This window comes from Sciurus carolinensis, chromosome 17 (genome assembly GCF_902686445.1).
Source record: "Sciurus carolinensis chromosome 17, mSciCar1.2, whole genome shotgun sequence".
In the NCBI taxonomy this organism is placed as follows: Eukaryota; Metazoa; Chordata; class Mammalia; order Rodentia; family Sciuridae; genus Sciurus; species Sciurus carolinensis.
Window position 1 is genome coordinate 12,728,850 of NC_062229.1, and position 63,502 is coordinate 12,792,351.

The 63,502-nt window shown below is 39.9% G+C and overlaps 2 protein-coding genes, 1 long non-coding RNA gene and 2 other non-coding genes across 6 annotated transcripts; 2 read left to right on the forward strand and 3 right to left on the reverse strand.

Moving 5' to 3' along the window:
• Positions 1-4,902: 4,902 nt before the first annotated feature.
• Positions 4,903-19,096, reverse strand: Znf699 (zinc finger protein 699). The gene is made up of 7 exons (XM_047530445.1): positions 19,000-19,096; positions 18,609-18,925; positions 15,747-15,818; positions 14,023-14,149; positions 9,407-9,517; positions 8,642-8,825; positions 4,903-7,398 (listed from the first exon to the last, which is right to left on the reverse strand). Exons 1-7 carry the CDS (start codon positions 19,094-19,096, stop codon positions 5,958-5,960), a joined length of 2,349 nt encoding a protein of 782 aa, XP_047386401.1. The 3' UTR covers positions 4,903-5,957.
• Positions 18,812-37,464, forward strand: Znf177 (zinc finger protein 177). 2 transcript variants are annotated; one of them, XM_047531071.1, is made up of 10 exons: positions 18,812-18,987; positions 22,057-22,179; positions 27,816-27,971; positions 28,226-29,767; positions 30,542-30,649; positions 31,514-31,599; positions 32,181-32,307; positions 32,857-32,953; positions 33,429-33,504; positions 34,707-37,464. In XM_047531071.1, the coding sequence occupies exons 6-10, from the start codon at positions 31,567-31,569 to the stop codon at positions 35,331-35,333; spliced, it is 960 nt and encodes a 319-aa protein (XP_047387027.1). In that variant the 5' UTR covers positions 18,812-18,987; positions 22,057-22,179; positions 27,816-27,971; positions 28,226-29,767; positions 30,542-30,649; positions 31,514-31,566; the 3' UTR covers positions 35,334-37,464. The 2 variants fall into 2 exon arrangements, with proteins under 2 accessions (XP_047387027.1, XP_047387026.1); XM_047531070.1 differs by lacking the exons at positions 18,812-18,987; positions 22,057-22,179; positions 27,816-27,971; ... (2 more) ...; positions 31,514-31,599; positions 32,181-32,307 and having other exon boundaries at positions 32,884-32,949; positions 34,224-37,464.
• Positions 26,386-57,516, reverse strand: LOC124968527 (uncharacterized). Its single transcript, XR_007105749.1, has 4 exons — positions 57,466-57,516; positions 43,233-43,355; positions 33,994-34,079; positions 26,386-29,914 (listed from the first exon to the last, which is right to left on the reverse strand). It is a non-coding gene; the product is annotated as an uncharacterized LOC124968527 (long non-coding RNA).
• On the forward strand, positions 41,159-41,265 carry LOC124969630 (U6 spliceosomal RNA). The gene has a single exon (XR_007106004.1). It is a non-coding gene; the product is annotated as a U6 spliceosomal RNA (small nuclear RNA).
• LOC124969667 (U6atac minor spliceosomal RNA) lies at positions 46,448-46,567 on the reverse strand. Its single transcript, XR_007106031.1, has one exon. It is a non-coding gene; the product is annotated as a U6atac minor spliceosomal RNA (small nuclear RNA).
• Positions 57,517-63,502: the final 5,986 nt, after the last annotated feature.

Below are 63,502 nucleotides of genomic sequence, written 5' to 3' on the forward strand. Positions count from 1 at the left end.
GATTTGAAACCCAGTACCAAGCCCATGTGAAACCTGATGCCATGCTGGCGAGTGGCACATGCCTGTAAGCCCTGTAATTCCAGCAACCTGGAAGGCTGAGGCATTAGGCTTGAGAGTTCAAAACCAGCCTCAGCAACTCAGTGAGACCCTGTCTCTAAATAAATACCAAAAAAGGCTGGGGATGTGGCTCAGTGGTTAAGCATCCCTGGATTTAATACCTGGTACCAAAAAAAAAAAAAAAAAAAAAAAAAAAAACCTGCTGCCATGCACAGTCCAGCAACCTCTATGGTCCAGCCAGTACCGGTTGAGTGAGTTTGCCAGGGCACAGAAATTCTCCATAACTCCTCCTACCACAGTGGGCAGATGAGTGAGAAGCAAAGCTACATCCACAGGAGAGCAGGTCACCAAAGCTACTACAGGTCTTTGTCTCAGAGCCCAGTGCCGGCCTGCAACTGTGAGACCAAGCACAGTAGAGAACAAGGCCCCTGTGTAGGCCAGAGCTCACAGAGGGAGCCTCTAGACCTGCACCAGGCAGACACTTGCACGGCACCTAGGACAGACTACATCATTTAGCCTACATTGCCAGCCTTGGAGTGGGCCTGGCACACACACCATACCCTCCCCAAACTGTACCTGTCCTCTGGATGTGAGACTCAGATGCAACCCAGCTGTCAGTCTTGGGATCTCTCTCTACCACCAGTGCCCCAGTCTTAGGCAGCACAGCTATTGTGAGGCCAGAGCTTACAGATGAGACTCTAGAACCTCCTCAGCATCAGAGACCTGTGCCCCACTGGGATAAACTAATTTCTCTACCTATATCACCACCAGCCTCAACCTTGAAACTCTGAGAATTGGATATGACCCAGTTTAACACCAGCCTGGGTGGACAAGGGGCTGCCATTGTTACTGGAGACAGGATCTTCTGGCTTGGAAACAGGAATGAGATCCAAATATTGTGGGCACATACAGGCAAGTCTTTAATTGGGGCTTCACCAAAAGGAGACAGCACTGATTGAGGGACTAGGCTGTTTCCCCAAAGTAAGATGTGTAAACTTTTATTGATTTTCTGGGGTGAGCCAAAGTCCAATAATTTTCCACTGATCAGGGGCATGATTCCAAAAGATGTTTCTTCTTGCAAGAAACTAGAATACTGGGCCAACAAGAGTTTAAGAAGAAAACAAAGTGGAAAAGGCAAGAGAAAAAAAAAAGTGGGAAGCCAGGCATGTTGCCACACACCTGTAATTCCAGCAACTTGGGAGGGGAAGGAGAATTATAAGTTCAAGACCAGCCTGAGCAACTTAGCAAGACCCTGTCTCAAAAGAAGAAGGGCTAGGGATGTACTTCGGTGGTAGAGTTCCCCTGGGTTTAATCCCCAGTACCAAACACAAGAACAAAAACAAGCAGAAAAAAAAAAAAATCATAGACATATATTATGATAATGTAAAACAAACATCAATATAAATACATTTTTAAAGGCAGCATGTTGAATCTAGCAAATTAAAAGGTTAATAGATCAATATGTACAAATTTAATATATTCCATTAATACATGTTGTTTTACCATCTGAAAATCAAGGAATGTATAGTTCATCATGTTAACAGAATTAAGAATTTTTTAAAGACCCTGATACATGCAGAAAAGGCACTGGATAAAATCCAATATCCATTAGTGATTTTAAAAACATTTGACAATCCAGGAACAAAACAGAATTCCCTTAAAATTTGATAAAGGTTATTTATGAAAATTTACAAGTAGCATTATATTTAATGGTGAGATATTAAATATTCTTTTATAATTTCAGGAACAAGAAAAAGATGTTCATTTTCATGACCTCTATTCATTAAATAAAGCAAGCAAAATAAATAAAAGGCTTAGAAAACAGGTAAGATTGCAAACTACTTGAGTAAGTTATGTCACTAGCTATAAAGTTGATGTAAGAAAAAGATATTGCAAATCTCTGTACTAATCAAAAAATTGAAAATATTTACAAAGCAAAATATGGCACATACCTAGAAATAAATTAAACAAAGGCATTCAAAACTTCTACAATTAAACTATAAAACATCTCTCAGAAAAGTTAAAGACAACCTAGGTAAATGGACAGTGGAATCATGTTCATCAATTGCAAGATGCAGTACTGTAAAGATGTCAGTTTTCCTTAGGTTATTCTATAAAATAGTCCCTGAATATTTATTTATAAAAATTAATGGGCTGGGGAGATAGCTCAGTCGGTAGAGTGCTTGCCTTGCAAGCACAAGGCCCTGGGTTCGATCCCCAGCACCGCAAAAAATAATAATAATAATAATAATAAATTCTTTATTACTAGATTTCCAAAAAATACCATGAAGTAACACAAATTAAGATAGTATGGTACTGCTGCAAGAAAAGCAGATAAACCCAGGGGCACATCGCCTACCTAAGCAGAGGGAAAACATGATCTAGTTGATAAATCTGTACACATACACCTTCATCCTACCTCACACCCTATCAAACAAAAAAAAATTTGAGATAAACCACAGACCTGAATATAAGAAGTCAAACAATGAAGGATCTAGAAGAAAACAGAATAAATTCATTATCTTGGTCTGGGCAAACAATTCATAAGAACTCAGATCTCTACTTATTTTTATCCTCAGTAAAGACTGAGAAGCAATTTTTAGCAATCTAAAAGACATTAACATATGGCATCTGACATTTCTAAAAGAGTTTCTAGGAACAAACAAACCCTGGTTAAGCTCCCAGACTTCATAGTTCCTGGAGATAGCACAAGGTACAAGCTCACAATATTGCCCAGATTTGAGCTCCCACCTGCCCCCAGCTGCCTCTCAACACTCTCCATATGCATCATAACTGCCAGGGCTCTATGATTTAGGGGTGCCAATTCTAACCTCAGTTTCTCAATGAGCCTGAGAGCTGGTCCTAAATAAATCAGAGTATTACATTCCCCTGACCACAGTGGGCAAAGTAAGTCAATCAGATTCCATTCAGATACTTATACTGGAACTGTTCAAAAAAGACAATCACTCTTCTCCCTGAAGCATTACCTTGGGAAGAAGGGAGCCTAGAATCTCTCAAGCCTACTGTGAAGAGACACCCCCAACTGGAAGAAGAGATAATGCAGGAGGATGCTCAGTAAGACATGGAGACAGACAGATTCACATCTTTTAGCTCCAGGATCCAGACTGAAACTTAGTTATATCCAAAGACTTTTTAACAGCAAAGAGACACTTCAAAAGAAAAGAGGAAATAAAAATGAGTGAAATGTTTCAAAAGGTAGCCTCATAAAGATATTCAAATAACCAATAAATACACAAAAAAATTACACAAAATCATTACATATCAGGAAAATCCATATTAAAATAAAACAAAACAAAACAAAAACAATATCGCCACATGCTTTGCTAAAGGGTTAAAGTTACAAAGTGTGGGCCCAGTAATGTGGAACTGCCAAGATTAACATGCACTGTTGGGGATTACTGGTGGAACCAACATTTTTGAAAAACTAAAGTACTTAGCAAAACTACACATGAAGTCTACCCTGTCATTCAGTAATTGCATTCCCCCACAGAGCATATACCAAGAGAAATAAGTGTGTAAGTCTACCAAAAGACCAACTAAATGACAAAACAGACATTATGTTGAGTGAAAGAAGCCAAACACATAACTGTACATACTATAGTTCAACATTTATTTGAAAAGGAAGAACAAGCAAACCAAATCAAGTGTAATAAGAGCCAAAATTGGGTTTCCTCTGTGGATTCATTATTGAGAAAGGGGATGAATGAACCTCCTGGAATCCTGGAAATGTGCTCACCAGGATGAAATTTCATCAAACTGTACACAGATTGGCACCTCATGCATGTTAGCGTATATATACCTTGATAAAACAGTAAAAAGTGATTAAGGGAAATGGTGTAGCTATGCTTTAGGAGATAAAATATGATTTTTTAAAAAGGGGGAGGAGAGTAGCAAAATGTGCCTGAAACAGCTCACAGCATTCCTCTTCTCACATAAAGGCAGTAAAATCTTCCCTGCCTGAAGGTATCAAATATAAATCTTCCTCTACCAAAACGGGATGACACCTCAATGACAGCCAGCATAACTTCATCATCCACAGCTCTTCTCACCTTTTCTGAGACCACAGTAGGCTTGCACAGACACCGATCCCCCTGAGCAAAGTCCAGCATGGGACTGGACTGTGTGCATGAAGACAGTCCTTCTGCGAACTGGGTCAACTCTAAAAAGGCAGCGAAGGTGGCAGAGGGAGTGCAATGAGAATCAAAAGTGCGAGAACGGCAGTGCCAGAGCTTCCCAGAGAAAGCCAGCAGCTGTGCTTGGCCACGATGCGGGAGTTTACAGATGTGTTTGTGGAGCTACAGCTCCTGAGGAGACTGAGGTCAAGCGCTTCATGTTCAGTCTTGAGCAAGTGTGGATCAGTGTGTTCAATGCTCAGAAAAATGAGCTGAAAACCGGGTCCCTACTCATCGGTCTACCTGTCTGGTGGTCCTAATAAGTGGACAATAGTGGCTTCTTCCCTAAAGCCTTCCAAACCTCATGAAGACTCTTATCATAGACAACTCTAACCTAGAATTGGAAAAAATAAATGATCTGGGAAATGTAGTCCCCAGCCATATCCAAATTAATATAACGCACTTTTGTAACCTAAAACATTAGATCAAAATTCCAGCCATGAGCAAACATGAAGAATAAAGCATGAAAATACTGCATATCAGATGATGTTGGGAGAAATCCTAGTTCTTGGCTCACAGCAGTTAATGTCTCAAGTGTGTAAACTTGCAGAGAGGAGCATTCCGTTCTGACCACCTAGGAATGTGAACAACTGCCCCCAAATTGACCTAGTGTTACCAAGGGAACCTGTATAGGGGCCTGGTGGTCTGATCCCCCGTGGCACATTGTGATTGGGCAAAAAGTTTATAAAATGTATGGGTATTCCTGCAATAAACGAGTTTGCAGGCTGCTCGCCACAAGCCTGCTTCTACCCAACTCCTGGAGTCTGGGTCTTGCCTCTGCGGCCCTTACTTGTGCTTGAGCTAGCCTGGCACCCCTACAAGATGAGACCATCCTCTTTCAAGGCCTTTGTACTAATTAATTTCTACTAAAATTTTGTATTACACATGAAAAGTTTTGATAGTAAACACTGATATTCTCAAAAGCAGTAGGTGCTCTTAGTTTAAGGATGAGGGGGACATTATTGGGTAGACAAGTTTCAGTATCCAGACCCAAAAAAAGGAAAGAAAGAAAGAAAGAAAAGAAAGTGCCCATACTATGCGTACAAATTTAGAGAGCAATGGAAATTAAGTAGGTGGGGAAAAAAAGACCAATCTCCTGCCTGCAAACCAACAACAAAATGTACTTCAGTCAGACTCAATGGTACATGCCTGCACTCCCAGATACTTAAGAGTCTAAGGCAGGAGTCCAGGAGTTCCAGGCCTGGACAACATAGCCAGACCCTGTCTCAGAGGGGAAGTACACATGTACAAACACACACACACTCACACACACACACACACGTGCATGCACAATCTTCCAAGAGTCCAAAAGACTGTAATGGAAATAACATTTACATCTCAGCCAAAGAAAGTCACCTCATACTCAAAAGTATGTGATATGAGCTAAAACAGGAAATGTATCACCTTAAATCTTCCTATTAGAAAACGCTGGAAATCAATGATCCTGTAGTAAAAGTCCCCTTTAATGAGACACTGATCTTCTTTTCTAGTTTGAATTTTAACTTTTCTTATACACAATACGTGATGTTCAAAATCTAAAGGCTTTATCATATAGTTTACAAACACAGTTTCTCTCTCCTCAAGTCTTCAAAATGATGCATGATAATCTCCTAATTTCTCACATTCATAGAGTGTCTCCTAGTATGAGACTTCACAACTTGATTGGGTTCAGAAAAAGCCTTGCAGAGATTCCCATACTCCTTATTTTTATATGTTGTCCCTAGTGTGAATTTTCATGTGTCTTCGAAAGTAGGCTGGACAAATAAAGGCTTTCCCACAGTCCTTACATTCATATGGTTTCTCTCCAGTGTGGCTTCTCACATGTCTTCGAAAGGATGAGGGACAGCTGAAGGCTTTTCCACACTCCAGACATTCAAAGGGTTTTTCTCCAGTGTGCATTCTTGCATGTACAGTAAGGTATGAAGAATGTCGAAATGACTTCCCACATTCCTTACATTCATAGGGTTTTTCCCCCGTGTGGGTTCTCATGTGAATACTAAGGGCTGAGAAATAAATAAAAGCTTTTCCACATTTCTTACATTCATAAGGTTTCTCTCCAGTGTGAGTTCTTCTATGTACTATAAGATGGGAGGAACTTATGAAGGCTTTCCCACATTCCTTACACTCATAAGGCTTCTCTCCACTGTGAGTTCTTAGGTGTTCAGTGAGGGATGAGGAACGACTAAAGGCCTTCCCACACTCCTTACATTCATATTGCACTTTACCAGCATGATCCCTCACGTGTGCTTTAAAGGATGAGGGACAACTGAAGGCCTTCCCACATTCCTTACATTCATAGGGTTTCTCTCTACTTTGATTTTTCACATGTGTGTTCAGGGACGTAGGAAGGTAGAAGGCTTTTCCACATTCCAGACATTCATAGGGTTTCTCTCCAGTGTGTTTTCTCATGTGGATGCTTAGGGAGGAGGGACAATTATAGGCTTTCCCACATTCCTTACATTTATAGGGTTTCTCTCCAGTGTGTGTCCTCACATGTACAGTGAGTTTTGAGGATTCACTGAAGGCTTTCCCACACTCTTTACATTCATAAGGCTTCTCTCCAGTGTGAATTCTTAGATGTATTATAAGATGAGAGGAGGAGCTAAAGGCCTTCCCACATTCCTTACATTCATAGGGCTTATCTCCACTGTGAATTCTTTTGTGTTTAGAGAGTGATGAGGAACAACTAAAGGCCTTCCCACATTCCTTACATTCATAGGGCTTATCTCCACTGTGAATTCTTCTGTGTTCTGTGAGGTATGAAGAACTACTGAAGTTCTTCCCACATTCCTTACATTCATAGTTTGCCTTTTCGCTGTGAATCTTCATGTGTGCCCTGAACAAGGAGGAGCAACTGAAGGCTTTCATACATTCCTTACATTCATACGGTTTCTCTTCAGTGGGAGTTTTCATATGCTTCTTAAAACAAGCAAGAAAATGGAAGGCTTTCCCACATTCCTTACACTGATAGGGTTTGTTTCCAGCATGAGATCTGGTGTGATTCTCAAGGGATGAATGGGACAGGAAGGCCTTGCCACACTCATGGCATTCAAAGGATCTGACTTCAGTACTTCTCTTGAGCATAAGATTTGGAATTTGTCCACGTTGATTTTCTTCATTGTATTCACAGATGTTCTCCACCATATGACTTTTAAAAGTAAAAGACAGGTTATTAGTAATAAAATTTAACATTTTCAGTAAATGTGTATGATTTCTGCCCCATCAACTTGTAAGCTAAAATTTCTCAAGAAGGGTCTCCCACAGCCAATATTGTCACTGCATTTTTTATTCATATGATTTTTATTTTTTTAATACTTTATTTATTTTTATATAGGGCTGAGGATCAAATCCAGGGCCTCACACATGCTAGGCAAGCACTCCACCAGTGAGCTACAGCCCCAAATTACATGATTTTTCTGATAAATCTCTGTCAATCCAATCTTTGTGTCAAACATTCAACATCTCAGTCTCACTTGTAGGAAAAACTATCTAGATAAAATTCTTTGTAAAAGCACTGTTGGCATCAGATCTGCTATTTTGCTGCCGCCATTTTTCTGTCTCCCCCACATCACTTTACAACCCAGATTGTTAGCCCACGAACTTCCTCATCAGTCATTGGTCCATTGTTATTAGCCAGTGAAATTCCACTACTTAAGAACAGCTCCCCCACCATTTTCTCTCTCCCTCCTCCTCACTTTCATGCTCTCTCCTCCTCACTCTTGTGCACGCTCACACACTCTCTCTCTCTCTCTCACACCCTGCAGGGAGACACTCTGCCTGTCCACTTAATAAAATCTCTTGCATGAGTTCCCACATCTGGAGTGGTTTCTGGGTGTTTTCAAGTACTTTTGTTGTTGTTGTTTTGAATTTGCATCCTTTTATTTCTTTTTTTTTTAATTTAATTTTATTTTTTCATTTGTACTTGTTCTAATTAGTTATACATGACAGTAGAATGCATTTTGACACACCACATACAAATGGAGTATAAATTCTCATTCTTATGGTTGTACATGATGTAGAGTTACACCAGTCATGTAATCATATATGCACACGGGGTAATAATGTCCAATTCATTCTACTGTAATTCTGACCCCCATACTCCCTTCCCCTCCCTCCACTCCCCTCTGTTTAATCCAAATACCTGTAGCCCCAACTCCCTTATTATGAATTAGCATTCATATATCAGAGAAAACATTTGGCCTTTGGTTCTTAGGGATTGGCTTATTTCACTTAGCATGATACTCACCAGTTCTATCCATTTTCCGGCAAATGCCATAATTTCATTCTTCTAAAAGCACAATTTTTTACCTAGGTTTATGGTCAAGATATGTTTTTTAAATCTCAAGATTCTTTCCTGAGGCACTACCTGCTCTCACATGAAGGGCACTCACCTTAAACATCTCTCATGGCTTTTGTTCCAATCATCCACACCAGGGGAGTCCTGGTCTTCGTGTAAAAGAGAGGAGCAAGATTCATTTCTTTTGAATCTCACCATATTCTGTTCATTGGATATTTTTTCTCCATTGCTATCTTGAGGAGCAACTAATTCATTAGTATTAAGTAGAGACTCAAAACCTGAAACAAAAAAGTAAAACAAAATAAAGGTACCTATAAGCAAAAGACTTTTAGAAGAATGGCTGTTTCAGGACTTCACTATTAATAGGCACAAGGGTCAAAATGATAAATAGTTCACTAAAAAAATTTCCATGAAGCCTGGCATGTTGATGCATGCTTGTAATCCCAGCAACTTGGGAGGCTGAGGTGGGAGGTTCCCAAGTTTAAGGACAGCCTCAGCAACTTAGACCCTGTCTCAAAATAAAAATAAAAAGGATAAAAGATACAGTTCAGTGGGAAAGCACTCCTGGGTTCCCCGGTGCTGAAAAAAAAAAAAAAAAAAGTTCTAAGAAGAATGACAGTGATGGTAACATGAGTAGAAAATTATTAGGAGAGGAAAACAGAAAGGATAAAATGCACATACCAAATACAAACTTAAAAAGAGCAAATATGAAGGCCTTTGCCAAGAACAAGGAAAGTATGAGAGGACAGATAAAAAGTCAAAATAGTCATCTAAGTCATCTGTGGATAATGAGTCTCCTCAGACAAACAAATTTTTGCTTGTTTCTATCTGATTTTTTTCACCTCCCAGGGATTCTTGCCTTTCTGGTGCCGCTCCATACTGATGCCCTGGATAAGTCCTATCTTCATCATTTGCAGTTCCTCCTCTTGTTCCCACTGGGAGATCAGATTGGGTGTGAGTAGTGGGTACCCTGCACAGGAGGAAAGGAATATTATAAGGGAAAGCAATGAAGAATCACAAGCATCTTTCCTTAAGATAGGGTCAAACTTTGTTCTGATACTCTAAAGACAGACAAGGATGAGTTTAACTGAAACAAAGTAGCAAATCCATTTAAAAAAAAAAAAGAAGAAGCAAAGGAGGGAGGAGGAGAAAGAAAGAAAAAAAAAAGCAGAGAAAGTGAAAGAAAAGGCAGAGATGTGGGAATAACTGATCTGAGTCAGGCATGGGGACACACACCTATAATCCCAGTGACTTGGGAGGCTGAGGCTGGAGGATCATGAAGTCAAGGGCAACCTCAGCAACTTAGCAAGATCCTACCTCAAAGTAAAGAAAAAAAAGTTTTAAATGACTAGGGATGTAGCCCCCTAGGTTCAATTCCCAGCACAAAAAGAAAAAAGAAAGAAAAAACCAATCCATATTCACAGTATTATTAGCTGATCTAACACAGCCAGAACATTTTGTTTTCCTGGTAAACACAAACAATCTCACAGAATACTTTGATACCATGATACAATGCAACAAAATAACAGCACTAGATAATTCTGTCTAAATAAGAAAAAAAAAAATGTACCTGGCACCCACAAAATATTCAACCCTAGAACTGCCTCTGCTTCATGTCTGCATCCCATCTAAAGTGACCACTTGTGCATCAGGTTGAACAGGGTTCCACCAAAAAAAGTCATGTCCAAATATATCAGTGGAACAGTAGAGAACCAGACACAGATCCACACAAGTAGAGTTAGCCCTCTATATCTGTGAATTCAAGCAACCATGGATGAAAATACTAGAGGAAAAAATTACATCTGTATTGAACGTGTACTTTTTTTGTCCTTTTCTACAAACCAATACAGTACAATAAGTAAATACGAATAAGATAGGATAAGTAGTAAAACAGGCAGACAGTTAAGAAAATGCATGTCCCCCCCAAAAAAAGAGAAACTTTAAATGAAGAGACTACTCCACACAATTAACCTGTAGAAACATTTCAAACATTACAGCCAACTCTTTGTCCCATGTGACAAGAAAAGGAAGGTAGAGCGGAGGTGAGCGAAGACCACAGACTCAAGAGCTCACTAATCAGAATGTTACAGGCTGAACCAATAGCCTTGGCACTTTTCCAAGACCTGATTAGCACAGATATTGATGGATGCCCCAGTAGCTATATAAGTCCCTAGACTAGTTCACATAAGTGGGAACCTACTATTAGGTCCTCTTCTCACCCCCTGAGAGTTCTGCTTCTTTTCTTTTTACTTAAATAAATACTACACCTTTTACTCCTACCTTCTGTTATCTGTGGAGTTTAGTCTTCAAATCTGTGAGACAAGAACCTGGGAAAAAACTTAGCAGCCAGCTGCTGGGATCTGCTGCAGTATTTGGGGGTACAGTCTGCCACTGAGAGCTTCAACACACTGCTCAGTAATAGTGAAGAAAATAAGGTTCTGCCAGCTGTGTGTGACCTATGGAGCTGACCAGGCAGGCATTTCCCTGCTGTGATTAGCTGCAACACTAAAATGGGCTCTAAGCTGCAGAGGCCTGTGACTTAGCTTCCCCATATGAGAAAAAACATTTGACCCTTGGCTTTCTCTATGTGGCTTATTTCACTTAACGTGATGTTCTCAATTTCCATCCGTTTACCAGCAAATGCCATAATTTCAGTCTTCTTTATGGCTGAATAAAAATCCATGTGTCTACATACTCTATTTTCTTCATCCATTCATCTGTTGACAGGAACATGGGTTGGTTCTATAACTTGGCTATTGTGAATTGCACTGCTATAAACCTTGATGTGACTGTATAACTACTGTATGCTGTTTTTAGTTTTTTTTGTTTTTGTTTTTGTTTTTGTTTTTGGATAAATACCAAGCAGTGAGAAGAAAACTGGGTCATAGGATGGTTCCATTCCTCCAAAGTGGTTATACAATTTGCAGTTCCAACAACAATGTATGATGTACCTTTTTCCCCACATCCCCATCAGTGTTTATTATTATTTCTATTCTTGATGATTGCCATTCTAACTGGAATGAGATGGAATTTCTATGTAGTTTTGATGTGCATTTTTCTGACTACTAGGGATGTTGAACATTTTTTTCATACATTGTTGACCATCTGCATTTCTTCTTTTGAGAAATCTATTTAGTCTTTTTGCCCATTTATTGATTGGGTTATTTGTTTTTTGTTTGTTTTTGTTGTTTTGGTGTTGAGTTTTTTTAGTTCATTATATGTTCTGGATGTTAATCCCCTGTCAGAGGAATAGCTGGAAAAGATTTTTTCTCATTCCATAGGCTCTCTCTTCACACTCAGTCATTTCCTTTGCTGTGTTACACAAAGAATTCTTGAAGATTAATAATAAGAGAACACACAACCCCCTAAAAATCTCGGCCAAAGACCTAAACAAATACCTAACCAAAGACATACAGATGGCAAGTAAACATATTAAAATATGTTCTACAATATAAGTAATCCAGGAATAACAAGTGAAAACAGTGACACACCACTACACACTTATTTGAACAGCCAAAATCCAGAACATGGACAATGTCAGATGTTGGCAAAAATGTAGAGAAACAGAACTCTCATTCATTATTGGTGATATAGCTACTTTGGAAAATAATCTGGTGATTTCTTATAAAATTAAAAATACTCTTACTATGTGATCCAGCAACTAAATAGCGTTCCTTGGTATTCACCCAAGGAGTCAAAAATTGCACACAAAAGGAGTCAAAAATTGCACACAAAAGGCTACACATGTTTATGAGAAAATAATTCATACTTGCCAAAACCAGAAAGCATCCAAGATATCCTTTACTAAATAGGATGATAAATAAACTGTGGCACATCCATACAATAGAATGTTATTCAGCACTAAAAGGAAAATCATAAAAAGACATGGAGGAATCTTAAATCAAGTGAAGTAAGCCAATCTGAACAAGCTACATACTATACAAATTCCAACTATATGACATTCTGCAAAATATAAAAGTATAGAGATGATATAAAGATCAGTGGCTGCTAAAGGGTTAAGGGAAAGTAAGGGATAAAATGGAAGCACATAAAAAACTTTTAGGACAGGAAACTACTCTGTATATTACTATAATGGTACATGTCATGGTATATCTGCCCAAAGCCATACAATGTACAACACCACAAATGAACCTTAATATAGGCTATGAACTCCAGCTGATGATGATGTGTCAATGTAGCTTCATCAATTGTAAATTAAACATGGACCATTCTGGTGGAAGATGTTCACAGGGAAAGAGGCTGGCTGTGTTGTAAGGGCAGTGGTTATTAGAAATCTCTCTACCTTCCAGTCAATTTTGCTTTGAAACTGAAACTGCTCTAAAAACTAAAGCCTATTAAGCTGGGGTGTGGTGGTGCACACCTATAACTCCAGCTACTCAGGAGGTTGAGGCAAGAAGATCCCAAGTTTGACACCGACGTGGGCAATTCAGCAAGACCTTTCCGCAAAATAAAAAATAAAAAAGAGCTGGGGATTTAGTCAGTGGTAGAGAGCCCCTGGGTTAAATTCTCAGTACCACATAAATATATACATAAATACATACATTTTTTTAAAACCTATTTTTAAAATGTTCACCCACACTCAGAATGTGGCCTTATAGGGAAACAAGGTCTTTGTCAATATAGTCAAGTTAAGATGAGGGTATTCTGGGTTAAGGCGGACCCTGAATCCAAAGACCGATGTCCCTATACAGAGAGAGATTAGAAACATGTACGCAGGGATGGCAGAGGCAGAGACTGAGTGATGCACCTATAAACCAAGAAACACCAAGCACTGCCAGCAACCACTAGAAACTAGGAAGAGACAGGGAGGGATTTTTTTCCTAAGAGCCTTTAGAAAGAATATAGCTCTGCTGACACCTTGATTTTACACTCCCACACACCAGAAATAAGAATAAATTTCTGCGCTTTTTACCCAGTAGTCTGTGGCACTTGTTCACACAAGGCCTAAGGAACTAATACAATCGACCCCACAGACTAATCTCCAAATCATCCAACCAAAGCACAAATCCTCCAATAGCTACTTTCTAATGCCCTCTTACTAAGATGCCCTACACTCCCCATGGGGTACATTCTCCCATGATACACTGCAAAATAAACCCACTTGTTTAACTTATGGGTGTGATCCTGGTGACCTCTGAGTAAAGGGCATTCACAGCAGTACAATCCTAAAGGTCTCACACCACAACTCTCCCTGTGCCCCAGAGTGACCCCTCAGTGCCCACACTTGCAACACTTAATGAGCCTCAAGGCTTTCAACCACAAAAAGAAAAAGGAAAAAACAATGTTCATTTTCATGACGAAGCCTCCAGACTGTGAGCACCCTGCAGTCTGTGACCACGTCTGTCTTATTTACCAACACACACCCATTCCTCAGTCCAAATCCTGGAACAAGGTCAACCAGTGAGATAAAATTGTTTTCTAAACCACTATGTGAACTAATGTTGCTCATCTTACCTAGTGAGGCCAGGTTCTGGAAGGTTTCCAGCATCACATCTCTGTAGAGGCTCCTCTGAGCAAGATCCAGCAAAGCCCACTCCTGCTGAGTGAAGTCCACAGCCACATCCTCAAAGGTCACCAAGTCCTAAAAGATGCCACAAATTCTGTTCAGATAGGTACAACTCCTCCAGTGTGTGCAAGAGGATGGGTGAGGCTGACAGCACTGGGGACCTCAGAATCAATTCAAGGAAGTTCAGAAGATTCTGTGGTCTCCCAGAATCTATGTTAGGACCCAGTCAGCAGATCTCTTTCCTTTCCACCCACGTAAACTTTGTAACTGAACAAATTTTGTCTAAAAGTCAAAATATTTCTAAAATACTAAATTAGTCTCTCTGCAGTTGATGGCAATGATATGAGAAAAAAAACATCCAAGTGATTTTCCTACAATCCTGCACAGAGCACTGGACACCAGGTGTGTGGGTAATTTTCCCACCTACATCAAGCAATTTTCCACGGACACTAGCTGGGTTTCCTAATATTCAATAAAATTCTGACTCTATTTACATGGACCACTTCATCCCATGGGTTGAAGGCTCAGTCCCACAAAAATGTCCCACACTTACAACAATCACAATTAGTAGGTGGTCACTGATACTTCTGACCAAATGCCTACGTATCAGGGTACTCACTACACTCTCCTTGAGTTGGGTAATAGCTGGGATGGCTTACAGAACCTAAGGAAACACTTCCTCAAGCCTGTGATTTGTAATAAATATAGAGAAATACCCATATAAAGAAATATATATGGCACGGCATGGTAGGAAACACTGCATGCCTATCGGAGTGCCTCGTTCCAGGAACCTCTACATATTCAGCAATCCAGAAGCCCCCTGAGCTCACTCTTTCTGGGTTCTCACAGAGGCTTCACTAGAAAGTATAACTGCCTAAATCACTGGCCACTGATGATCAACTTAACCTTCAGTACCTCTCCCCGCAACCTTGAAGTTGGGGGATAGGGTTGAGAGTCAATCATACCTTAGTTCTTTGGACCAGCAGTGATTCTGAGGCTATCTATCCTAGTCACTAGTCCTCTTACTAGCATACAAAGCCACTCTTATCACTCCAGACATTCCAAAGGTTTTAGGAACTCTATGCCAGAATATGGGATCAAGGCCACATGTTGTACAATATCATATTATTCCTTATTCAGAAATTTTTTCTTATTCAGGAATAACTTCACCTGCTACTTTATTCCTATTACAGCATTCAGCACAACATCAAACACAGGTTTAAATCTTGATGAGGTTTTAAAGAATGAAACACACTGAGGGAATGGGAACTTTTCCTTTTTCCCCCCTCACAATCCTGAGAGGCCCAGGAGCCTGCACATCTTTCAAGTCACGCCCACAGCTGGCTCTGTTTTGTAGTATTGTAGGCCAGGGCTCAACAAACTATAGCACATGTCCTAATTCCAGTCTGGCACCTACTTGTGTAAACAAAGTTTTATTGCAACACAATATGGTTTATATACCCAACACAAAGGGTTTATGTACTCTGTATGAATGATTTTGTATTAAAATGATGGAGTTTCCTTGTAATAGAAATTCTATGGCCTTCGAAACCTAAAATTCTTACCATATGATCCCAAAAAGAAGCAGTTTGCTAACCTCTGCTCTAAAATAGCAGCAGGATATCAAATGAAATGGAAATAGTCTTTTGGAGCAATTATACCTTTTACTTACCTGTATCATACTTTTCTGAAACCCAGCAGTTCTTTTCTCCTCCATGTCACCTTCATGAAGAAAAACAAAACACTGAGAAGTTACAGGAAGACAGAAGCTGACATGAGAATCCAGTCCTCCAGATACTGTAGTACATCAAATACCAGTAACAATCCTCAAAACACACACCAAGACTCCCAAGTAAACACAAACTGAACCTGTTTTGTAAAGCTGGAGCAAACTTATCTCCCCTAGAGATACAAAACAACACTCTCATCCTTGCCAATGATACAGAAAAGGTTAATAGTAACATTGTATTAGTAAATTAACTCAAGTCTTAAGAACATCTGGCTGTCAATTTGCCCATGATAACAAAAAGCATAAAATGTATCAAGCAGTACCTTCAACCCTAAAAACATATATTCCCTGACTCATATCCAAGAAAGCACTAATTTATTTATACACTAGACTTCTGGGGGCTCCTTGCCCAACATTTCTTACTTGCATACCATTTCACAGGCTAACAGGCATTACTGCTAAGCCCTGAACACTGCTCTCACCCCCATCCAATGGGCTCCTCAAAACCTACTTTCTGAGAAAAAGCATCAAGCCATTTGTTTTGGTTTGAATCTGGAATGTCCTCCAAAGCCTCATGTGTTGAAGATTTGGTCTCTAATGCAGCATTGTTCAGAGGTGGGGCTTTGGGGAGTGACTAGATTATACAGGCTCTGACTTCATCTGTGGATTAATCCATTTGATGGATTAAGAATTTGAATGGACTACTGGGAGATGGCAGGAACTGCAGAAGGTGGAACCTAAAAGGGATGAGAAAGAGGAAAAGGAAGAGGTAGTGGAGGTGGTGGTGGTGGTGGTGATTGTAGTGGTGCAGGAAGAGGAAGAAGAAAATTTCATTGTATCCAGTCATTAAAAGAAAAAGAATCCATACTTCAAACATGCACAAGGAAACAGAAGTCGCCAATTGTTTTAAAGGCAGGTTCACTAAATAAGTAGTGTGAAAGAGTAGAGACCACCTTACAAAAAGAAAAAGGTAGAGACCCTCTGATATAAAACAAATATATCTAGTTAAGATTGACCAAACCAAAATGGGTGCAAATAAAATCACTGAGTTGTGCTGACTGTGGTAAATACAAGGACAGTACCCAAGATAAAATAGTGTGGCCATGAGTTAAGGACATTGTGACCATTTGTGTGAAGCAACCCATCCCTCCGGAGGCCCCAGAAGCTGCCGGTTTCAGATATGGGTAGTCTAGCTCCCCGGTTTAGCCCGCCCTGCTAACCTGCCAGGTGCTGCCTAAAATAGATAAACTAAAGCTTGCTGTTTGCATTCCATGAGAAAAAGAAAAAAAGATCACTATTGTGAGCCTGCTAAGATTTTTTTTGCCTATGATCACTGCCACTGCAGCTCCTTCCTAGTTGGAGTGGTGGTCCTGACGCATCAGCCTGTTTTTTGTTCTCTTTCCCCAAAATAAACTTTTTTCCTACTTTAGTTTCTGGTGGTCTCACTAGGGGTTGATAACCAGACCCCACAACAGTAGGAAATTCATATTTCCAATGTAGAAGGGGAAACTATTTTCCTGCGAATCTCCAAGATCAGAAGGGTACAACTAAAAAAATATGCCAGGCCACAAAGTACAAATAATATGAAAATATTGGTAACACTTGAGAAATGAACAATAAGAATAAATCACAAATGGATTTCATCCTAGGAATGAAGGATGCTTAAAAACTGAAGCACTGGGGCTCAGGGTACAGTGCCTGACTAGCATGCATGAGGCACTGGGTTCAATTCCAGCACCACAAAAACAAAATAAACAAATATTGAGTAACCGATTAATGAAATTCACAACATGTATAATAAGATTATTTGGAACATTCCCTTACACACAAAACAGTGGCTAATCTATTTCAATATACACTGGTAATAATAATTTAGACCACTAGAAAGGAAAATATTTTATTATGTTAAAAATGCAAACATCCTATTTAATAGTGAAATACTAGATTAATTTTGTCTGAAATCAGGAACAAGGCAAGAAATTATATGCTAGTCTCCATTCCACTGGGAGTCCTGGCAAGTGTAGTAATTAGAACAAAAATCGGAAAATACAAAGATTTAAGAGAAAAAGTTCAAACTGGCACATTTTCTGTGCGAAATTTAAAGAATCTATAGATAGGTGACCAAAATGTATCTTTTATCCCCCCTGCATTTTGCGGTACTGGGGATTGAACCCAGGGGAGCTCTACCACTAAAGTACATCCTCGACCTTTTAATTTTCTGTTTGGAGACAGGACCTGCCTAGATTTCGCAGGCTGAACTTGGGATCCTCCTACCTCAGCCCCGAGGAGCTGGGATTGCAGGCGCGCAACACGCGCCAGGCTAAAATGTATCACTTTATTCAGGATGAAATGCACTTGCTCAAGAAGCGGGTTGACAGGATTTTAAAACCAGCTCGCTCGTGTATCTTAACGCAGTGCCCAACATGCCCGCGGGCCCGCGGGTCGGTCGAGACCCCGCGCTCCGCAGAGCCGGAGAAGCGCAGGCGGGGCCGAGCTCCCCGGCGCCGGGTCACTGCAGACCAGCGCGGAGACCGCGCGAGGCTCGGCCCGGGACCGGAGGCCGGCGAGGCCGCTGCGTTCTGCAGGGCGAGCACGCGTGCGGAGCGGGCCACGTCCCGGGGCTCTCCGGCTCCGGCCCGCAGAGGACGCGCCCCGCCGCCCGCGCAGCCCCCAGTCCGCGCTGCGGTCACCGGCCCGACCCCGGCGCGGGCGGAGCCGACCTGGGCTCTGGGGCCGCGCGGCTGAGGGAGGCCGGGGGGCAGCGGGACGAGCAGGAGCGGGTCCTCCGCCTCCCGCGGCCCATACCTGGATGGCGCGGGGCCGGGCGGCTAGGTTGCGGACTGAGGCAAAACTATATCTCAGACGCGGGCTGCAGCGTAAGGTGACATGGCGACCGCGGGCACAAGGTGACAGGGCTGCGGCCTCGCGCGTGCGCAGACGCGCACTCGGCCCCCGATTCTGAAGCGCCCTGCGTGAGGGGCGGGGCTTCGGGAGCCAGGACTCGGGGTCTGGGAGGCTCCGAGGGCCCGCTCTGTCCGTCAGCCCCGGAGCGTGCGGGTTTTCACCGGGTGGGTAAAGAGAACCAGAACGGTGGATGAGGCTGGGGAGGGACCAGGCTCGGCCTGCCGAGTGGACTCAGGTGAGAGCAGACCTGGGGCGTGGCTTTTAATATTCCAGAGGCCAGGTAAGATGGGACCTGGTCGCAGGGCGAGTCCGTTGGGAATTCCTAGGGGCCGGGCTGAGGTTAGAGCCAGGCCTACAGGTTCCCCTGGGCCGAGGAGTAGGATGCTCATCGCCTGCATCAGTGCTGACCCTTGCCCATGGTAGAGTCCTGTACACTGGACTTCATACTTAAAAATCTGAGCCTACCAATCCGTGCGATAAACACTTTTCCATTCATTCAGTCCTTTTAGGTCTTTAATTTTCCCTTTCATTGTGTTATTGATTATTGCTCTGCTGAAGGAAAGCTATTGAAAAGTATTTAATTAGGTTCTTTTATCTGGAAACGCTGCTGACCTTTAACATCTGTAAGTTCATTATTTTGGACTTTAAATATAAATAATATTTTCTGTGCATTTTTATTATTCTGATGTTCATAACTCATTTATTTGTCTTCTTGTTTGTGCATGACCTCCTAAACTATAAGTTAGATAAGAAATTAAGTATTCTCTGGATTAATAATGATCAGCAAGGTTCCTGTGTTAGCTGTTTGCTGTACTTTGTGGCCTTTATTAAAGTTAATGAAGTCCTGTTTTGAATCTGCTTTGTGAAGACATTTTATCGATTTTGATTAACATTGTGCCATGTCTATGCAACTATTAAGCTGATAATAATTTACTCCAATTTGATTTATGATGTCATGTCTGTACGAAACAAGACAACACCCCCCCACACATTACAGTTAGCATTTTTATCCCCTAGTTCGCAAAGTCCTTCCCCAGTTACTCATTGACCAAGTATAATGGGGTTCACAGACTTTCCAAAAGTCACCTAGGTTTTACTGTCTTCTATTGGATTATTACAAGAAATATACCTTTGGCTGTTCCCACTTCCCTTTTTTCGCTTATGGTGGGAAAGTCTTCTTGTGGCAAATGTATTCTGGCATGTATGAAGCTCTTACTTCTTTACCTAAATTACTTTTTTTTTTTTTTTTTTTTTTTTTTCCTTTTTGGTGCTGGGGATTGAATCCAGGGGGCACTAAGCCACATCCCCATCCCTTGTTTTTATGTTTGATTTTGAGACAGGGTCTCGCTAAGTTGCTTGAGGACCTTGCTAAATTGCTGAGCCTGGCCTTGACCATCTATCCTCCTGCTCAGCCTACAGAGTTGCTGGGATTACAGGGAGTGGGTGTGTCTTGCTCTTTTATAGACCCCAGAATCCCCTTCATCTCTTTCCTCTCCAAGTACATACCTGAGGGCAGGAAGGAGCACAGGGAGTGATCTATAGCAACTCCTTGTGCTGGGAAGTACAATCTGGAGGTGAGCTGTTAGCAACCCATTGAGCTGGGAAGTACTATCTAGGGAGGTTAGCTGTTAGCAACTCATTGTCTTTGATAACCAGCTCTCATCTTCTGAACCCCCATCATTCATTACCTATGTTGACTGCCAGGCCTTCGCCCCTGCCTCAGTGTGTTGAGGAATATGACATATCCTGTCCTCTCAGACCAGGCAGGGCCACTGATATCAGTCTTTGAAATCAGGAGAGGGTTCTGTTCCCTCAGTGTTGAAGATTAAACACCCAAGAAATGCTGTGGCATGCGTAAAAAGCAAGTTTTATTTAAGAGAGGGACAAAGGTGCAGACTTCTCCTGAGAGAAGTGGGGCCCAGAGCTGGGGTGCCCGCAGGAGTGGGTGTGTCTTGTTCTTTTATAGGCCCCCAGAATCTCCCCACACTTTCTCTTTCTTCTCTTCCTAAGTGCCAAGGGCAGGAAGGAGCAGCCCAGGGGTCAATCACTTGTGCATCCCCAGAGGTGTTTAGCAGTGATTGGGGAGGGGATGCTCTGGAACTGTCAGCAACCCTTTGAGCTGGGAACTGTGATCCCAGACGTTAGTTGTTAGCAACCCATTGATAACCAGCCATCATCCTCTCTTAATTCCCTTCATTCATTACCTACACTGCCCTGCCTCAGTTTGTTGAGGAATGTGATACTTCCTGTCCCCTAAGGCCAGGTGGGGCTGCAGGAAGATTGTTTTTTGGCAAAGAAAGCTCCTGGAGAGTCGGTACAGTGAGCTCATTTTATAGAATCATTCTCGTGTTCCCATCATCCTCATCTACTTGCCCCCTTACACCACTATTTAAATCTGTCTGTCCCCTTGATATAGGACAGATGAGCTTGGACACCCAAGGAATTGTTAGGAAGCAGGTTTATTTTAGCTGCCTGCAGCAGTCGAGAGAAGGCTAATGCCTAAAAATCTGTGGACCCTGAAGTCTGGGTTCTTTTAGATTTATACTCAGTGGGGTGGTTACATGTCAGTGGGTGGGTACATAATAGTTACTCTTGGTCGCACATTTTTAGGCTAGACAGAGGTTTCACAAGTTTTGTATGCAAACTTGGCATTTACAAGAACGTGGAAGCTACAAACCACAATGCTGTTTGCAGAAATTTTTGTGGATATCCTGTTGATGCTCTTTTTAAAAATCTTTCTGACAAGAAGAGAAGCTTAATTATGGCAAGGGTCTTTTGGGTGGGGGTACCTGGTCTGCTTTACCCTTACAAAGTGGTAAAGAATTTGTTTTGTTTTGTTTTGTTTTTCAGTGCTGCTCATACTAGGCAAGTGTTCTACCACTAAGATATAACGCCAGTCCCAAACCAGATTTTATTTAGGACAAATGCAGTAGGGGATAGAGACCATAATAAAGAACTGGACTCAATTCTGAACACAGGATGAGCAAGTGGAAATTTATAAGCTAAGGAACATGGTGATGGTTCTAGGTAACAAGTAGACCTGAGCAGTGGGAACATGGAGTTTAAAGGGTTAATTCTATACACTGAGCCTACATGCCAACTCTCTGCAAGTCTTTCTTTGAAACAACTCACACAAGGCCATTCAGCTGTGTTTTAAGAGATAATAGTATTTGGGCTACGGTTGCTCAGTGGTAGAGCACTTGCCTAGCATGTGTGAGGTACTGGTTCGATCCTCAGCACCACATAAAAATAAATTAATTAGTTGAATAAAGATAAAAAATTCAATATGTTAAAAAAAAAATAGATAACGGTATTTACAACCCTTGACTAACAAGCTTATTATTTTCAGGGTGTTCTGGTCCTTGCTCCTAATACCATTTCAATAATGAGGAAACAATTTTGTGGAAAAGGAAAAAGAAGTTTTATTGATTTACTTGCAAAAGAAAAACACAGGGGACTCCTGTCCCAGAAGGTATGATTCTGCCTATGATTCAGGGGGAACAGACGATTTTTAAAGAGGTGATTCAAAGGCCACAGTCCACATGTACCCTGGTGTATTTCACTTGTTAATTTGAAAGAGAGCCATTTCTTAAATCTTCTGGTGCCATCCCTGGAGTCTGAATTACTTCATTCCTGTGATTGATGTGTGCTCAAGGACAGATAACTGGGCCTAGGATGGGGAAAAGGGTAATCCTGATTGTCCAGAGGTTAGAGAGGGGGAAAGGGAGAAGAGGAAAAAGTCAGTTTTGAAATAAGCTTCAGTGGCAGAGCAGCAAGCATGACATGAACCACTGCTATATTCTTTTGTCTTAGAGCTGAAGAGTATAGGTCCAAAAACTCCTCTACTGACAAGAAAAAGGAAAGGAAAGAAAGAAGCACAAGTTATACTGATCTGGGATGGGTCTGGATGAAAGAGGACCTTTGTGACCTTTACCCAAACCAAATTGACCTAGAGTTTCCTTTAAGGTGAAATATGCACAGTAGGGGTTAAAAATATAATACGATCCTACCAGCAGTCAAAAGAGGTAGTGCCTAGGTGGAATTCTCTAGAAACCTTCCCTCCTGTCCTAATAACAGCTAAGCTCACAAAGAAGCAAGTTGTGGTTCTCCTGAGAAAAAGCACTCTCTCCTATGAGGGTACTTTCTCCTCTAATAAACTCTGCTATTCTTTCACTATGTGTCATGGCTTGCTTGAAATCTCGTGCAAAGACACAAAAGCCAAGAATACAACATGATTTCCAGCATGATCTTATCTCGGATATCATCATCTTATGTTCTTATCGGTTGGTTGTGGGGAGGGAGTCAGAAAGGAATATTGCTAAGAGAAACCATCACAGATGAGGAGGAATTTTAGTTAAACCAATCTAACAGACTTCTTGCTGAACACAGGCCAGAGTGATCATATATCACCTCCAGGATGGTAGAAGCTAAGAACCTGGTTAGATATTGTTAAATTAAGTTTGGCCTCAAACGGCCCCTGCAATGTGAACTGTAGTTTAAGCAATTTGTATCAGCCAATTACAGCAGTCAAGCTTCAGCCAACCTCAGGCTGCCAGCTGATCAGCCCATGCTCATTTAAAGCAAATGCTTCAGCCAAACAGTTTATTTCTGCATTTCACTTTCTCTTCTTGAACTAAATATAAATAAATAAATAAATATAACATGGGGAGGGGCACTCTGAATTGTAACCTAATACAACAGGGTCTTCTCTTGGTCAATGTGAAACCAGTGAGCACAACCAGAAGGTAAAGAATAGAGAAAGTCAGGCGGGGTGTAGCACGTCTGTAAGCCTAGCCGCTCTGAAGGCTGAAGCAGGAGGTGCAAGAGTTCAAATCCAGCCTCAGCAATTGAGCGAGGCCCTAAACAACTCAGCAAGAACCTGTCTCTAAATAAAATATTTAAAAGGGGATGTGGCTCAGTGGTTAAGTGCCCCTGGGTTTAATCTCCAGTACCAAAATATAAAGATTTGTACCCTTAGTGAGGAATGAGAGCCCTGGAGTTATTTGCAAAGCTTTGCTCTCCCTGAGGAAAGGAAGTGTGCACATTTTATTTTGTGAGCCTATGCATATATATACAGACAAGCACATGTAGGGTTGGGCACATTTCTGAGTATACTCAACTGGAAGGGAGGATGGCAGACATTGACGTTTCTGGGCCTGCTCAGTTCAATATTATAGTGAACCAAGTTTACTGCTAGGTGCCTAACAGAATGACTGATTTGTTCACCTTGGCTGGTTCTAAGTTTCTCCAGAAAGTTTTATCTGAAACAAAAAGGACACTTTCAAGGTGCATTAATGTAGGAGTGTGTTCGTAAAGGTGTGAGCCTTCACTTATAGTATCTAACAGAACAAATTTCATTCTGGAACACCGCCTATGAGTTTTGGAACCTTTTTCTTGCTCAAATAAACTTCATTTTCAGATTTTTCTTTAACATCAAGGACGATCAGATAGAGGATGGGGAGGAGGGAATTCTGGATAAACTGACTTAACAGGGTTCTTGCTAAAACTGGGTTTCACAAGTAGTTGTGCAGATGAGCTTCAGAAAAGGTTCAAGAGGCTGAGTGAAGTTTGATCATGCAAGGAATCATTGTCGTTAGGGCAAGATCAAGGGATTTTCATGCTATCTGGGTGCTAATTTTTGGAGAACTCAAGCGAAAAATGCACTCCAATCTCTGGGTGTCAAATGACCCCAAATCACGTATATGCAGGACCATGGACAGGAAAGAGGGAGGCCAAAGCCAGCCCATCCTCTGGAGCCACGCCCCCCACGGACTTGCGCGTCTGCGCTTGCGCCGCTCATCCGTGTCTGCGCGTGCGCGGGCTGGCAGCCATCTTAGCCTCAGGCTCCTTTCCTCGTCTAGGGTAGGTTTCTGTGCGTCAGCGTCTGGCCCTGCCCGGAGCGGCCGCCTGGGAGTGGGAGGATCTAAAAAGGAGGCGCTGCGTGCTCCGGCCTCCGGGGGGCGCTCCGGAGCCACAGTTCCCACTCCGAGCGCCCTGGCCGATCTAAGCGGCCGCTTGGTCCCCGGGCGCGGGCGAGTCCGCGCAGCTTCAGAAGCCTCCTCAGCAGACTTTGTGACCTTTTTCGAAAAGGAAAAGCATCCCTACCCTCCAGGCCACGGTGACCCCGGCTCCTGGCAGTTAGTGTCTCGGGAGCCTTTGGAATTGTTCTGGCTGTGGGGTCAGTTCCTTACGTGCAAGTGAGGGATACACCGGTTCAGGCAGTCAAGGGGCATGTGGATCCGAGGTCATCGAAAGTGTAAGTGGAATGCGCATAAATAAATGCAGAATTGCGAATTAGCTTCCACATATCGGAAAACATTCGGCCTTTGGTTTTTTGGAATTGGCTTATTTCACTTAGCATATTCTCCAACTCCATCCATTTACCTGCAAAAGCCATAATTTCATTCTTCTTTAAGACTGAGTAATATTCCATTATGTATATATACCACATTTTTTTTATTCGTTCATCTGTTGAAGGGCACCCAGGTTGGTTCCATAGTTTAGCAATTGTGAGTTGAGCTGCTATAAACATTGATGTGGCTGTGTCACTGTAGTATGTTGATTTTAAGTCCTTTGGGTATGAAATGAGGAGTAGGATAACTGGGTCAAATGGTGGTTTCATTCCAAGTTTTCTGAGGAATCTCCATACTGCTTTCCAGAGTGGCTGCACCAGTTTGCAGTCCCACCAGCAATGTGTGAGTGTACCTTTTTTCCCACATCCTCACCAACACTTATTGTTGCTTGTATTCTTGGTCATTGTCATTCTGACTGGAGTGAGATGAAATCTTAGTGGTTTTTGTTTTTGTTTTGTTGGTGGTACGGGGATTGAATGCAGGGGCACTTAACCACTGAACCACATCCCCAGCCACCTTTTTATATTTTATTTAGAGACAGGTGTTGCAGAATTGCTTAGGGCCTCACTAAATTACTGAGGCTGTCTTTGAACTCCTCATGCTCCTTCCTCAGCCTCAGCCATTTTTTCATATATTTGTTGATCGTCTGTATTTGTTCTGTGAAGTGTCTGTTCAGTTCCTTAGCCCATTTATTGATTGGGTTATTTGGGGTTTTTTGGCGTTAAGTTTTTTGAGTTCTTTATATATCCTCAAGATTAACGCTTTGTCTGAGGTGCCTGTGGTAAAGATTTTCTCCCTATCTGTAGGCTGTTTCTTCACATGATTATTTCTTTTGCTGAGAAGTTGTTTTTAGTTTGAATCCATCCCATGTACCCCGCCCCAATCGAACCCAGGGACTTATGCTTGCAATGCAAGCACTCTACCGACTGAGCTATCTCCCCAGCCCCATCCCATTTACTGATTCGTGATTTTACTTCTTGTGCTTCAGGGGTCTTGTTAAGGAAGTCAGATCCTAGGCTGACATGGTGAAGATTTGGGCCTGCTTTTTCTTCTCTTAGGCACAGGGCCTCTGTTCTAGTGCCCAAGTCTTTGATCCACTTTGAGTTGAGTTGCAGATGCTAATTCACAATGGGGAGCGGGGCTAGGGAATAGAGTTAACTTTAGATTAGGTAGAGGGGAGTGAAGGGAGGGGAGGGGATATGGGGATAGGAAGGATAGTTGAATGAGACAGACATTATTACCTTAAGTACATATATGACTGCATGACCAATGTGATTCTCCAACATGTACAATCAGAAAAATAAGAAATTATACCCCATTTATGTATGAGATATCAAAGTGCATAAATCTGTCATGTGCAATTAATTAGAACAAATTTAAAAATTAATGAATAAATAAATAAATACAGAATTGCCACTGAGAAAGAGCAGGACTACTCTGTTCCCAAATCATCACCTCTATCCCAGTTTAGAACCTTCTAAATTCCCTAGAGCGTTTTTGGTAGTGGTGTGTTGGGAATGGAACTCAGGCCTTTAAGCATGCTAGGCAAGAGCTCTACCACTGAGCTATGCCCCGACCCTTGCTGGCCCTTGAGCTTTAAAATAGGGGAGTGTATGGGAAGACAGGAGTTCTGGGTAAACTGACTTCAACAGGGTTCTTGCTAAAACTGGGTTTCACAAGTAGTTGTGCAGGTGAGCTTCAGAAAAGGTTCAAGAGCCTGAAGGAAGTTCGATCATGCAAGGAATCACTTGTTAGTATATGAGGACAGGATCAGGATTCAAACCAGGACAGAGGGGTTTTCATTGCTATCTGGGTGCTAATTTTTTGATGATTCTTAAGCAAAATGTGTACCCCCAATCTCTGGTTGTCAAATGACCCCAAATCCTGTGTTAGGCAGCATTATCTTCCAGTCTCTGACTATAGGATGGCTTCTTCAATATTGTGTAGTCGGCAGTGTACAGACCTTTGACCATCTTGGTTAAATCTATTCCTAAGTAGTTCATTGTTTTTTATTCTGTTGAATGGGATTGTTTTCTTAATTTCTTTTTTGGATAGTTCATTATTAGTTATAGAAACCCAATTGATTTTTATATATTATTATTTTATCTTACAGCTTTACTGAATCTACTAGTTCTAATAGTTTTTTGGTAGATTCTTTAGGGATAGATATGGATAAAATCTAGTTGTGTTAATCACCTTTTTGTCACTGTGACCAAAATACCTGACAAGAATAATTTAAAGGAGGAAAAGTCTATTTTGGACTCAGAGTTTCAGAGGTTCAGTGCATGATCAGCCCCACTCCAGAGGCCAGAGGGGAGGCAGAGCATCATGGCAAAAGGACGAATTGGGAAAAGTTGCCCAGCTCATGGTGGCCAGGAGATGGAGAGAGTGAGGAGCTAGGGACAAAATATAATCCCCAAGGGCACAGCCCCAGAGATCTACTTCCTCTAGGCACACCCTGTTTGCCTACAGTTATCACCTACTATTCCATTCAAATTACTAATGCATCAAATGGATTAATCCAATGATGAGCTGACAGCTCTTATAATCTACTCATTTCACTGTTAAACATCACTTAACTAACATTCCTTCACTTTAGAGGTACTCCTCATATCCAAACCATGACAATAATCATGTGACCTTATGCTGCTACTGTTTCTGGCATACAAATCACAACTGTTATTAGTTATATCTGTGAGGTATAGTACTCTACAGTTTCTAATGGCATAAACATAAATAATTTCATCTTCTGCAGAAAGGTGACTAATGAGTGATGGTGACAAATGAGTAATGCCTGTTGCTTAAAGATTCATGGTATGAGACAAGACTCCATTATTACTTAACCAAAAGGAATCGAGAGTAACCTGTTCACTCATTTCAGACACGCTGGCCATTGGTCTTTCCCCATGTGGTAAGTCAGTTCCCTTCTTTAACTAGCCTGTGAACAGCTTGTTATCAGAGTCCAGTGTCTACTCTGTACTGCTTCTGAGCAGCGGGGGGCTGAAGTAGATATAAATATCCTGTTGTCTAAATCCTGGGATTTGGGAAGGAAGAACGCTTTTGTGGGAGAGGTTCTGCTAGACTTTCATTTCTTTTTCTAGAAAATGACATTAATAAATTCTTCTTCCTGGTTATCAGAGCCTTAAACCCTTTTTCTGATTTCAGGTAAGACAGGCTGCTCAGCATTTTATGGCAACTTAGAATTTGTACGGAGTGGCTTCCAGGCTTGTGAGTATGGAAACTGTGGGCATCCTGGGGTCTCAGGTTTTATTTTCTCTTCTCAAGATCCTCAAGACCTTTTCTGTCTTCATGAGGCAAAATCAGAAGAAGAAAGTATGGTGACCGAGTGGTTGACAAATTATTCTCAGGTAAGTAGGAAATTGACTTTTCAGTGGAAAAATATGCTGCTTTCTATCAAGTAACTGTATTTCCTCTAAGTGGAAAAGAACTTTTTCAAACAAAGAGGACTTAGGGACTAAGTTTCCAGTGAGATTTCCTCAAGTTATAGCCTCTCATGTGGTTAACAAATTACATAAGGAAGTAATACCATTATTCCAGTACTTACTAATCTAAATTTCATTTATGCTTGATTGTACACTTTCATTTTTCTATGGTAGACTGCAAAGGAGAGAATGAACGTACTTCTCAGAATTTATGTTCACTGAACCTTTTATTTGAGTGCCTGTAATGTGCTCACGACTACAGTAAAACCTGTTAGTGGAGAAAAAGAAGGCCAGAAGGGATCACTGTTTAACATGGTAAGATGCAGTTAGGTGAAAGAGATGCTCTTAAAGCCATGTGACTAAATTAGATCACCACTGAATATGAACAGATAGAAAAGAGAAGAGCAGTGAGGACCATCAAGTGATAGAAGACCATGGAACCCATCAAAGCAGTGGGTCCCTCATTCTCCTCCAAAGGACATAGTAGAGATGGTAACTTGTCTCATGCCAGCATGTTTGTTATGGTTTAGGACTCAGTGTCCTTTGAGGATGTGAACTTGACCCAGGAGGAATGGATTTTGCTGGACCAAACTCAGAGAAACTTATACAGAGATGTGATGCTGGAGAACTACAAGAATCTAATTGCATTTAATAAGGCTGGTACCATTTCTTCAATTTAGTTTTTCCTGAATAAATATGAAGTATTATATTTTAGGCTCTGCAAATTAATAGCAGTACAATCATAAACAAACCAAACACGCTCTTTTCATAGACCTTAGTGTCTAGTGACTTTTTCATGAGCATGGAAATCTATTTGTTGTACTGGTTTTCTTTTCTCCATGGATAAAAGACTTGGGGCTTCATAACTATGTGTACAGGCTTAAGCCTGTGTTACAGAGGAAAGATCCCTGATCTTTTTGTTACACAAGGAAAGAGAAAACTAGTCTATTTGTATTTGCAGTTCACGTGAAAGCTTACTGGCTGATTATGCTGGACTTGAAGATCATGCTGTTTCTCAGTTATGCCTGAAGTGACTAGAATGCCAGAAAAGCAGAACCTTGGCCCGTGGTTTATGGAAACATCCGTCATCCTTGCACCTTCTTCTTACATCATGTCTCTTTCCCTCAGAGCAGGGAACCAGCCATGTAGACCTGGTCTGACTTTTCATGTGGTGCTAGAAGAGCTGAGGACAGTGAGGAAAGTTCTCCAAGGTGAAAGAAAAGGCAGATGTGATTCTTTGAGAAACAGCCATTATCTAGAAGAGGTACAGTCCATTTGGAAATGTTAAGTAGAAAACTTTTGAAGAGGCACTTTTTTCCTGAGAATATTGAGGCCACGTGGTTTCTGAGGTTGCTTGGGTAACTTAAATTTCTTCATCTTTCACTTTGCATCCATCTTCAAAGCTTTTGATCTGACAGAGTAAAGAAATTTATCATTTGCACTTAGCTCTTTGTCCATTTTCTTTCAACTTCCTCTCCCTGATTATGCCTGTAACTGTTTTATCATCAATTTTAGTGTTTCAGGGACTGGGGCATAGCACTTTCCTAGCATACATGAGGCCCTTGATTTAATACTCCACACCAAAAAATTTAAAAATTACCAATCTTAGTGTTTAGGGAATTATTTCTTCATACATCTACCAATTTGACCATAGACCTTATTATTTCCAAACTCTTAAACAGCCAAATCTCTCCATTTTCAGGTTTGGTTTGGTTTGGTTTTTAAAGGGAAAACTATATTCCAGGTCAGTGTTTGAAAGTATATACATACTGGTATCGTACTTTTAATACCTTCCTTTCATCATTTATATCTCCAGGAACTTAAATTTTTTCCCCTTAAAATCATATGCCTTCTTGATTGAGAGTCTCCATTTGTTTTCCCCAGGGCAGTGTCCTGAAATGTTCACGTTTGTGTTTCCTCCCCAATTCCATGGGGTCAGGCTGGTCTACACAAGCACGTGGATCCACTGATCACCGTGGTGCAGTTAGGCAGCAGGCTCTGTTCAGCACCTCCATTCTCAGGTCTTTTTCTCCAACAGAGCTGAAACTTCTCTGCTGGCCTCCTAGACTTCCCCAGGAGAATCCCTACCGCAAGGCATTCTCATCATAGACGGTTGGGCTAAGAGTGTCAAGAGAGATGCACAAAGGTAGGAGTTCTCAGGAGACAATGTATAATCACATATGGGCACCGCAGACAGGGCCTTGAAGGTGGGCTCCTGAGTGAAGGAGATCTGATTTCAAATCCTAATTCTGTTATGGGGTTTGGCAGCATTAATTTTTTTAAATTATTTTTATATATACTTTTAGTTGTTGATGGACCTTCATTTTATTCATTTTTTAATATGCGGTGCTGAAAATTGAACCCATTGCCTCACAATTGCTAGGCAAGCACTATACCATGTGCCATAACCCCAACCCAGCAGCATTAAACTTTGATGACTTCAGATATACAGCTAAGTGTGATAAACATTATCACACTTTAAGGAATATGATCCTTTTATTATTAAATGAAACTATGTTTCCCTGTATGGAAAAACAGGCAAATGATAATTTCTAATTTCTACAAATCTCTATGGATTGCCAGTTATTGTTCTGAGTAATTGACATACGTTAACTAAGTCAGTCCAACCCTAAGAGGTATGTCCCATTTTAAAGATGATTCAACCAGGGGTGTGGTACAAAAATACTTTAGATCTATCTACCTTGAAGATTTGTTTTTCTGTACTGGACTCAGCTCTTTCCCTAGTGAGTCCTGATTTCTGTCATTAGTAAATGGCATTTAGAGACAGTTAGACACTATAAAAGTATACTGCTCCTGAACTGTTACTGACTATAAACCTTTGCAGTGGTTCAGGCCAGGAAAAACTTCAAAAAGAAAAAATTAGTAAGTACATACTATGTAAGAATTACATTATGTTCTTGCATAGGAAAACACATCTTAACTCTTACATAAATATGAGGAAGCTTCCATGGCTGTAGGTGTTGAATGTGAACATCTTTCTTCTCTCTAGCTCTGTTTGCTTAGGACCATGTCCAGCTAGGACAGAAATACAAGAGAGAAAGAATGGCTGCAGGCTTGCTGCCAGCTTGGTCACAGGTATGTAGGAAATAATTCTGTTTTCAGTAAAACATTACTTGTGCTTTAAGCACATCTCTCACTCGTGACTTGCAGCTTCACAGCCCAACTGTGGCTGACCCAGTCTTCTTATAAATAGTGGGTTTTTTAAGAGAGAATGTCAAGAAAAGCTACTACATTAGTTAATTTTTTTTGGATTCTCATTCACATCAAGTGTGAATTTTGGATTCCATACTCTGCTGGGTGCTGTGAAAAAAAATTTTTTCACAAGGAAAACTTACTAATTTCTCAAGTATTTCATCCTGCAGCCTGATCTATCTGTATTGGATCTAAGTAAGACAAAGAGTCCACACAACCTAATTGTGCAAAGATCAAATCAATCATGTCTTTAAAAGCCTTATAAAACTATAAGCCTGGATGAAATGGCCCAGGGGATTAAGACTGAATGAGAACTGAGCCTTGGGGCTGTAACCGAAGACCTCAGATACTTGTCTAAGCTTCCATGCCCTGGATCCCTTCCCCAGTGCTATCAGCTTCACCCATCTTCCTGGTATATTAAGATAAGTCATTGGCTGAGCCAGAATGTGTATCTGTTGTTTTAGAATTCAGTGACCTTCCAGGAAGTGGCAGTGGACTTCTCCCAGGAAGAGTGGGCATTGCTGGACCCTGCTCAAAAAAATTTATACAGAGATGTGATGCTGGAGAACTTTAGGAACCTGGCCTCAGTGGGTAAGGCTGGCCTTAACTTCATTTATTTATTTGTTCACAAAGCAAGTGAATAGTAAGCACCTATTGCATTCCATTCTATGAAAAGAATGGCAATACTTGGTAAACACAGAATGGATGAACTCTGTCATTAAAAACTTTTAGGACTTTCTTTCTCCTCCTCGGTTTCACACGCTTTTTTGCACATGCCCTTTCACCTTCCTTTCTCTTTTCCTCTCATTTTCTCTCTTACCCTGCAGGGAGACACTCTGTTTGCTTAATAAACTCCCTTATGTGATTAAAAAAAAAAAAAAAAAAAAAAACAACTTTTAGATAATCTGTAGTCTGCGTATGATCTTGGGCCTAGATTTCAAAGGCCACTTCCCTATGGGGCACAGAGTGTCTCCTTCTTGGGCCTTGTGAGGAAACTCTGCTCTGATTATTGCTGCTCCTAAAGCTGAACTTAACCATCTTCAGCATCCTTTGAGGCCAAAGTATTAGAATCAGTTTTGTGGAAAGTCTTCTTGTCTCCTGCACAGTCCTCCCACATCATATGTCTTTCCTTGCATGTAGGGTATCAGCTCTGCAAACACAGTCTGATCTCCAAAGTGGAACAGGAAGAGCTGAGGACAGATGAGAAAGGAATTTTCCAAAGCACCTCTAAAAGTGAGTCTTGGGCAGAAAAGAGTTACTGCATGGAACAGCCTTGATCAGTGAGATTTGGGGATGAATCAGTGCAGGAAAAAAAGGGTGAAACCATTACTGATCTTCCTTTAATCAGTCCCTTCATACATATTTTCATTAGGTCTTAGAGAAAGAACTGTTTTGATTTCTCTTTAAATTCAGTACCTCATGAATGCTTTGTTTTCAGGTGTTCCTATTTTGCTTTCCAGATAATACCACATCTTATTTTCTCAAACCGCCAGAATCCTTGCTGAGTAAAATTCCTCTCATTTCCATCGAATTTTCTATCTTCAGCATCTCTTTCCAGAGCCTTTTGTTTATTTGTTTTTTGTCTCTGGTTGCTTTTTCTCTTTAACATTTTCTTGTATTTGGAAACCAATCAACAGGGGCCTGCTTCTTTTTCTTTTCTTATCAGCCTTTTCTCCCAATAATTATTAAAAATTTTTCCTTATACTTTTCAGACTGGGAAATTCCACTAAAGATACAATTCCTGTGCAGAATGTTCCTGGAAATACAAAATTCAGTGGCATAAAAATGGTAAGATGTACTGGAAATGATGCCAGGCATGGTATCACACTGAGGATCACAAATTTGATGCCAGCCTGGGCAACTTGGCAAGACTGTTTTGAAAGAAAGGGCTGAGGGTGCAGTACAGTGGCACAGTATTTGCTTACTGTGTATAAAGCCCTGGGTTCAGCCTCCAGTACTTAAAATTTACTAAGAATGATTCCTGGTTCTTCATAGAAGTCTGAGAATTACAAGTTAAAACAACATCACTTGAATCAGGGGCATGAGTTGAGGAAGTGGCATTTACTCATCAGAAAACTGTCCTAGAAGGCAGTATTAGAAAAATCTATAAACCTAATTCATCACTCGCTGCCTTACAGATAATACCCACAAGTAAATATTTACTTAAATATCGTTCTAGTATTAAGTATTTAAGTATTTTCACTCCTTATTAGAGAAACTGTGTTGAACAGAACATTGAGCTTATTCACCTTGAAAAATTAAGAGTAAAAGTCATACCTATGGTCCCAGTACTCAGAAGGCTGAGGCAGGAAGATCACTTGAGCCTCAAGATTAGCCTTGGCAGTATCGGGATGCCTTGTCTCCTTAAAAACAAACAAATTATGAGTTATAACCAACATCAGTCATAATCATCTACTTCTTGTAGCAAAATCCACATACAAGAGAATTCCTATGGGTGAGATTAAAGTGAGAAAACCTTTAGTCATGACCTATTCCTTATTCAATAGGTACCAACCCAATCTGGCAAGAAACCTACAGAATATAGTCATCGTAAAAGATTCTTCAGAAAGAACCCTTACGTTATTTTTACCAGGCATCACAAGGAAGAGAAGTGCTATAAATATACAGAATATGGCAAAGCTTTCAAACATTCCTCAACTGCTAGAAGTCATGTGAATATTCACACTGCAGAGAAAATTTTAAAATTTAATGACTGTGGAAAAGCTTTCAGTCAGGAGTCATGCCTTAGGAAACACTTAAGAACTCTCACAGGAGAGAAGGCTTACAAGTGTAATCAGTGTGGTATATCCTTCAGCCTGCACTCTTCCTTCTTGGGATGTGAGCAAATACATACTGGAGAGAAATTCTGTGAACTCGCTGACTACAGAACAAAGTCGTCTCTTAGTGTTCATAAAAAAATACAAACTGTGGAGGAAAGCTTGGAATGTAACAAATACAGGAGAGCTTTCTCTGACCCCTTGTCCCTTCAGAAATGTGTCAGAACTCACACTAGAGAGAAACTCTATGAGTGCAATGACTGTGGAAAAGCCTTCATTTTTCAGTCCTCCCTTAAGAAACACATGAGATCCCACACCGGAGAGAAACCTTATGAGTGTGATCATTGTGGGAAATCCTTCAGCCAGAGCTCTCATCTCAATGTACACAAAAGAACTCACACTGGAGAGAAACCCTATGATTGTAAGGAGTGTGGGAAGGCCTTCACTGTTCCTTCATCCCTTCAGAAACATGTGAGAACCCACACTGGAGAGAAACCCTACGAATGCAATGACTGCGGAAAAGCCTTCATTGATCAGTCATCCCTTAAGAAACACACACGATCTCACACTGGAGAAAAGCCATATGAGTGTAATCAGTGTGGAAAATCCTTCAGCACAGGCTCTTACCTTATTGTGCACAGAAGAACTCACACAGGAGAGAAAACCTATGAGTGTAAAGAATGTGGAAAGGCCTTTAGGAATTCCTCTTGCCTGAGGGTACATGTGAGAACACACACTGGAGAGAAGCCCTATAAATGCATGCAGTGTGGAAAAGCCTTCAGCACAAGCACTAACCTTATAATGCACAAGCGAATACATACAGGGCATAAAAGTCTATGAATGAAATGACTTTGAAAGTTATGTTGTCTCATTCTTCATTCTAGAACTCACACTGGAGAGAAACTGTATTGTAAACAATGTGGAAAAAGCACTGAGGCACAACTCTTAATGATCTTACCAGTAATGACTGTTTCATCCTCAAAGTGCCATAACTCATTAATTTGTAAGCATTAAAGACAATGTATCAGTAAACTCTGCTTGACTCACGCCATAAAAGTTTTGATAATGTAATATTATAAGTTAGTACTAAATAATGTCTGATTCCCATCAAGATATTTTAGACCCACAAATAATTTACAAGTGAGTTTATTAATAGGCAGATCCTATACATAATTTTAGTTAATTTATTTTAACTCATTTTGGGCAGAAAACATAGTCTTCATGGTATAGACCCATGTACAAAGTTGGTAGACACTTGCTGTGTGGCATACTGTAGCTGATAGAACTGGTTATTGTCCCACTATTCGTCCCCCACCTCCTGACCTTGTTCCTTAAACTCTTAGACAATTTTGTTCAATTTGGCAATATGGAAATGGGGTTTAAGCACTCATTTCCCAGCTTGCCTTGCAGCAGTATGATTGGCCAGATGTGTCCACAGTCCTTACCAATGAGAAGATAGATATCACTGAATGTGGCTTCTGAGGAAATTCATGGAAAAGGGAACATCTCATCTAGCATTTTCTCTTTACCATTTGCCCTTTCTCTTATGCTTTCTTTTTTCCTAAGAAATACATCATCAAGAGAATAACAGTTACAAGATATTAATGACACAACAGAGGATACATAATATCTACCTGCACCAATCCTGGACTGCTTATCTCTAAATTTCATGTTACATGAGAAAATAAACTCCTAACTGGTTTAAACTATTCTTTTTACTGGGGATTGAACTCGGGCACTCGACCACTGAACCACATCCCCAGCCCTATTTTTGTCTTTTTTATTTAGAGACAGGCTCTCACTGAGTTGCTTAGCACCTTATTTCTGCTGAGGCTGGCCTTGAACTGGCAATCCTGCCTCCACCTTCCAGGCTGCTGGGATTACAGGTGTGCACCACTGCGCCTGGCTAAACTACTCTTGTGAGATGTTTTGCCTGTAACTGATTTCAGTCCCAGCTGTGATATCTGATGTGCAGTCAAGTTTTATGAATTCTTCATATATGGTTGAAACCAGTGTTTTCTAATTGTTGGATGTAACAGGCTATCTATCCATGTATCCATTGGGTAAATATTCTTGTGTTTTAAATTTGTATAATTACAAGCTATCTCCTGATCTGCCAATTATTGAGAAGTATGCTACAATGTCACACCATAACTAAGCTGTCAAATGTTTTTTTTTAAAGAATTTCTCTTACTTTCAGGCACCATAATCGAATGCATATAAGTTTACTCATTTTTACATGTTTCTGCTAAACTGTCCCTTTATTCTTACGTAGTGCACATCCTTTTTCCCTGATAATTAAGTACTCATTAATTCACTTGATACAGCTGTGACCTACTGACCTAACTAATGCCATTTTCTCCACACCAACTTGTAAAGATGAGAGCAACATCTTTTCTCAGTACTCAGTTAATGCTGTTCCTACAGTAACATCTCAGTATTCAGCTGCAGCTGTCCTCTATATTGATGGTTATATGCGATTGGCCCTGAGAAAAAAGGAAGTATCAAGTACTTTATATGCCTTAGTAAAGTACATAGGAATGATAGGACAAGAAGTAGACCAAACCTAGTAAAGGAATTCAACTGTCTGCAGCATGCTGAGATGTTCTTGCCAAGGTGAAAGGAACTTGTAACACCTAATTCAAAGAAATAGCACAGTGCTTGACATGCTTTTTTGAGTTCTGGAAGCATTATATAATACACTTGAGTATTCTACATTGAACTATCTACAGATGACTATACTACTGAATTCTGCCCTATAAAAGAAACAAGCAATATGGAAACAATTTGAGAATCAATTTGAGGAACACATTCTGGCAATATATGAATGCAACATAACCAGGAAAGCAAACCAAGACAAAGACTGTATAGAACACAAAAACCTTCAAAAGTCATTTATAAAAGTAGGTAGTTTTCAAAAAGAGAATCTATCATGTTCAGTTTAACTTTATCCAGAAAAAGAAAGTTGGTTTTATACTAGAAGAATCAATAAATATAATTCATTTTTTAAACAGGACTCTTCCTCATTTAACCATCCTAATAATTATTTGGCACATAAAATGAATAAGGCAATGTTGTATATATTTACTGCATTATTAAATATTATCATCCTAGTAGAATTTTGGTAAATTTGAGATATTTCTGAGTTTGACACAGTGGCATATGCCTGTGAGGCAAGGAGGATCACAAATTTGAGGCCAGCCTGGGCAACTTACCAAGACTCTAAATAAGTAGACTGGAAATAAAAAGGGGAGGTATTATAATTCAGTGATAAGAGTACCCCACAGTTCATTCCCCAGTATTTTGGAGGGAGAAGATTTATGTGAAAACTTCTCAAAATATGATCAGACTATGTACCAAAAAGGAAAAGAAGGTTTTTTGTTTTGTTTTGTTTTGTTTTTTGGTGGTGCTGGGGATTGAACCCCAGGCAAGCACTCTACCAACTGAGTTATATCCCCAGCCCAAAAACACAAGTCTTAAGTTTAAAAAGAAAATTAGGTCAGTAAGAAACCAGGTGTGGTGGCATTATCTGTGGTTCCAGTACTGGGAGACTGAAGCAGAAGGATCTCTTGGGTCCAGGAGTTCTAGACCAGCCTAGGGTGAAATAGCAAGTTTGGTTTAAAAAAAAAAAAAAAAAAAGATGACATGTGTGCCCACTATTACAAACAATACTTAATATATACTTCAATCCTAAATGTGAGACTAGGGAAAGATATAGAACCCCTAAGGACTAGAAAGGTAGAATGTCTCATTATTTACAATGATACAATTATCTAAGTGAAAAGTTGTAGAGAAATCGATAGAAAAATTATTAGAATTAATGAAAATGTTAGGGCCAAGACTGTAATTGAGTTGTAGAGCACTTGACTGGCATGTGCAAGGCCCTGGGTTTGAACCTTAACACCACAAAAAAAAAAAAAAAAGGAAAATTTTTTCAGTAAAATTGCTGGAAACAACATCTTAATAAAGACCAACTTTTAATTTATCAGAAATATAAAAACAATTTTAAAGTCAGTACCATTTATAAGAGTAACAACAATAACATGCAAGAATAATTTAAAATTCACTAAACTAAGCTGGGCATAGACCCAGCTACTAGGGAGATTGAGGCAGAAGGATTACTAAAGCCCAGGAATTTGATAACAACCTGGGCAACATAAGGAGACCCTGTCTCAGAGAAAAATACCACTTACCAAAACCATTTTGAAGCCAATCTAATATTTAAAATGACCTTAAAAAATACATTTGGGGCTGGGGGTGTGGCTCAGTGGTAGCATGTGTGAGGCCCTGAGTTCAATCCTCAGCACCACATTAAAATAAAATAAAGGTATTGTGTCCACCTAAAACTAAAAAATAGATTTAAAAAACCCCACCTTTAAAAAAATACATTCATTGGAAGATTCCATTCTGAAATGATTCAGTTCTCCTAAACTGATCGATGCAAGATTTTAAAAGTTCCAAAATTGTACAGCTCTACTTCCAGATTGGATGGGGAAGGTTTACAGGAATCCATTGTAGCAACTGAAAAAACAAACAATTGTGGTTTAGCATCTTTTAAAGACATTGTAGATCTGTAAACAGAAAGAAGGTACACGAATTACATGGCAGAGAAGGATGAGACCTTCTGGTCTTTTCCTGGTTGAAAATAGGCAGGTGGAAGATCAGGCCTGCCACAGGCAGAGGAACTACAATGGAGTGTGAAAGGCCAGTGAGGCATTGTAGCCACACCGGGTTACTGTGACAGTGTAATAAGGACCATACTCGGAACTGTTCTTCCTGACAGTACTCTATCCCTCTGATGCTTTTGCCGAGTATTCGGCAGCATGAGAGACTGGGCACTAACCTAGAAAAAAATGAGTATTTCCTGTTTAAGGTGGTTCCCTTCCAGGAGAAAAATCTCTTTTTTTCAATTTTTGAGATTCTTTTATATGTAATATCCACACACACAATTTTAAAAAATTAAATGACATAGGAAGCAGTAGGACAATATTACCAATAATCAGAAGAAAAAAGAGCCAATATAAATTGATCCATAGACAATAGGAATTAGCAGACAAGGACTTTTAGAAGAATTATCACAAGTATAGTAAATAAAACCAAAAAAATGTTAAATGGGTGAATACATGTAGAACTACAATGTAGAAGTGTAGAATATCTAAAGTAGAAACATATCTTAGAAGTGAAAATTATCACTGAAATAAATTCTGTAAATGGGCTTAATATAGGAAGTGGGGGTAATCAATGAATTCGAAGATATGTTACTAGAAATACTCCAAGCCTAAGAACATAAAATGATGAGTGTTTTCTAAAACTGAACCCAGAGATTCAAGAAGTTCAACACATTCAAGCAGGATAAATGCAAAGAAAACCATACCTAGATAAATCATAATCTGTTAGAAATCAAAGAAAATCTTAAAAGCATAGAGAGGGACAAAAAGACATTCTGAAGAATCATAGCTGACTTCTCAGCAGACATGAAAGAAAGCAGGAGAAAATGAAATTGTATCTTTAAAACAGTAAAAGAAAACTCAGAACCAGAACTATATACTCTGCAAATCCTTCAAATGTAAAGACTCAGGGCTGCGGGGACAGAGCATAGTAGAACACTTGTCTAGCATGTGCAAGTCCAGGGGTTCCATCCCCAGCCCTACAAAAATAATAAACACCAAATGTATTTTCAGACAAATAAAAGCTGATGAGATCAACTCCTGTAGATTGGTGCTACCAGAAATACTGTAGGAAGTGTTTTTCACTGAAGGGAAATAATCTCAGATTGAGGCACAGATTTATGGGAGGAAATTGAAGAACATGGAAAGGCAAAGAGGTGGATCAATATAAAATACTATTTTTGAAAAATTTAAAAACTACTGATTGTTTAAATGTGGTATAAATTTATAACATAAGGAAAGGTAAAATATGACAATGGCATTAGGGATAAGGAAGAAAATAGAATTATAATCTCATTTGTTGAGGTGATAAAATACTAAATGTAGATTTAATAAGGATAGTTTTTAATTAATAAAGATTTTCTCAACCACAGTTATGCAAGGAAACCCCTCAGAAAATTATGCGGGTGACTATTTTCTGAATTCCTGATGCACAACAGAGAAGTAATTCATAACATGCAATGAATGACTTAGGGCAGTAGGGTTTAATTCTGTCTCTCAGACCCTGCTTTAGAGGAACCATTCATCTGTCCCAAGTTTTCAATTCAGCAAATATTTCAATGAAATTGACACAACTGCATTCAAATAGGTTGGAAACCATAATTTAGAGCTTGTATGTATTACTATGTTAGTTAATATTATAATTACATTCATCATTATTATATAATTATGTCACATAATTATGACTGGTCTTAAATTTGCAATCCTCCTGCCTTGGCCTCCCAAATTGTTGGGATTACAGCTATGTTCCACCATGTCTACTAATAGATTGTTTTTTGAAATAAGCTGTTTATGAGAAACACTTTAAACATTAGGTCACTATTTTTTTTTTAATGTAGGAGGAAATACCATGTATGCACTATACTTAAGAAAACTGGTCTAGCAGGTTAGTGGCCCATGCATGTAATCCCGGCAACTCCGGAGGCTAAAGAAGGGGGATCACAAGTTCAAGGCCAGTTTTGGCAACTTCATGAGACCCTGTCTCAAAAAATAAAAGGGGCGCTCAATTCGGCAGCATATATACTAAAATTGGAATGATACAGAGAAGAATAGCATGGCCCCTGCGCAAGTATGACACACAAATTCGTGAAGCGTTCCATATTTTTTGCAACAGAATGAAACTAAACCCATATCTCTCACCCTGCACAAAAATCAACTCACAATGGATCAAGGACCTTGGAATCAGACCACAGACCCTTCATCTTATAGAAGAAAAAGTAGGTCCAAATCTTCAACATGTCGGCTTAGGATCAGACTTCCTTAACAGGACTCCCATAGCACAAGAAATAAAAGCAAGAATCAATAACTGGGATAGATTCAAACTAGAAAGTTTTCTCTCAGCAAAGGAAACTATCAGCAATGCGAAGAGAGAGCCTACAGAGTGGGAAAATATCTTTGCCACTCATAGTTCAGATAGAGCACTAATTTCCAGAATATATAAAGAACTCAAAAAACTCTACACCAAGAATACAAATAATCCAGTCAACAAATGGGCTAAGGATATGAACAGACAGAAGAAGATCTACAAGCAACCAACAAATATGAAAAAATGTTCAACATCTCTAGTAATAAGAGAAATGCAAATCAAAACTATACTAAGATTCCATCTCACCCCAATTAGAATGGCGATTATCAAGAACACAAGCAACAATAGGTGTTGGCGAGGATGTGGGGAAAAAGGTACACTCATACATTGCTGGTGGGACTGCAAATTAGTGCAGCCACTCTGGAAAGCAGTGTGGAGATTCCTCAGAAATCTTGGAATGGAACCACCATTTGACCCAGCTATCCCACTCCTTGGCCTATACCCAAAGGACTTAAAATCAGCATACTACAGAGATACAGCCACATCAATGTTCATAGCTACTCAATTCACAATAGCCAGATTGTGGAACCAACGTAGATGTCCTTCAACGTAGATGGATAAAGAAACTGTGTTATATATATATACAATGGAATATTACTCCGCAATGAAGAATGATAAAATTATGGTATTTGCAGGCAAATGGATGAAATTGGAGAATATCATGCTAAGTGAGATAAGCCAATCTCAAAAAACCAAAGGACGAATGATCTCGCTGATAAGCAGATGATGACACATAATGGGGGGTGGGAGGGGTTAGGGTTAGGGATGGGGGCAAGAATGGAGGAAGGAAGGACTGTATAGAGGGAAAAGAGGGGTGAGAGGGGTGGGGGGAAGGGAAAAAATAACAGAATGAATCAAACAACATTACCCTATGTAAATTTATGATTACACAAATGGTATGCCTTTACTCCATGTACAGAGAAACAACATGTATCCCATTTGTTTATAATTAAAAATAAATAAATAAATAAATAAATAAATAAAAGGGACTGGGGATATAGTTCAGTGGTACAGCACTCCTTAGTTCAATCCCCAGTACTGTAAGGAAAAAAAAATAAAATAAAACAAGCAAGCAACCCAGGATAGCTATATTAATACCAGACAAATATAGTCTAAGACACAGAAGAGCAGTTAATGATAAAGGAAATAGTGATATGAGTAGCTCCTGCAGCCATCTTGCAACTAGATACATGCTGAGATAAGATGAAAGACCAACGAGAATCTGGGTTCTTGATGACTTCAACAAGTCATTAAATAAGCCAATCCTGGAATTTCCCTTCTTGTTCAGCTGGGTTTCTTGTCTGTTTTAGAGGACTCAATTTTGTCAACCAATATTGTTTTCCTCCACACTCTCCTTGAACCAATTCTGAGAGAAATCGAGGAAGAGGATGTTCCTCAGTAGAAATAACTTAAAGACCCTTTGCCAGTTAATACATCTGAAGTTTTTCACCTTGAATTTAGAGGAATCCACCCCCACCCATGTCAGGAACTTGGGCTCGGGCACTACTTAAAAAGCTATACTCATATTTTCTGTATTGCGATTCATAACAAACATCTAACAAATCTGGAGGGACACCCACACCCATGAACAACTCTTATTTGCTGATTAAAATTTGAAATATTGAAGCTTCTGAAGTGAGAAAATGAAAATACCCATCTACTTCTGGTCCTGGACTAAGTTCCTTAATACTGCAACACACTACCAACCTTCAGCAGTCACATTCTTCTAAGTACATGCAGTCTGCTTGAGATGAACTTGATTGCTGCTGTTCACATAACCAAACTTCTTCCAATTGCTGATGTTAAAGATTCAAGGGTGTTTCCCTCCCCCTAGGGAAGGAATGACAGCATAAAGCAAGACATCTGTGTGAATAATAATCCCTCCCCAACACTTCATAGCATTATTTGTAATTAAAGGGAAAATAGTAAATTTGACACAACATCAGGACAAAGGGCTTTTCTGAAACATTGTACCAGAATCTTCTGTAGTTTTGCATTTTCAAGTAAAAATATCAGAGTTAAACTGTGCAGGCAAATTTAAATTTAATATGATGTTAAAGTCTGAGCCAGCAGGATCTATGGTTTAACTGAATTTTTTCTTTAATTGCAATAGTAGCATCAAACTGCTCAGCCAGCCTATTCTCATAGATCTAGCAACTTTCAGAGGTTACTAATTTTTACATCCTGCTGAAATAATTTTGATATCACATCCCTATCAGGCTATAATCTGACTGTGAGACTCATGCAAGAAAGATCAGCAAAGTGGAGGAAAGGGAAACGGAAAGTACTGTGGACTGAATTAAAGCAAATTATATCCCATGTTTGGATAATTATGTCAAAATGAACCCTAATATTATCTATAATTAAAAGAAACTAATAAAAAATGTTTACAGACTCATGCAATTTAAAATACTATTTCATATTAGCCATGAAATAGTCCATTAACTTTCCATTACTATAACAAACCCAGGATAATCACTCATAAAGTTTTAAAAAGCTGGGCTGGGGAGATAGCTCAGTTGGTAGAGTGCTTGCCTTGCAAGCGTGAGTCCCTGGGGTTCGATCCCCAGCACCGCCAGGAAAAAAAAAAAAAAAATGAATGGGACTGGGGATATAGCTCAGTTGGTAGAGTGCTCGCCTTGTGAGCACAAGGCCCTGGGTTCAATTCCCAGCACCACAAAAAAAAAAAACGCTGATTTCAGCTCACAGTTTTGGAGGTTTCAGTCCGTAATTGATTGGCACCAGTGCTTCTGGGCTGATGGCAAGGCAGCACATAGGAAGCACATGGTAGACCAAAGCTGTTCACCTCATGGTCAGGGAAAAAACGAGAAGTGGCTGGGGTCCCACTCTCCCCTTCAGGGGCACACCTCCTAGTAGGTCCCACATCTTACAGTTTCCACTGCCCCCCCCCATAAGACCAGCCTGTAGACTAACACCTTAATATGTGAGCTTTTTAGGGACATTCCAGATCTAAAGTGTAGCATTTGGCTCCTAGCCTCATGTGCATCTTACATGGAAAATGCGTTTAGTCCATCTTCAAGCATCTACAAAGTCTTACCAGAACTGCAATGCTCAAAAGTCCAAGTCCAGGACTGGGGGGAGACCTCAGTCAGTAGAGTGCTTGCCTTGCAAGCATGAGGCCCTGGGTTCGATCCCCAGTACCGGGGGAAAAAAAAAAAAATTCCAAGTCCAAAGTCTCTTGAAAGACTGAAGGCAAACTCACTGTGAGATCCTATAAAAATCAAAATGAAAATTACATGCCTACAGAACCAACATCATGTGGACGACACCAAGTACTACCACCAGTCTGAGCTGCATCTGGATCTACCTGAACCATAGCTGCAGTAGCTTCTGAGTGCCTTGCCAACAACAGTTCCCTAAATGATCCTAGGTGTTATGGTTTGGATCTGGACTGTTCCCCTAAAAGCTCATGTGTTGAAAATATGGTTTATATATGTGGTATCCCCCAAAAGCTCCAGTATTAATGCAGAAATGTTTGGAGGTGAAATTACTGAATTTTGAGGACTGTAACCTAATCGGTCCCAGGATGGGGATGTGGCTCAGTGATTAAGTGGCCCTGTGTTCAATCCCTACTACAAAAAAAAAAAAAAAAAAAAGGCTGGATAAACTAGGGATAAAAGGATATTACCTCACCATTGTAAAGGCTACATATGACAAACCCAAATTAACATCATACTGAATAGAGAAGAACTGAAAGCATTTCCTCTAAAATCAGGAACAAGGATGTTAACTCTCACCAATCCTATTCAATGTAATTCTTGAAACTCTAGCCAGAGCAATCAAGCAAGAGAAGGAAATTAAAAGGATACAAATAGGAAATGAAAAAGTCAAATAATCTGTTTGCTGATGACCTGACACTATATCTATTATACCCAACAACTCCACCAGAAGACTTCGTGAGCTGATTGATTCCACAAATTAGCGAGATACAAGATCAACATGCATAAATCAATGGCTTTGTATACATTGACAGTGATTATATTGAGAAAGGAATCAGAAAAACTATTCCATTCATAATAACCTCAAAAAAACTTGGGTATTAAATCTAATAAGGAGGTAAAAGATCTCTACAATGGAAACTATAGGGTATTGAAAAAAGAAAATGAAGAAGACCTTAAATATGGAAAGACATCCCATGTTCTTGGATAGGCAGAATATTGTCAAAATAGTCATATTATCAAAAGCACTCTATAACTTTAATGCAGTCCCTATCCAAATACCAATGATATTTTTCACAGAACTGAAAAAAAATAGTCCTTAAATTCACTTGGAAGAATAAAAGAACCAGAATAGCCAAAGCAATCAAAGAAGAACAATGCAGAGGCATCCTAATACCTGATCTCAAATTATACTACACAGCTACAGTAACAAAACAGCATGGTAATTGGCATCAAAATAGACATGAAGACCAATGGAACAGAATAAAAGATACAGAGACAAACCCACATATGTATAATCATTTGATGTTTGACAATGTTGCCAAAAATAAAATGTTGAGAGAAAAGATAGCTGTTTTAATAAATTATGTTGGGAAAACTGGATATCCATATGTAGAAGATGAAGCTAGATCCCTCTCTCTCACTCTGCAGAAAAGTCAACTCAAAATGGATCGAACACTTAGGAATTAGACCAGAAACTTTGCAACTACTAGAAGAAAACAGGGTAAACATTCCAGTATATTGGCTTAAGCATCAATTTCCTTAACAAGACTTTTAAAGCCCAAGAAATAAAACTAAGAATCAATAAATGGGATGCCATCAAATTAAAAAGACTGTGCACAGCAAAGGAAATGTTTAAAAACGTGAAGAGAGCTTAAGGAATGGGAGAAAATCTTTCCCAGCTGCTCCTCTGACAGGAAATTAATATCCAGATTATTTAAAGAACCCCAAAAGCTTAACATAAAAAAACAATAAATGGGCAAAAGAAAGTCTTTTATTTCTTAACCGTATGCGTGTCAGGCCTGAGGGTCTCTTCCATCCTTGTCAAGGGGAGTGCTAACCTTCTCTCCTTTCATACAACACATCTTTTATTTCTTAAAAGAAGTAACATGAATGGTCAACAAATATATGAAAATGAAACAAATATTATGAAGTCAAATCCCATCTCTAGCTATCAGGGAAATGCAAATCAAAAACTACACTAAGATTTCACCTCACTCCAGTCAGAATAGCAATTATCAAGAATATAAGTAATAATAAAGGTTGGCAAGGATATGGGGAAAGTTTCTTCATACATTGTTGGTGGGACTGCAAATTAATACAACCACTCTGGAGAAGAGTATGGAGATTCCTCAAAAATCTAGGAATGAAACTAACATATGACCCAGCTATCCCGTTCCTTGATATTTATCCAAAAGAACTAAAATCAGCATACTATAGTGATACTGTTTATAGCAGCAGAATTCATAATAATCATTCTGGAAACAGCCCAGATGCCCTTCAATTGGTGAATGACTTAAGAAATATATACATATATACACACAATGAAGTTTTACCAGAACATAAAGAAGAATAAAATTATGGCACTTTCTGGTAAATGGATGTAAATAAAGAAAATCATGTTAAGTGAAATAATCCACACTCAGAAAGTCAAGTGTGAATGTTTTCTCTCATATGAAGAAGCTAGAGCAAAATAAGGCAAGAAGGAGTAGGGGAGGGGGTCAGATCTCATAAAGATATAGGGAAGATCAGTGGAATAGAAAAGAGATCAAGAAAAGCAGGAAGAAGAGGAGGAGGGAAGGAGAAGGGGAAGAAGTGCAGAATAAATTTAACAAAATACGCTATATGCATGTATAAATATACCTCGGTGAATTCTATTATCTATAAAGCACCAATCAAAACTAAACAAGTAAAAAAAAAAAAACTAAACAAGAGAAATGAAGATCATTAGAGGAAGGAGAATAGGAGAAGGGAGAGGTAGGAAAGGAGGGTCCAGAGAATGAAATGGAGTAAATCAAATCCCATGCATGTATGATTTTATCAAAATGAACCCAGTTACTGCATGTAACTATAATGCACTAATAAAAGAAAAGGACCAATGGAACCATGATCTTCCTAAGTCACTTGAGAAATCACAGCATCCACCCTCACAACTGCAGATCGGGCCAGATCACAGGTTGCCTTAAGTGCTATGAAGCACTGCCCCTGTCCCTAAAGGAAAAGGTACTTTTATTATGCAATTTTATAGGTGGGAAAACAGGCCACATTACTTGGACAAATTCATGAGATGATTAAAATAAAAAGTCTCTTATAAAAGACTCTTAAACTGTATCATATGTCACTTGTTGCTATACCCCATCCTCTGGAGAATATGATGAATATCAATCTTGAAGCAAAGAAAAAAATTGGAATTGAATGTCCTTTGTTGCTATAGTTACTAATACTGTATTTCCACAATGAAGGAAAATTTTGTAAAAACCCCCTTTGTACATTTTCTAAATATCCCTATGAATAAAACACCTGCCAAGTGAATGGAGAAAACATTATGTCATAAGTTTGTTTGATTATACTTGCTGCCTTGGCCTCCATTCTCAGGCCAGATGTGAACTTCCCCTCATGTGTTGTTTGCAATATAGTACACGTGTTCCTCATCTCAAAATGCCACATGCCCACAGACGCTGACCAAGATGAAAGCAAATAGCCAACAGCAGTCATGTAATTAAGCCCCCCTTTCCATGTTTTTTATTTAACTGGCCAATCCACAACTCCTGAGGGATGATTTCCATGACCCTGAATAAAGACATAGTGTCACAGATTTTCTCTGCCTTCTTCCATATCTCCCCTTCCCTCTCCCCCTTCCTCCTCATCTCCCCACTGGCTGGTTGAGCTCCTGCTTGCCTCCAGAATTTTCCTGGGACTCCTCTCCACACTCCTAACACTTCTGGGACCTGTGAGTGATAAATTCGTTTCCTAAACTGGGGTTTCATTTCCTTGTTCTGTCTCACCTGAAAGTTCTTGTAGAGAGGGGCTAACTTAGGACCAGCCTCAAAAGAGGGACATCAAGACCAAAGGAGAAACAGTTCTACCACTGAAGAATTAAAAGACAGGTATGATCCAGCAATTTCACTTTGGGGTATATAACCAAAAGAATTGAAAGCAGGGATAGAAAGAGCAATATGTACACCTACATTCATACCAACAGTACACAATATCCAAAAGGTGCAAGCAACTCAAAATGATGGTAAATCCACACAACAGAATATCATTCAGCCTTAAAAAGAAAGGAAATCCTGGCACATGCTACAATATGGGTGAACCTTGAAGATATTATGTTTAACAAATATATGAACCACACAAAGTCAAATATTGTAACTTTTTTTCATGCTGGGAATTGAACACAAGTAGGTAAGTGCTCTACCCAGTTACATTGCCACCCACTGTGACTTCATTTTTTTAATTTTTATTGAAAACAAATGAGATACATGGTGTTTCTGTTTGTACATGGAATAACAGCATACCATTTGCGTAATCATACATTTACATAGGGTAATGATGTTTGGTTCATTCTGTTATTGTTTCCTTCCCCCCCCACCCCTCCCACGCCTCGTTTCCTCTATACAGTCCCTCCTTCCTCCATTCTTGCCCCCCTCCGACCCCCCATTATGTGTCATCATCCGCTTATCAGTGAGATCATTCGTCCTTTGGTTTTGTGAGATTGGCTTATCTCACTTAGCATGATATTCTCCAATTTCATCCATTTGCCTGCAAATGCAATTTTATTATTCTTTATAGCTGAGTAATATTCCATTGTGTATATATATATATATATATATATATATACACCACAGTTTCTTTATCCAGTCATCAATTGAAGGACATCTACGTTGGTTCCACAGTCTAGCTATTATGAATTGACCAGCTACGAACATTGATATGGCTGTATCTCTGTAGTATGCTGATTTTAAGTCCTTTGGGTATAGGCCAAGGAGTGGGATAGGTGGGTCAAATGGTGGTTCCATTCCAAGTTTTCTAAGGAATCTCCACACTGCTTTCCAGAGTGGCTGCACTAATTTGCAGCCCCACCAGCAATGTATGAGTGTACCTTTTTCCCCACATCCTCTCCAACACCATTGTTGCTTGTATTCTTGATAATCTCCATTCTAATTGGGGTGAGATGGGATCTTAGTGTAGTTTTGATTTGCATTTCTCTTATTACTAGAGATGTTGAACATTTTTTCATATGTTTGTTGATTGCTTGTAGATCTTCTTCTGTGAAGTGTCTGTTCATATCCTTAGCCCATTTGTTGAGTGGATTATTTGTATTCTTGGTGTAGAGTTTTTTGAGTTCTTTGTATATTCTGGAAATTAGTGCTCGATCTGAACTATGAGTAGCAAAGATATTCTCCCACTCTGTAGGCTCTCTCTTCGCATTGCTGATAGTTTCCTTTACTGAGAGAAAGCTACTTAGTTTGAATCTATCCCAGTTATTGATTCTTGCTTTTATTTCTTGTGCTATGGGAGTCCTGTTAAGGAAGTCTGATCCTAAGCCGACATGTTGAAGATTTGGACCTACTTTTTCTTCTATAAGATGAAGGATCTCTGTTCTGATTTCAAGGTCTTTGATCCATTGTGAGTTGATTTTTGTGCAGGGTGAGAGGGGTTAAGTTTCATGCTGTTGCATATGAATTTCCAGTTTTCCCAGCACCATTTGTTGAAGAGGCTATCTTTTATCCATTGCATATTTTTGGCACCTTTGTCTAGTATGAGAAAATTGTATTTATTTGGGTTTGTGTCCGTGTCCTCTATTCTGTACCATTGATCTACCTGTCTATTTTGGTGCCAATACCATGCCATTTTTGTTACTATTGCTTTGTAGTATAGTTGAAGTTCTGGTATTGTGATACCCCGTTTCATTCTTCCTGCTAAGGCTTGCTTTAGCTATTCTAGGTTTCTTATTCTTCCAGATGAATTTCATGATTGCTTGCTCTATTTCTGTAAGGTACATCATTGGGATTTTAATTGGAATTGCCTTGAATCTGTATAGCACTTTTGGTAGTATGGCCATTTTGACAATATTAATTCTTCCTATCCAAGAACATGGGAGATCTTTCCATCTTTCCATCTTCTAAGGTCTTCCTCAATTTCTTTCTTCAATGTTTTGTCGTTTTCATTGTAGAGATCTTTTACCTCTTTGGTTAGATTGATGCCCAAGTATTTTATTTTATTTTTTTGAGGCTACTGCAAATGGAGTTGTTTTCCTCATTTCCCTTTCAGCTGTTTCGTCACTTGCATATAAAAATGCTTTAGATTTATGCGTGTTGATTTTATAGCCTTCTATTTTGCTGAATTCATTAATGAGGTCTAGAAGTTTTCTGGAGGAGGTTTTTGGATCCTCTAAATAGAGAATCATGTCATCAGCAAATAGTGACAGCTTAAGTTCCTCTTTTCCTATTCATATCCCTTTAATGTCTTTAGTCTGCCTAATTGCTCTGGCTAGAGTTTCAAGGACAATGTTGAATAGAAGTGGTGAAAGAGGACATCTCTGTCTTGTTCCCATTTTTAAAGGGAATGGTTTCAGTTTTTCTCCATTAAGAATGATGTTGGCCATGGGCTTAGCATAAATAGCCTTTACAATGTTCAGGTATGTTCCTACTATCCCTATTTTTTCTAGTGTTTTGAGCATGAAGGGGTGTTGTATTTTGTCGAATGCTTTTTCTGCATCAATTGAAATAACCATATGATTCTTATCCTTAAGTCTATTGACATGATGGATTACGTTTGTGACTTCATTTTTAATGAGGTACGTACATTAGTGAAATTGACAACACAGAAGAGTGCACCAGTGCTGAAGGAAGAGGATAATCTAGAGTTATCTCAGTGTCTTTTTTTTTTTTAATTGTAAACAAATGGGATACATGTTGTTTCTCTGTCTGTACATGGCGTAAAGGCATACCATTTGTGTAATCATAAATTTACATAGGGTAATGTTGTTTGATTCATTCTGCCATTTTTTCCCTTCCCCCCGCTCCCCTCCCACCCTTCCCCTCCATCTATACAGTCCTTCCTTCCTCCATTCCTGCCCCCCTCCCTAAACTCAACTCCAACCCCAACACTAACCCTTCCCATCCCCCATTATGTGTCATCATCCACTTATTAGCGATATCATTCTTCCTTTGGTTTTTTGAGATTGGCTTATCTCACTTAGCATGATATTCTCCAGTTTCATCCATTTGCCTGCAAATGCTATAATTTTATCGTTCTTTATGGCTGAGTAATATTCCATTGTATATATATACCACATTTTCTTTATCCATTCATCAATTGAAGGACATCTAGGTTGGTTCCACAATCTGGCTATTGTGAACTGAGCAGCTATGAACATTGATGTGGCTGTATCTCTGTAATATGCTGATTTTAAGTCCTTTGGGTATAGGCCAAGGAGTGGGATAGCTGGATCAAATGGTGTTTCCATTCCAAGTTTTCTAAGGAATCTCCACACTGCTTTCCAGAGTGGCTGCACTAATTTGCAGCCCCACCAGCAATGTAAGAGTGTACCTTTCTCCCCACATCCTCGCCAACACCTGTTGTTGCTTGTATTCTTGATAATTGCCATTCTAATTGGGGTGAGATGGAATCTTAGGGTGGTTTTGATTTGCATTTCTCTTATTACTAGAGATGTTGAACATTTTTCCATATGTTTGTTGATTGCTTGTATATCTTCTTCTGTGAAGTGTCTATTCATTTCCTTAGCCCATTTGTCAGTTGGATTATTTACATTCTTGGTGTAGAGTTTTTTGAGTTCTTTATAGATTCTGGAGATTAGCGCTCTATCTGAAGTATGATTGGCAAAGATTTTCTCCCACTCTGTAGGCTCTTTCTTCGCATTACTGATAGTTTCCTTTGCTGAGAGAAAGCTTTTTAGTTTGAATCTATCCCAGTTATTAATTCTTCCTTTTATTTCTTGTGCTATGGGAGTCCTGTTGAGGAAGTCTGGTCCTAAGCCGACATGTTGAAGCTCTGGACCTACTTTTTCTTCTATAAGATGCAAGGTCTCTGGTCTGATTCCGAGATCCTTATTCCATTTTGAGTTTAGTTTCGTGCATGGTGAGAGATATGGGTTTAGTTTCATTCTGTTGCATATGGATTTCCAATTCTCCCAGCACCATTTGTTGAAGAGGCTATCTTTTCTCCATTGCATATTTTTGGTCCCTTTGTCTAGTATGAGAAAATTGTATTTATTTGGGTTTGTGTCCGTGTCCTCTATTCTGTACCATTGATCCACCTTTCTATTTTGGTACCAATACCATGCCATTTTTGTTACTATTGCTTTGTAGTAGAGTTGAAGATCTGGTATTGCGATACCCCCTGCTTCACTCTTTCTGCCAAGGATTGCTTTAGCTATTCTGGGTTTTTTATTCTTCCAGATGAATTTCATAATTGCTTGCTCTATTTCTGTAAGGTACATCATCGGGATTTTAATTGGAATTGCATTGAATCTGTATAGCACTTTTGGTAGTATGGCCATTTTGACAATATTAATTCTTCCTATTCAAGAACATGGGAGATCCTTCCATCTTCTAAGGTTTTCTTGAATTTCTTTCTTTAGTGTTCTGTAGTTCTCATTGTAGAGGTCTTTCACCTCTTTTGTGAGATTGATTCCCAAATACTTTATTTTTTTTGAAGCTATTGTGAATGGGGTAGTTTTCCTAATTTCTCTTTCTGAAGATTCATCGCTTATATATAAAAATGCCTTAGATTTATGTGCATTGATCTTATATCCTGCTACTTTACTGAATTCACTTATGAGATCTAAAAGTTTTCTGGTGGAATTTCCTGGTTCCTCTAAGTATACCATCATATCATCAGCAAATAGGGATAGTTTGAGTTCTTCTTTTCCTATTCGTATCCCTTTAATTTCTTTGGTCTGTCTAATTGCTCTGGCTAGAGTTTCAAGGACGATATTGAATAGAAGTGGTGAAAGAGGGCATCCCTGCCTTGTTCCAGTTTTTAGAGGGAATGCTTTCAGTTTTTCACCATTTAGAATGATATTAGCCATGGGTTTAGCGTAGATGGCCTTTACAATGTTAAGGAATGTTCCCACTATCCCTATTTTTTCTAGTGTTTTGAGCATGAAGGGGTGCTGTATTTTATCAAATGCTTTTTCTGCATCTATCGAAATAATCATGTGATTCTTGACTTTAAGTCTATTGATATGGTGAATGACATTTATTGATTTCCTGATGTTGAACCAACCTTGCATCCCTGGGATGAAACCCACTTGATCATGGTGCACTATCTTTTTAATATGTTTTTGTATGCGATTTGCTAAAATTTTGCTTAGAATTTTTGCGTCGATGTTCATTAAGGATATTGGTCTGAAATTTTCTTTCCTCGATGTGTCTCTGTCTGGTTTAGGAATCAGGGTAATATTGGCTTCATAGAATGAGTTTGGGAGAGTTCCCTCCTCTTCTATTTTCTGGAATACTTTGAGAAGTATTGGAATGAGTTCTTCTTTAAAAGTTTTGTAGAACTCGGCTGAGAACCCATCTGGTCCTGGACTTTTCTTTGTTGGAAGGCTTTTGATGACTTCTATTTCATTACTTGAAATTGGTCTATTTAAATTGTGTATGTCCTCCTCGTTCAGTTTAGGCAATTCATATGTCTCTAGAAACCTGTTGATGTCTTCGAAATTTTCTATTTTGTTGGAGTATAGATTTTCAAAATAGCTTCTAATTATGTTTTGTATTTCAGTCGTGTCTGTTGTGATATTTCCTTGTTCATTCCGAATTTTAGTGATTTGGGTTTTCTCTCGTCTTCTCTTTGTTAGTGTGGCTAAAGGTTTATCAATTTTGTTTATTTTTTCGAAGAACCAACTACTTATTTTGTCAATTTTTTGTATTGTTTCTTTCGTTTCAAATTCGTTGATTTCAGCTCTCAGTTTAACTATTTCCTGTCTTCTACTACTTTTGGTGTTGGTCTGTTCTTCTTTTTCTAGGGCTTTAAGCTGTAGTGTTAGGTCATTTATTTTTTGAGTCTTACTTCTTTTATTAAATGCGCTCCATGAAATAAATCTTCCTCTAAGTACCGCTTTCATAGTGTCCCAGAGATTTTGATAGGATGTTTCTTTGTTCTCGTTTACCTCTAAGAATTTTTTAATTTCCTTCCTAATATCTTCTGTTATCCATTCATCATATAGTAGCATATTGTTTAATCTCCAGGTGTTGGAGTAGTTTCTGTTTTTTACTCTTTCATTAATTTGTAACTTCAATCCATTATGATCTGATAGAATACAAGGTAGTGTCTCTATCTTCTTGTATTTGCTGACATTAGCTTTGTGGCATAATATATGGTCTATTTTAGAGAAGGATCCATGTGCTGCTGAGAAGAAAGTGTATTCGCTCTTGGTTGGATGGTATATTCTATAAATGTCTGTTAAGTCTAAATTATTGATTGTGTTATTGAGATCTATGGTTTCTTTGTTCAATTTTTGTTTGGAAGATCTGTCCAGTGGTGAAAGAGGCGTGTTAAAATCACCTAGTTTTATTGTGTTATGGTCTATTTGGTTTCTAAAATTGAGAAGGATTTGTTTAACATACATGGATGAGCCACTGTTTGGGGCATAGATGTTTATGATTGTTATATCTTGCTGATTTATGCTTCCCTTAAGCAGTATGAAATGTCCTTCTTTATCCCTTCTAACTAACATTGGCTTGAAGTCCACATTATCTGAAATGAGGATGGATACTCCAGCTTTTTTGCTGAGCCCATGTGCATGGTATGTTTTTCCCCATCCTTTCACCTTTAGTCTATGGGTATCTCTTTCTATGAGGTGAGTCTCTTGCAGGCAACATAATGTTGGAACTTTCTTTTTAATCCAATCTGCCAGTCTATGTCTTTTGATTGATGAGTTCAGGCCATTAACATTCAGGGTTATTATTGAGATATGATTTGTATTCCCGGTCATTTGGTTCATATTTAAAATTTTATTTATTTATTTATTTATTTATTTATTTATTTATTTATTTATTTTTTGACACATCTTGGTTCCTCCTTTATTTGACAGTTCCTTTAGGATAATTCCTCCCTTTGCTGATTTGCTTCTTTGTTTTTTATCTCTTCCTCATGAAATATTTTGCTGAGAATGTTCTGTAATGCTGCCTTTCTTTTTGTAAATTCTTTTCGCTTTTGTTTATCATGGAATGATTTTATTTCATGGTCAAATTTGAAGGTAAGTTTTGCTGGGTATAAGATTCTTGGTTGGCATCCATTTTCTTTCAGAGCTGGAAAAATTTTGTTCCAGGCCCTTCTAGCTTTTAGGGTCTGAATTGAAAAATCTGCTGATATCCGTATTGGTTTCCCCCTGAATGAATTTGGTTCTTTTCTCTCACAGCCTTTAAAATTCAGTCTTTATTCTGTATGTTAGGTATTTTCATTATAATGTGCCTTGGTGTGGGTCTGTTGTAATTTTGTGTATTTGGAGTCCTATAAGCCTCTTAGACTTGAATTTCCATTTCATTCTTAGATTTGGGAAATTTTCTGATATTATTTCATTGAATAGATTACTCATTCCTTTGGTTTGTTTCTCTAAGCATTCCTCAATCCCAATAATTCTCAAATTTGGCCTTTTCATGATATTCCATAGTTCTTGCAGATTCTGTTCATGATTTCTTACTATCTTCTCTGTTTGTTCAACTTTGTTTTCGAGGTTAAATATTTTGTCTTCAATATCTGAAGTTCTGTCTTCCAGATGTTCTATTCTATTGGTTATGCTTCCTATGGAGTTCTTAATTTGGTTTATTGTTTCCTTCATTTCAAGGATTTCTGTTTGTTTTTTTTTTCAATATCTCTAACTCTTTATTGAAATGATCTTTTGCTTCCTGAATTTGCTCTGTTAACTGTCGATTGGTGCGATCATTCAATGCCTGCATTTGCTCTTTCATCTCATCGTTTGCTTCCCTAATCATTTTAATTATGTACATTCTGAGCTCCCTTTCTGTCATTTCTTCTGCCATACTGTCGTTGGATTTTATTGATGTAACATCTAGATTTTTGGGGGGCATTTTCTTCCCTTGTTTTCTCATATTGTTCAGGAATCAGTGGGTCATTAAGATATTGCAGATTTCCTCTATCAACTTATAATGTCCCTGAAGATTGCTAGTATATCCCCTCTTATCCTTCAGTAGCCTGAGGTCTTGGAGGAGGTTGATAATGCAGAGCTCCACGAAGAAGCTGCCTCTCTAGGTGTGGTAACCCTCAGGTGGTGTATATTCCCTGCTAGTGGGCAGAGGTGCCTCCACTTGTTGACCAATGGTCATCCAATGGGGAACTAGACTGCGGGCTGAGGCAAGGCCTGTTTGTGCCTATGTCTCTGGCTTTACCGTCCCTGTGGGAAAACCTCCCCTGGCCGGGAAGAGTCACTCGGTGGGGACGTCTCGCTGGTCAGTTGCCCTCCTGGAGGTTCCCCTCAATCTACAACTACCACCTGGGCTGGGCTGTCTTCCTCTGCAACGATCCCAGGGGCCCGGACCTACGTCCTGGGCCTGGGAGCCTCACCCTTCGCAGGCGAGTCTCCTTAGGCTGCCTCTCCCAGAGAATCTGCCCGCCGCCCTGGAAACTTCGCTCCGCCCCTAGGCATGTCTCTGTGCGGCTCTTCCAGCAAGAAGCCCCCTAGCTCCTGGGACCCTTGTCTGCACCAATCACCTGGCTATGCAGCCCCTCCCCTGAGCCACCACCTGGAGCCCCGTACAATAGCTCCGAGACCCAGAGACCCGCCACACACCTCCTCCTCCGGACAGCCGCCCGGTTTCCGACGCAGTCACTAGGAGTCCAAGCAACTCACTTCGGGTCTCCTCCTCCCGCCAACCACCCGTAGCCCTAGGCAGTCACTCCAAGTCCAAGTGACCCGCCCTGTTCCTCCTCCTCCTCCTTGGGGTAGCCCCCCAGGTGTTCAGGAGCGGTGGCTCCTAGACCAGGTGACTCACCATGCTCCTCCTCCAGGCAGGCCACCGGTGTTCAGGAGCGGTCGCTTTTAGTCCAATCAACTCACCACTCGCCTCCTCCTCTGGCAACCGCCTGTGGCTCTGATGCTGTCACTCCCAGACTAAGCGTCCCACCGCTCTCCTCCTCCAGGCAGGCCACCAGTGTTCTGGAGCAGCTGCTCCGAGTTCAAACAGCTCATCACGCAGCTCCTCCTCCGGCAACCACCCGCGGCTCTGATGCAGTCACTCCCAGATCAAGCAACACGCCGCGCTCCTCCTCCTCCTCCGGGCAACCTCCCGGCACTCAGGAGCGCTCGCTCTGAGTTCAAACAGCTCACCACGCAGCTCCTCCTCTGGCAACCGCCCGTGGCTCTGATGCAGTCACTCCTAGACCAAGCGTCCTGCCGCGCTCCTCCTCTTCCTCCGGGCAACCCCCGGTGTTCAGAAGCGGTTGTTCTGGGTCCAAACAGCTCGCCACGCAGCTCCTCCCCAGGCAGCCGCCCGGAGCCCCAGCGACTGCTCGAGTCCAAGCGCTATGCTGAGCCGCCTCCTCTACGATGATCCCAGTTGTCCGTGTTTACCGCTCCAGCGGGGGGAGGGGCGTCTCGCCGAGCAACTCCACTTCACAAATTCCCTGCGTTCCGGGGCTACCGCCCCATCCGGGATGCCTCCCCAACAGGAGAGACTCACCCGGCAGCTTTGAGTTGGTCCCAAGTCTCTCACTATCTCCTCTTTTGAATCTTGCGTCCTGGAGCAGCGTGAAATGCAGCCGCCCTCTAGTCCGCCATCTTGGCCCGCCTCTCAGTGTCTTGATAGATGCTGAGTTTCCGTTCTGGAGAGGGATAACAAAAGTTGCAAAAAATAATGAGTGTAATCAATGCCTATAAAGTGGACACATAAAATTATTGAAAAGGTAAATTTTATGTAATGTATATTTTTCCATGAATTTTTAGAAGAGCAAGGGGAGTCAAGGTGGTATATGCCTATTAATCACAACTACTTGGGAGGCTGAGGCAGGAGGATTTAAAGTTTGAAGCCAGTCTGGGCAATTCAAAATAAAAGGACTGGGGATGTTGCTCGGTGGTAGAGCACCACTGGGTTCACTCCCCGCAACCAATTTTTTTTTTTTAATTGATGTATATATCAGAAATGAAGTTTAAGGCATTTTCAATCATCTGATAAATTTTAGATTTTAAAGGATTAGATTTTTAAATTAGTACTAAATTAGATGCTGCACCAAGGAATTTGTTAATTTTTTAAATTATTGATCATTCATTGGATTAAGTAAGCAAAACACCTAACACTAAACATCTTTTTGGGGGTGGGGTTGCTCTTGGAGATTAGAGATTGAACCTAGGGCCTCACACATGCTCAGCATGTTACACCACTGAACTACACACACAGGCCCCCAAAACACTATTTTTAATGCTTTTATCCTGTGTCATTCCTGTAGATCCCAAGGGCAAAATGGTCACTGGACTCAAAAACTGGCTACTGCACCCAATCAAAACTAAGAATGCCCCATTACTAGGCAGATACTACTAGATAGGCCGAATAGGGAGTCTTGAACACAGACATTTCTGTGCACCAGTGGCTGCCCAGGAAGGGTGTGCTTTTCCCTATGTCAGCCAGTGAGATTCTTACCACAGATGAAGGCTGTGATATAGGACTGGGGAGATCAGAACCTCCAGGAGCCACCTGTGTAAAGATACCACCGGTTTCCATGTCCTAGAGTGATCAATCACATGACTCTCCAGCTCCACCCTGCAGCCCAGTCCTCTGAGAGTCACTGTGGGTTGAAGACAGCTCCACACTGGATAAGGATGTGGGCTCTCTGAGCATGTTTACTAAGCCCAAACTGGGTTTTGCTCTAGCAGTCAAGACATGGCCTGCTGAGACAAAGGTAAAGTCCCTACCACTACCCTGCACTTTGCATGACCTTTGCACCAGACATTTGGATTCATGTACTATATGATAGCCCTTAAAGGCACTTGTGTCAGACAAACCCACATATGTAGTTATCTCATAATAGACAAAGGCACCATAAACATAAATTAGAAAAAGATAGCCTCTTTGACAAATGGTGCTAAGAAAACTGGAAATCCATATGTAATAGAATGAAATTTAACTCCTGTCTCTTACCCTACACAAAATTCAAAGTGGATCAAGGACCTAGGCATCAAACCAAAGACCGTGTGCCTACTAGAAGAAAATGTAGAACCAACTCTCCATCATATTGCCTTAGGAAACTACTTCCTCAACAAGACCTGTAAAGTGCAAGAAATAAAATCAAGAATCAATAATTGGGATGGTATCAAGCTAAAAAGCTTCTTCACTGCAAAGGAAACAAGAACATGAAAGGAGAGCCTATAGAATGGGAAAAAATCCTTGCCACCTGCATCTTATAGCATTAATCTTCAGGATATACAAAGAACTCAAAAAACTTAACACCAAAATTAATAATAATAACCCAATAATAAATTGGCAAAGGAATTGAACAGGTGCTTCCCAGAAGAAATATGGTCAATAAATGCATGAATAAATGTTCAACATCTCTAGCAATTAAATGCAAATTAAAACTACACAGAAATTCCATCTCACTCCAGAGTGGCAATTATCAAGAATACAATTAACAATAAATGTTAGCAAGGATGTGGGGGGAAAAGTACACTCATACATTGCTGGTGGGACTGCAAATTGGTGCAACCACTGTGGAAAGCAGTATGGAGTTTCCTCAGAAAACTTGGAATGGAACCACTATTTGACCCAGCTATCCCACTTCTCGGTCTATACCCAGAGGACTTATAATCAGCTTACTTGTGACCCATCCACATCAATGTTTATAGCAGCTCAATTCACAATAGAAAAGCTATTCAACCAACCTAGGTGCCCTTCATCCAGATGAATGGATAAAGAAAATTTGGTGTATACACAATGGAATTACTCAGATTTAAAGAAGAATGAAATTATGGCATTTGCTGGTAAATGGAAGGAACTGGAGAATATCATGCTAAGTGAAATAAGCCACTCCCAAGAAACCAAAGGTTGAATGTTTCCTCTGATATGTGGATGCTAACCCACAACAAGGGAAGGGAATAGAAGTTCTTTGGATTAGACAAAGGGGAATGAAGGGAAGGGAGGGGGGATGGAAATAGGAAAGACAGTAGAATGAATTGGATGTAAATTTCTATGTACATATCTGAATACACAACCAGTGAAGCTCCACATCATATACAACCACAAAATGTGATCCTAATTAGAACGTTATACTCCATGTATGCATATGTCAAAATACACATTACTGTCATGAATATCTGAAAAGAACAAATTTTTAAAATTTGTAAAGGCACTGGTGTCCAGAGGAAATGCCCCAGTGACATGATTAGTGATGGGAGGGACTGAAATACAGCCTAGAACAAAGAATGGTGAACTTGATTCCTTCTTTAACTGTGAAGGGAGTGGAGGAAAGGAGGTCAATTCCTCTGGGTCAGGAGTTACATAGTTCAGAAGCTTTTCAGAACAGAACAGTCTCTTCACATCTTGTATGCAGTGCAAGTTGCCCCCTCCCTACTCACATCTCACAAGAAACATCTGACAAGACTCCTCTGCTCAAGGGCTGCCTTTCAGCTGTTACATCTGTGGAAGGACACAGCTCTCTGGTCCTTCCTAATGACCCCATTAAAGAACAGAGTCCACACTTTGTGAGAAATACAAGAGCTGGGATGGAATGCTGCTGGCAAACTAAGAAAAAAAAATGGACAGAGGGGCCGGGTGTGTAGCTCAGTGGTAGAGTGCTTATCTAGCATGCTGAAGACCTTGCACTCATACCAGCACCAGGTGGGGAAGAGAATGGACTGAGGCCATTGGCCTCAATGGGAATGGATTTCCAATGGGAAATCCAGCGGCTAGCACTGCTGAGGGGTGACGCAGCCAGCCAGGACTAACAACATCCCAGATAGATGTTAATGTCAAAGCCTCATGCCCCGTGCCAATCTCCTAAGCAGTCAGACCTGTTCTAATCACCATGGCTGTTTTTTCACAAAACTAAAGATACCATACAATCCAGCAATTGCTATCCTTGGCATTTACCCATAGTTGACAACTTATACATGCACCAAAATGTCTATAGCATTGTAGTTTACATCAGCTTAATTCATAACTGCAGAAACTAAAATGTCCTTCAGAAGGTGAATGGATGAACTGTGGCACATTCAAATAATGGAATATTGGCCAGTGATGAAAAGAAATGAGCTATCAACCCATGAACAAACTGGAGGAAACTTAATAGCTTATTGCCTATATAAAGAATAAAGACTTCATACTGCATAAGTCTAATCATGTGACATTCTGGAAATGACAAAATTACCAAAACAGTAAAATGGCCAGTGGTTACATAAGAGAGCAGGGTGGAAAGACAGAGCACTGACAAATGCTGTTTATTATAATGGTGGATATCAGTCACCATACATTTGTCCAAACCCTCAGAATATATAACATCAGGAACCCCAATGTAAATTATGAACTTATGAATTATGAAGTGTCAGTTCTAATAAAAGTACCACTCTGGTAGAGTACACAGATATGGCAGGAGCTACATAGGGTAGCAGTGGGTATACAGGATGTCTTTCCACCTTCTATAAAATGTTGCCATGAGCATAAAACTGCTCTAAGTCTATTTTAAAAAAAAAAACTAGCAACTATCAGAATGGCTAAATATATTCTAGGTCATTTTTTAAAAATTATAGTTCTAGCTAGATGTGGCACACCTGTAATTCCAGTGATTTTGGAAGCTAAGGTAGGAGGATCAAAAGTTTGAGGCCCCTAGGTTTAATCCCCAGTACCAAAAAAAAGAAAAAGTTTAAATTTACATGTGTGTACAATTTGCTCCATTCTACAAGTGAACATTATTGTCTTCCAACATTATCTTAAAATAGTTTTCTCCAGGGGCTGGGGAGATAGCTCAGTTGGTAGAGTGCTTGTCTTGTAAGCACAAGGCCCTGAGTTCGATCCCCAGCACCCAAAAAAAAAAAAAAAAAAAAAGTTTTCTCCACTGCAAAGTCTTATTAGCTCCTGAGACAGCAATGAAGGACTTTCTACATTTTGTAGATTGTGTGGTCTGTGACTTATTATATGCTGGACTATTAGGAGATTCTGACAACCTTTCCCATACTCATTTTATTTGTACAGCTCTGAATTGTGGTATCTTAAAATGCTAAGATGTGAGGACCAAGTGAAGAATCTTCTGAATATATTTGAAGGGCTCTCCACCAGGGTGAATTCTCACAGACATGAAGCCTTATGCAATAAGCCTTACATGGATTTTGCCCAGTGAAATGTTTATTATGCCACGTGAAATATTTAAAGGATGTACTACATACCCAGGTTATTTACAGTAATTTTAGATGTGCAAAATAAGGCTTGTAGGCTTAGTAATCCTCACACATATCTTAGCAGCAGAGGTCTCTTTATAGTTTAAGCTCTTACACCTTACGTAAGGTCTAAAAATCTAATGACAAGCAAAGTTGTGGATTCAATCCTTGACAGGAAAAAATTTTTTATTTCAATTAAAAAAATTGCAATCAAGCTTTTACATTTCCAAAAAAGGAACTTGTCTACTCTAAGTGACTAAATGTTTACGAGGTGACATTTCTTACTTTCATAGTAAGAAACCTCTTTATTTCCAACCATTCTTTTCATAGTCTTTTGGAATTAGAAGTGCACATTAAGATCTGATAAAAGAGTAAAGGCTTTTTCACATATCTTAACATTCTCTCCTATGTGATTTCTTACATTTTTTTGAAGGGTTGAAAACTGAATGAAGACTTTCCTACATTCCCTCTGTCCCAAGGTTTCTCTGCACATTGGGTTTGTATATGAATACTGCCATTTGTGGAATATCTAAGGCCTTTCCACATTTTTTTTTGCTGTATTAGTTTTCTATGGTCGTCATAACAAAATAGCATAGACAGAAAGATTAAACAAGACAAACTTATTGGCATTTATTTCTGGAGACTGAAAGTTCAATATCAAGGTGTGGGCA

Excerpts from the sequence above, each read along its gene's own strand:
- Znf699 (XM_047530445.1), bottom strand. The coding sequence starts at position 19,096 with ATGAGCATCCTACTCCTCGGCCCAGGGGAACCTGTAGGCCTGGCTCTA. Across the intron at positions 9,518-14,022 it reads CCAGAACCTGGCCTCACTAG|GGTACCCACTACTCACACCC; the intron begins GTAAGATGAGCA and ends CCTCCTGTGCAG. Across the intron at positions 8,826-9,406 it reads TATGGAGCGGCACCAGAAAG|GTTTTGAGTCTCTACTTAAT; the intron begins GCAAGAATCCCT and ends TTTTTGTTTCAG.